The sequence below is a fragment of the Nelumbo nucifera genome, chromosome 1, assembly GCF_055504915.1.
Source record: "Nelumbo nucifera cultivar China Antique chromosome 1, China Antique-T2T, whole genome shotgun sequence".
In the NCBI taxonomy this organism is placed as follows: domain Eukaryota; kingdom Viridiplantae; phylum Streptophyta; class Magnoliopsida; order Proteales; family Nelumbonaceae; genus Nelumbo; species Nelumbo nucifera.
Window position 1 is genome coordinate 206,993,546 of NC_142649.1, and position 72,089 is coordinate 207,065,634.

At 35.7% G+C, this 72,089-nt stretch overlaps 6 protein-coding genes across 8 annotated transcripts; 2 read left to right on the forward strand and 4 right to left on the reverse strand.

Moving 5' to 3' along the window:
- Nucleotides 1–2,889: 2,889 nt before the first annotated feature.
- LOC104610389 (aluminum-activated malate transporter 12-like) lies at nt 2,890–7,588 on the reverse strand. Its single transcript, XM_010276968.3, has 6 exons — nt 5,964–7,588; nt 5,681–5,821; nt 5,229–5,501; nt 4,671–4,783; nt 4,326–4,469; nt 2,890–3,684 (listed from the first exon to the last, which is right to left on the reverse strand). The coding sequence occupies exons 1-6, from the start codon at nt 6,247–6,249 to the stop codon at nt 3,085–3,087; spliced, it is 1,557 nt and encodes a 518-aa protein (XP_010275270.1). The 5' UTR covers nt 6,250–7,588; the 3' UTR covers nt 2,890–3,084.
- A 3,470-nt stretch (nt 7,589–11,058) lies between these two features.
- LOC104610387 (aluminum-activated malate transporter 12-like) lies at nt 11,059–15,020 on the reverse strand. Its single transcript, XM_010276966.2, has 6 exons — nt 14,522–15,020; nt 14,239–14,379; nt 13,773–14,045; nt 12,841–12,953; nt 12,492–12,635; nt 11,059–11,925 (listed from the first exon to the last, which is right to left on the reverse strand). Exons 1-6 carry the CDS (start codon nt 14,805–14,807, stop codon nt 11,290–11,292), a joined length of 1,593 nt encoding a protein of 530 aa, XP_010275268.1. The 5' UTR covers nt 14,808–15,020; the 3' UTR covers nt 11,059–11,289.
- Nucleotides 15,021–25,366: 10,346 nt separating this feature from the next.
- Nucleotides 25,367–29,833, reverse strand: LOC104610386 (MND1-interacting protein 1-like). The gene is made up of 3 exons (XM_010276965.3): nt 28,561–29,833; nt 26,705–28,454; nt 25,367–26,092 (listed from the first exon to the last, which is right to left on the reverse strand). Exons 2-3 carry the CDS (start codon nt 28,388–28,390, stop codon nt 25,586–25,588), a joined length of 2,193 nt encoding a protein of 730 aa, XP_010275267.1. The 5' UTR covers nt 28,391–28,454; nt 28,561–29,833; the 3' UTR covers nt 25,367–25,585.
- A 3,066-nt stretch (nt 29,834–32,899) lies between these two features.
- LOC104610437 (RING-H2 finger protein ATL14-like) lies at nt 32,900–33,280 on the reverse strand. The gene has a single exon (XM_010277054.1). The coding sequence runs from the start codon at nt 33,278–33,280 to the stop codon at nt 32,900–32,902; it is 381 nt and encodes a 126-aa protein (XP_010275356.1).
- A 4,301-nt stretch (nt 33,281–37,581) lies between these two features.
- Nucleotides 37,582–44,076, forward strand: LOC104610385 (Tetratricopeptide repeat (TPR)-like superfamily protein). 3 transcript variants are annotated; one of them, XM_010276964.3, is made up of 5 exons: nt 37,582–39,221; nt 40,582–41,789; nt 41,918–42,083; nt 43,397–43,453; nt 43,664–44,076. In XM_010276964.3, exons 1-2 carry the CDS (start codon nt 37,710–37,712, stop codon nt 41,386–41,388), a joined length of 2,319 nt encoding a protein of 772 aa, XP_010275266.1. In that variant the 5' UTR covers nt 37,582–37,709; the 3' UTR covers nt 41,389–41,789; nt 41,918–42,083; nt 43,397–43,453; nt 43,664–44,076. The 3 variants fall into 3 exon arrangements, with proteins under 3 accessions (XP_010275266.1, XP_010275265.1, XP_088752101.1); XM_010276963.3 differs by having other exon boundaries at nt 40,582–42,083; XM_088895975.1 differs by having other exon boundaries at nt 40,582–42,083; nt 43,775–44,076.
- A 26,067-nt stretch (nt 44,077–70,143) lies between these two features.
- LOC104610384 (E3 ubiquitin-protein ligase PUB22-like) lies at nt 70,144–71,763 on the forward strand. The gene has a single exon (XM_010276962.3). It carries the CDS (start codon nt 70,328–70,330, stop codon nt 71,585–71,587), a length of 1,260 nt encoding a protein of 419 aa, XP_010275264.3. The 5' UTR covers nt 70,144–70,327; the 3' UTR covers nt 71,588–71,763.
- Nucleotides 71,764–72,089: the final 326 nt, after the last annotated feature.

Sequence of the window (72,089 nt, forward strand, 5' to 3'; positions counted from 1 at the left end):
AGAAAACTAAAATTGAAAGGTAAGAACACAGTGCATGTCAGAGTAAGGGTTTGAAGAGCCCATCAAAGCTGCTAGGCGCCAATTCAACCACATGCATGTAAGTCAGAAGTCATAAAAAATTCTGGTTGGACCGCTGAATTGATTCAAAATAATTAGAGATCTGTTAGGGACAACTCCCGACTTGAGAACATGGGTTGGGCTAGGCTCATGGGTAGGGTAGCCAAGCTTAATCGTCCATTTTATATAATTTTAATTTTAGGGTCAATTGCTGAAACCTCCCCTAAAGTTATGGATTATTGTTAAAACTTAAAGCCTCCCCTCAAGTTTGGTAATTACAATCACTTCTCCTTGCTCCAAGGTAAAGCTACAACTTTAAATTCTCTCTCTCTCTCTCTCTCTCTCTCTCTCTCTTATTATTTTCATAAAGTTTGTATTATTTTTTTTTTCTATAGAAAACAACCTCACTAGTAATTGTATGGGTATTTTGGACATTTTTGTGCCTCTTTCTATAGAATTCTAATAGAGGTGTTCTACCTACAATTGTTTCAAAAAGTTTAGGAGAGGTAATTGATATTGCCAAACTTCAGGGGAGGTTTTAACAACAGTCCAAAACCTTAAGGGAGATTTCAGAAATTTACCCTTAATTTATATTGAACCAGACCGGGCCCATTCAAATTTTAATAAAATGCCAAATCCGAACCCGCCCAACTTGAATTACACCCCTAGATGAGGTATCCTTGCCTCAAGTTTGACCTGAACCCAAGTTTCACCCCTATAATGAGTTGACTCATTTTTCACATCATTACCTTTTCATGTAACAAGTTATAGATCAATAAAAATTTTGCCACGTAGCAAAGATCATATTGTTTTTTTTAGGGCAAATTTCTTAAACTTCCCTTATGGCTTAGCTAATTGACTAAGTACTCTTACTGTTTCACTATTGACAATCGACGAAAAAGATATGGACAAAAACTAAACAAAATTAAAGGGAAAAGCAATCTTCTTTTCCCCAAAATAAGACTTATTTCACCCCCAAATGACGCAAACTCCATACTTCATTCCTAGAGTGCTAGATTTGCAAAAGTTTACAAGAAACAAATGTGAATCGTTAATATTTTTAAAGATTTTTCAAATTTTTAAAAAATATGGCAAAAATAGGTAAATTTTTTCAATTTTTTATAATATCTTCTGATTTCTTTTTTTTTCTTTAATGTTTAAATTTAAGTTGATCTACATTTCTTACATTCAAAATCACAATTTTTTTTTGTGTTATCAGTAAATTTATGGAAATTTCATGAAGATATTTAGGGAAAATATAAATTAACAAAAAATTTAAAAATGCAATTTTTTCTTTGCGTATAAAGACTAAATATGTTTTAGATCTATGGATTTATCTATCATATCCATAGAGCAATTGAAATTTCTTCTTTAATATTTTTATATTTTTCATATTTTTAGAATTAAAAATAAATAATAATTAATTATATTTTATCATTTGATCACAATAATTGAATATATTATAATTCTATGGATGATCTATCATATCCATAGACCAATTGAAATTTCTTCTTTAATAATTATTATTTTCACATAAAAGTTATGCCAATGGTTGAATAGGAGAATTGGGTTTTTCCCATCCTATAAAATATTAAAACTTAAAAGTTATAATTAAGCATAAGATTTTTAATAAAATTATAATTACTTATAAAATATTTCTTCATAAAACCATTAAAATATATTAATTTAATATATATAGACCTTATTGAGTTCTTGTATTTAGTATTGTTGATATATTTTTATAATTTATTAAAGTATTTAATAAATACTTGGAACTTTTCGATACTTTGAAACACTATATACACTTGGGGCTAGAAGGTAACCAAAGTATTGTCGAAGGTAACCAAAGTTCAAAGTATTTATTAAAGTATCTTGTCCCAGTGAGAGGCAGAAGCATCGAGACTAGAATACCTCCGGCCACCTTCGACCAATACCTAAAGAACTACGTGCCTCCACTATTTCTCTCCAGGTGCAGCGGCTGCGGTATCTCAACCAATTCGGGAAGATCGTCCACACCCAAATGTGCCCCTTCTTCGGCCATACGAATCCCCTTGCACCGTGTCCACGCCCACTCCGTCATGCTTGGGGAAGCCTCGATCCTCTAATCGGACGTCTCCGAGCTGCCTTTGAGGAGCACGGTGGAAAGCCGGAAGCCATGCCCGAGCAGTGAGGCTCTACTTATGTGTGGCTCGTGAGTTGCAAGCCAAGGGAAGGGGGATCAGCTATGAGAAGAGGAAGCGGAAGCGCTCGCAGCAGAGGAGAAAGAAAAAATCAGTTCTGTGTTGCAATGCTAATGCCCGCTTCTGAGTATCTTTCAAATCTCAAATCTGGGCTTTTTTTTTCAGATCTGAAAGATTCCAAAGTAAGTTCTGGAACTGCTCGGACTTCTCTCCGCCGATCTTGGGAAGCTTCTTCTTGGCCTTCTTCTCTTCTTCTGCTGCCTTTTTCCTCTCACCGTTACACCGCCGTCCGAAAATTACAGCGTCACAGGCGAAGGATGGTGCTCCTTGCGTGTAAATTGAATGTAAGGGTAAAACAGACATTTTAGCCCTTCCGTCAATATTTAACGACAATCGGTAATTTTTCGGAACAGTAGGGATAACGTTAGAAAATATCCAAAACAGTAGGAATATACTTGGTCAATTAACATCCACCGTGAATAATCAATAATCAGACTCAAAGTTGTGCTCCTTGCATGAGGTGGTATTAACATCCACCGTGAAAAAAGTGACTGTACATATAATTTAGAAAAATTACAGAGAGGTATCTATGCTTTGAGGGCACTCAGGGCAGTGACACTTTTCAACTTTCATTTGACACCATCTTCCCATGTCTTGCTAACAAATAAAATAAGTTTTGTTTAATTTACTGTTCACATGTTCAACTAAAAATTAAAAATTAAAAAGAATAATCTTCAAAATTAGTATTTTATAAACATATTATTTTGGCAGGGACGAGGACAAATTAATCACCTCAAATGCCAATTAAGGCTCCTCTGGAGCCTATTGTGCATTACTAAGCCCCATATCAGACTGTTCCCTCGGCACACAAATGTGTCTGCAATTCCACAGCCTTCCCTGGTTGCAGTTTCTCACGAGTTACAGTAATCTGTTCTTCACCAGGTTTTAATTCTCTGAAGCTTGCTTTCCTGCCCAGTTCTTCAACTTCTTCGATAACAAGATCAAGCCTTGCCACTATCTCTACCAGCAAAGAAGCAAAGGCAGCAAATGGAAGTGCTTCAGAGAATTCAAGACTAGTAATGTCGATCTTACTCAAAGTTCGCCCCAAAGATTTGCTCTCTGATTCCTCTGAATGATCAGTGACCTGTTTGGTTCGCCAATCTGGCAATGCTGATGAGCCAGTCTTGACAGAAGATAAGGGGATCCCATAGTCCTTGAAGGACTTCTGACTGAATCTTTTATGTTTGGATGCAATGAAGAGTCTAGGATGGGACTTGATGGCATTATTGAGGTCATGTAAAGCTTCCTGAAGTTGATCAGCCAGCACCTCTGGAGAGCAGCAATGATGGTTCCTAATGCTATCAGCTAGTTCCATTAATACCTTTGAAACTTCCGTGGCTACTCTGATGCATGGGTCCTTGAATAAAGCAAGAACAGATTGTGGGGTCTAAACAAAATCATCGAAATATATCAGTAGTGTATCAAAATTCTGTCATATCAAAACTAGGCAAAGTTTTTTCCCGAGGTGAGGTTAAGTTCATTTTTTTCTTGCAAAGGAATGCTAATTATCTATTGATTGAAATTTTTACAATAGATTGGAGAATCTCTTAGGTTAATAGATTCTTCATCTCTTTTGAGTGAATAACATCCCAGGATGACCACACTAACTTGATATCTCCATTACAGATAGAATTCCCTTATTAAATGGATTAATATCTACCCAGAGCATAGCTATAGATACTTCATTAATAAAAAATTAACAGTTTGTGATGAAATGGTGCTTATTCTTTTGGTTTGTAAGGTGAGGATGAAACAAAAACCCTTGGAAGCCACATGGCTATGTTATTAGGTTAAATGCTTAAAATACAAAAACCCTTGTGACAGAGTTCCCAACATACTTTTTCACTTGGTACAAAGATTGCAGGTTAAGAGTAATGGGTCTCACATGCCATCACTATCCCTCAGCTTGAAGAGATAAAATCACAATGTATTATTGTTATTGAACAGTTGTAAGATGATAATGATACTGATGATGATGTGTAAGCTAAAATACACAAAAATTAAAGACTCAAGTGAATGATTCTTTACCTGAATCTCAGATTGCAGACATCCATGTAAAGCTACAGCTGTGTATCCAAAATGTCTAAGAGCAGCTCCCACTTTTACATATTGTTGCCATGGGTCCCTGTAACAATGAATTGAACGCCTTGGCTCCCAACTAGCATGTTGTGCCTGATGCAGAATGTCATTCCCCCTATCAATAACTTAACTGTTCAATCATCAAAACATTCAGTCTAATATGTTTTCCTATGAAGAGAAAGGCAATAGAAAATTAATGATACAGAATTCAACAAGGTACAACAACCTTTGTATTAGGCATTATTCAATTGAAATTATAATTAAAACCAGACAATAGTGAGAAAGATTAATTACCAGGGTCTCTTCACTAGATTTGGAGTCCAAAACTGCCTTGTAGCCCTTGAAAATGTGGTTGTCTGGTGATTTAGTTTTAATTTTCTCATCTTGAAAGTATTCATTAACACAAGCTGCATCATTCACCCTCATAAGCTAACAAAGAATGGTCTATACTGATGGTAATAGAAGGATGTACAAACACACTTCAGTTGAAAGACTGTGGATGAATCCAAGCTGCCTAGCTTCAGATTCAAGCATATACATGGCCACCTGAATGTGAGATCCAGAATATTGGAATAATGATATGATATTCAATGGATGACATTTAGGTGGTAATGCAATGGTGTCAGCATCCTTCAAGAAGTAAAATATGCATAGAATGACATTCTATTTGCTCTTATAAAGAAATTCCATTAAACAGCCAAGTTCTTGTTGACTCTGTTGAGTCACCTGCTCATGAAAAAAAAACTTGTCAAACTTAACTGAGTAATGGAAAAACCAGTTAACTTGACTCTGGTGAAATATTTTCAAATTTGAGTCATTCATTTTTCTTTTGTGATTTTGTTATTCACATACCTTCTATTGATCTTGCTAGCCCTTCAAACTTGGAGACAATGGACTTGTGGAGGTCTTCTCCAGACCAATTTGGAAAAACCAGTAGACTCATGAGAAGGCAGAGACCACAACCAATCGCAATGGTATAAATGCGTTCATGTGCGATATGTATTATGTTGTGGACACGGTAACTTGAAACAGTTATCAGATTGAAGGTTAAGAGGAAAATGACAACACCGTATTCATATTTTTTCTTTATATATGGAAAGAATCTCACGTATGTAGCTGAAGCACCTGTACAAGTTCAAACTCTACACTGAGTTGAGAAAATTATGAGAGGAAGAAGAACGAAGTTCACACAGTGATGTAGCATTAAATAAAAAACGACTGTATATTTATTCTAAAGAATAAACTTTCTTTTTGTAATTAAAAGTAAAAGGAAATCAATTAAATAAATGGAGACAGAATTGTACCTATCAGAAAGACAGAAAATGAAATGAAAATAGCTCGAAATATTTGACCCGTCTCATTTGCAATATACTCAATGAAAAATGCCAGTGACCCAGCACATAGAGTCCCAAATCCTCTATTCAATCCTTTGCACAGAGTTGCCCCTGAAATACCAACAAGTATGGGTAAGTGAAAAGGAGGAAACATTAGATCACATATCTCTTCCAAGAAAAGCTTGTGCTTATGTACACCATTGTCTCTTATTCCCATTTAAGATCAGTAAAGCCATCTCATGGAGACTCTTACCTGCAGTAAACTCAAACACCACAACCACAGTTATGACAGCCCACATTGCATTTTGTCCAATTCCTTTAAAGAGTGGCTCCAACAAATACAATAGGGAGACAATTGTCAATGCAAACCCAACTTTCAAAGAGTGAATGACTCTTCGTGGATCTTCTTGACCAACCGTCCATATCTTTTTCCACACCAAACCAGGCAATCTTCTCATCTTTGCCACAACATTTCCTAAATGCATCCGTTTCTTCACTTCATTTCCGGCTTTCTCCATTCCTGTATCACTAGGGAGCATTTCCTGACAGAAAAACCAAACAATGGGCCTACGGCTTATGGCTCATAAGCTAATTTCAGTACAGAAATCAGTTTTAATGTCTCTTGAAGGTGTTTGTTACTCGGTTCTATAACTCTGTTGGTGGCCAGTAGGGGCTGTAGAGTTTGGGCTATTATGTGAATCCCCCTCTTATAACTGGGAGGCCGGTGTTCCTTCATGTATCTCACTCAGCTTCAAGTGAAGAAATACCAAAAATCTTGCATCATTCGCATGCCTTCCATTAAAGCGATGTTAGATGTTAAAGTCTGTTGCTTTCAGAAAGAGTCGTTGGAAGTCGACAGGAGAAAGAGAAACCCCCTTCACCAAGAAATAGTTAAACGTGAACTACTGAATTAGGTGAGAACAAATAGATTAAGGGTAAGAAACTTAAGGAAGCCTTCCTTACAAGTTTCTCTTAAATACTGAAACCTCCCCTCTCTTTTCACATTTCCAAATCGACGAACAGAGCTTTTTAAGACTCTGTCAAGGCTAACCCCAACACACCTTTCTAACATTTTGCCATGAGGACGCTGATGCCGTCTTCTTCGTTACCTGGGGACAAGGTCATGACCCTCCTGTGGCATGGCATGAAACAGAGAGAGAGCCCTTCAAGAGGAGATCTGACAAAGATTCCGGCAGGGACTTCAGTCTACTTCATCAAGAACGACAACCCTGAGAAGCTCTTTATCGCAAAGCTTCTTCTAACCATGCATCTCTACTCCCGAGTCCCGGCAATTTCGAGGCATTCTTCGGCCACCCAGAAGGCGAAAATATCCTGAATCGTTTTACAGGGCCTTCAGCAGCTTGAAGAGGTTGCTTGGGCGACAAAACAAAACAAGGGTGCCATCGTCAAAAGCCTCGTTTGAAGAACAACAAATCAAAGCCCTGAGCCAACAAGCTTCGTCCCCAAAAGTGGACAGTAATAGCGTTTCGACAAAAGCAACTCAAGGGTCCCTTCAAGGCTTCAACCCCTTCAACAAACGCTCTTCCCCTCGGCCTGGATTAGCTATTTTGATTTTGATGGTTCAGGGAACAGGTGATACGTGGAAAACAAAAAGAGAAGATTATGGTTCGTTTGTTAAGAGAAAAAGATCTCTTCAGTCACAATGCCATTTATAATCTCACTGGCTTCGCTTGTATTAACGTTACAACAAGGACGATCTTCTCTCCTATTTTCTAGCAACAAATAACTAATCAAATCACGCGGACAACTCTACCAAGTTAAGTCCGATCATGACTTCGATCAGCTACCAGACCTTGGCAAACACCTCTAATGGTGAACCAAGGTGGCTGTCCATCAGAGGCTCAGAGCGGATCAGGAAGTGGTAGCAGCTCAAGGTTTGCATCACCAGATCAAGGTAGCGTGTATAAGTTGGTGGATACTGTACCTGGTCCCAGTCAAGCCAAGGATCAAAGTATATGATGTGAAAAAATATAGACACATTCGGATACATTAGAAAAATTATTATAAATCCCACAAAATGTTATTAATATTAAATTTAAGTGTAAAATAATCACATAAATAAGGTATATATACATGGTAAATGTATAATTTAATTACATATATAAATATCATTCAATTTTATTTATAATGCATCAACAAATCATATACAGTTATTATATTTTAATTATTAAATCAATTATTTTATATTTTATTATTTTTACCACATTAACAAAAAAATTAACTAAATATTAAACTCTCCAATGTGTGGTAGACAGTATCTTTTAAAGATAAAAAGAGTTTATATCATCTCTACTAAAATTTCTAAGATACATACCATATGCAAACTCAAAATTTTTTATTACTAAAATAATTATTCCATTATTATTATTTTTATAAACTTTTTAAAATAAAAAAAATCATTCTTTAATATAAATGCATGTTAATGAATTTGATAGATTCAATTTAATATTAAATACTCGAATATTTATAAACAAAATCTTTATTATCGTAAATAATAAATATGTTGTTATTTAATGTAATTTAAAATAATAATAATAATTTATAAAAATATGTAAAAATTTTCTAAGACACATATCATGTGAAAATTCATAAATTTTAATTACTAAAATAATTATTTTATTATTAGTTTTTTTATAAATTTGTTGAGATTAAGGGTCATTTTTTGATATCAATGTGAATTTGATAGATATTTATTCCATTATCGTTTATAAAATATTAATTTTGAATATTATTCTTTTTTAATTTTTAATTCAACATAAATGTATATTATTGTTTATTTAATTGGATTACATGTAGATCAGATACTAAAGTAAATAAAAGTTAATTTACTTCATTTTAAGGACAAAATGGGAAGATGGCTTAGTGGTTTAAGGATGCATTTAAGGTTTGGGCAATGTGTTTCTACCCATGCTGTTTCGACTCAATACACGTATACCTAATACACTTCCATAGTTCTAAAGGCGAAGGGACCATAAATAGGCAAAACTAGGTTTTTAAAAAAGGTTAATTATTTATATATACTTTAAACTTTCAAAATCAACTTAAGCATGCCTTATTGTTATTGACCTTTCAATGGTTAAATCTAACAAATAAAATTTAAAAGACAAAAATGACCTTAACTGTTCATTAAATTTTTAAAACATACCCTACTCTTCCTGTACAAGAAAAACAGCCACGATGGTGTTGATGTTGAACACCCTCTGAAGAACTGAAACTTGCGAGTTCAAACATACCCCACTCTTTGAAGAAACTGAGACTTGCGACTTCTAACTCCAAACGAATAGAAATACAAAATAGAGGGAGGGAACTTCATGAAACCTTAACGGTTACATTTTGCAGTGAAAATGATATCCGAAGTGCTGAGAGTGAAAGGTATTAGGAGAGGGAGAAAAGGAAGAAAAATATTTAATTGGAGAATGAGAAATACTGTTTGATTGCACTGCTTGAGCTTTTCATCTTTGGACAGGTTTCTTCAGCCTTCACGCCCCAAAGTCCACTGACGGGATTCATGCCTTTTGGGTTTTCATATACCGAGTACGCAATATCCACAACTATAATTGAATTCTTGCTTATTTTTGAGCTTTTTAGGAGTTTTGCATCGGTGTTGGAAACATTGCACCTTTTTTACGAGATTGCACCTTTTCATATACCGAGACGGCGTTTTCATGCTGGCAGTAAGGTTTTCAACATTGATCTAAATTATCCAACATTCAGATATCACATTAATGTCACATCATTGTATAGTTGGTAGCAATGGACATTTTCTCATAAAACATTGAATTTGGCTTTCCTTTTTCTTTTTTGAAAAACAATACCAAACAAGAGGACAATATTTGAAGCATCACTTTCTCTAATGTAACACTTTTCTTAGAAAACAATATCGATGCCAAACACCCGCTTCATCTTTGGAGTTTAGGGGCAACATTAGTATTATGAGAGAGTTTGGGAGTTGGTGCTAATATCTATTAACGGTGTATTAATGGTGGTCCTATGTTGTGTGGGGCCAGTCAACAAGGAATGTTTAAATTATTCAGGGTATATATAAATAATTTTCCAAATATATAGGGTATAAAAGTAATTAACACCTAAAAAAATCATCCTCATATAAGGTCATATACAAATGAATCTTAACGAATTGCTAACCGCTAAGTGCTAACAAACGGGAGGGTTTTGTTCAGTGACATCATCCAATAGAGGAGGTTTTACAACATTTTGAAAAAAAGAGGGGAGGTTTCAGTATTTTTCTCAAGGGAGATTTTAGATATTTAGCCATATATTAAAGGGTTTCCATGATGGATCCCCAAATAGTGATGGTTTCTAATATAAATGACGAGATTTTTCTCAAACTCCTTCACTATTATTCACAGTACTTTGAAAGTGTATTGGATGTATTACTTTGTTTACAACATGATCTGTAAAGAGGTTGCAACATATTATGCATGTGAAAATACTTGGATTCGACCCGACCCATTTATCAACCAGGTTGAAACTGTACAATGAAGGGGAAAAGCAACCAAACCCAGAAACCATGGAGCGGGTTAGTTGGTGGGGTCAAACTTCAATTGCCCTCCCCCATATAAAAACTAAGGTCTCCAGCAATTTGAATGCTAGTACAAAGTAACCACCCGATTTAATGGGTTACCTTTCTAGGATTAATTGGAGTTACCCAAATACCAAAATCAATCCGATTGTCTGATTGTAACAACCACCCAATTTAACACTTAACAGCTTACCTTCCTAGGGTTCTTACTTCTTACCCGAATCAAAAACATCTGGAAAATCTCCATGTCAGTCATTTATACGCTTAAAAGCCCTTCTACTTAGGCTCCATTACATTTCTTTTAGCAATTCCTTCTTTTCTTGCCTTTGGAGTTTGTGAGCTGATACATGGGTCCAAACTAACAGATCATACCAACAAAAAAATCAGAATGATCCGATCATTTCAACCATCTATTCATCTCCATATAGAATGTTAAATGTGTGATGGTTGAAAATGATATTGCCTTTTCTTTTCTTAGCCCTGCTTTCTATGGAGCAGCCAGGGGGATCCTATGCTGTGTTTGGTTTGATAGAAAATAAGAGAGAAACAGAAAACTGAAGGGAAAGTTGTTGAGCAATTCTCTTATTATTATTATTATTTTTTTCTTTCAAACCAAACAAATCCTATCTAAATAGCTTTTGGTGAATTTAGATCACTGCATACTCAGGGTTATTTGGTCAATATAAAGAAAATAGTGGGGCAACTAAGATCAAAAAGTGTTTCTCATTGGCTCCAAAATAAAATAGCACAATTCAACGTACATATGATCACCTTGGTGAAACCCACATACTAAAATAACCCAAGTATTTTTTTTTTAATTTTGATCGAGAAATTAATCAATACTGAGTTGTTTCAATTCCTGTAGTTTGACTTCAATTCTCAATGACAATTATTTTCAAGAGGAATCATAGATGTCCTTCTTTACTACATATTATTTTAGCAGGGACAAGGACAAATTAGTCACCCCAAATGCTAATTAAGGTTCCAGAGCCTATGGTGCATTACTATAAGCATCTTATCAGACTGTTCCCTCAGTACCCAAATTTGTCTGCAAATCCACAGCATTCCCTCCTGCCCGCGGTTTCTCACAAGTCACAGTAATCTGTTCTTCACCAGGTTTTAATTCCCTGAAGCTTGCTTTCCTCCCCAGTTCTTCAACTTCTTCAATAACAAGGTCGAGCCTCGCCACAGTCTCTACCAGCAAAGAAGCAAAGGCAGCAAATGGAAGTGCTTCAGAGAATTCAAGGCTAGTAATGGCGATCTTACTCAAAGTTGGCCTTAAGGATTTGCTCTCTGATTCCCCTGAATGATCACTGACCCGTTTGGTTCTCCATTCTAGCAATGCTGATGTGTCAGTCTTGACAGAAGATAAGGAGACCCCAGAGTCCTTGGAAGACTTTTGATTGGCAACTGCAGCAGCTGCAGCAATCATGTTCCTGGACTTCTTATGGTTGGAGCTGAGGAAGAGTCTAGGCTGGGAGTTGATGGCATTATTGAGGTCTTGTAAAGCTTCATGAAGATGATCAGACAGCACCTCTGGAGAGCAGCGACGATGATTCCTAATGCTGTCTCCTAGTTCCATTAATACCTTTGATACTTCTTTGGCTACTCGGATGCATGGGTCCTTGAAGAAAGCAAGGACAGACTGTGGGGTCTAAACAAAATCATCCAAATATCAGTAGAGGATAAAAATTCTACCATGTCTAAAATAGGAAAAATTTGTGCAAAGGTGAGATCAAAATCTTTTTTTTTTTTTGTTTTAATTGCAAAGGAATGCTAAAAATCTTATTGATTGAAATGCTTACAATAAATTGGAGAATCTCTTTACTTCTCCATCTTTTTTGAGTGAATGGCATTCCCTTATTAAATGTATTAATATCTACCTAGAGCTTATGTATAGCTACTTTATTAATAAAATTTACTACAGCTTGTGATAATATTGGAGCTTATGCTTTTGGAGCCACATGACCATATATGTTATTAGAATAAATGTTTAGAATACAAGAACCTTGTGACAGAGTTCCCAACATGCTTTTTCACTTGGTACAGAGGTTGCAGATTAAAGACTAATGGGCCTCACCCCTCTGTTAGAACTTAGAAGAGATATAGTCACAGTGTATCCTATTTTTATTGAAAAGTGGTAGGATGATAATGATTCTGATAAATGATGTATATGCTAAAATAAACCAAAATTAAAGACTAAAATGAATGATTCTTTACCTGAATTTCAGATTGCACACAACCATGTAAAGCCACAGCTGTGTATCCAAAATGTCGAAGAGCAGCTCCCAATTTTACATACTGTTGCCATGGATACCTGTAACAGTGTCTTGAATGCCTTGGCTCCCAACTCGCATGTAGTGCCTGATCAATGCAAAATTGTCATTCCCCCTATCAATAACCCAACTCTTCAACCATCAGAGTGTTTAGTTTATTATATTTTCCTATGAAGAGTAAAGTAATAGAAAACTAATGATACAGAATTGAACAGGGTGTAGCACCTTGGTGTAAGGCATTGTTCAATTGAAATGGTAATTAATACCAGACAATAGTGAGAGAGATTAATTACCAGGGTCTCTTCAGTGGATTTGGAGTCCAAAACTGCCTTGTAGCCCTTGTAGATGTGATTGTCTGGTGAGTGAGTTTTGTTTCCCCCATCTTGAAAGTATTCATTAACACAATCTGCATCATTCACCCTCATAAGCTAACAAAGAATGGTTTATAACGATGGTAACACATGGATGCACAAATAGACACACAGAAGTTGGAAAACTGGTGGGTGAACTCAAACTGCCTAGCTTCAAATTCATGAATGAAAAAATTTGAATCAACTCAGTGACATGAATGTACAATTAACTCATTTGAAATACTAACAAAAGGATCTCTGATGCCACAGCCCCCAGAGATAAGTTAATACAAGACCACCGGAATCTCAGATCCCGTATATATAATGATGTGTTATCTCCAATTAATGATATTTAATTTGAACTAGTACTAGTGAATGTAAATGCAAATGAAAAGAATTCAATTTCTGATTTTGCTTTTGCTTTGAATTTTACCTTGTTTTTATTTCAGGTTTTATTTTACTCCATTGGCAATGTAAACGGGTAAGATGAGGCAAAATCTGAAACAGAAATAAATCATAATTTGCACTCAAATCATATGCACTCTCATATTTTTACATCAGTGCAAATAAAATTGCATTGCAAAAATAAAAAATAAAAAGAAAAAAAAACTAGGTCTTAACAAATCAAATCTGCACAGAATGACATTCTATTAGCTCTTAAGCCAACTTCTTGTTGACTCTGTTGAGTCACCTGCTCATGAAAAAATAAAAAAGAAGTTTTCAAGCTGAACTGAGTAATGAAAAATTTCAGGCCGAACATTGAAGCTGAATTTTAGCTATTATGTCCTAATTTTGAAGCATGCATGGTGACTTATTTTGCTGAAAGATTTCAAACTTGAGTCATTCAGTTATGTGTGGTTTTGTTATTCACATACCTTCTATTGATCCTGCTAGCCCTTCAAGCTTGAAGATTATGGAATTATGGAGGTCTTCCCCAGACCAATTTGGAAAAACCAGCAGACTCATGAGAAGGCAGATGCCACAACCAATCGCAATGGTATAAAAGCGTTCATGTGCAATTTTCAATACATTGTGGACGCGATAACTTGAAACAGTAATCAGATTGAAGGTTAGGAGGAAAATTACAATGCCATAGTCATAGTTCTTCTTTATATATGGAAAGAACCTCATGTATGTAGCTGAAGCACCTGTACAAGTTCAAACTCTTCTCTTAGTTTGGAAAGATTATGAGAGGGAGTAAAAGTGAGAATCTCAGACAGTGAACCAGCATTAAATAAATGAAAATCACTTTATATTTATTCTAAACAGAATTCAAGAATCAAAATTTCCTTCTGTAAAATGAAAGGAAACCAATTAAGCAGATGGAGATAAAAATTGTACCAATCAGAAAGACAGCAAATGCAATAAAAATAGCTCGAAATATGTGACCCGACTCATTTGCAATATACTCAATGAAAAATGCCAGTGACCCAGCACATAGAGTCCCAACTCCTCTATTCAATCCTTTGCACAGAGTTGCCCCTGAAATACCAGCAAATATGAGTAAGTGAAAAAGAGGAACCATCAGATCACATATTTCTTCAATGAAAAGCTTGTGGTTATGCACACCAATGTCTCCTATGCCCATTTAGGGCCAGTAAAGCTATCTGAGGGAGACTCTTACCTGCAGTAAACTCAAGCACCACAACCACAGTCATGACAGCCCAAATGGCATTTTGTCCAATTCCTTGAAAGAGTGGCTCCATCAGATACAATAGGGAGACTAGTGTTAATGCCAACCCAACTTTCAAAGAGTGAATGACTCTTCGCGGATCTTCCCGACCAACTGTCCATATCTTTTTCCACACCAAACCAGGCAATCTTCTCATCTTTGCCACAACATTTCCTAAATGCATCTGTTTCTTCACTTCATTTCTGGCTTTCTCCATTCTTGTATCACTAGGGAGCATTTCTTGACAGAAAAACAAAACTATGGGCCTATGGTTTATGGCTGAAGCTAATTTCAGTATAGAAATCAGTTTTAATGGTTCTTGAAGGTGTTTGTTATTCAGTTCAGGCAATGTACTATGAAATAGGAAGTGATAAACAAATTATGATTCTGCTGTGGCCAGTGGGGACTGGGGACTGGAGAGTTTGGGCTGTTATGTGAATCCCCCCTCTCATCACTGAGAGGCTGGTGTTGCTTCATATATCTCAGCTTCAAGTGAAAAAAGACAAAAAATCTTGCATCATTCACATGCCTTCCATTAAAGCGATGGTAGATGTTAAAGTCTGTTGCTTTCCAGAAAGTGTTGAAAGTCAACAGGAGAAACCCTACTCACCAAGAAATAGTTAAACGTAAACTACTGAATTAGATGTCAACAAATAGAACAAAGGTTTCTATACTCAACAATTAGTGATGATTTCCTGTATACTTAGTGAGATTTTCTCTAACTTTTCTCTAATTCCTTCACTATTATTAACTGAGAAAGTCTTCTGGATGTATTACTTTGTTAAGAGCATGATCTGTAAAGAGGTTGCAACATATTATGCATGTGAAAATGCTCGGATTCGACCCGATCCATTTGTCCACCAGGTAGAAACTGCTGTACTATGAAAGGGAAAGCAACCAAAGCCAGAAACTATGGAGCGGGTCAGTTGGTCGGGTCAAACTTCAGTTGTCCTTCATATAAAAAAAAAGGTCTATAGCGATTTGAGTACTAGTTACCAAGTAACCACCCGATTTAATAGCTTACCTTCCTAGGATTACTTGGAGTTGGAGATGCCCCAAGTACCAAAACCAAAATAATTTCAAAATTCAAAATGTTGTTGATATATGGGGCCGGGGGTCGAACCGTTAGACCCGGAAACCGGATTTCATTCGGGTCGATTTTTAAAAGATTGATTATAGCAAACTAGCAACCACCCAATTTAACAGCTTTCCTATTCCTGAGGTCCTTACTTATTACCCGAATCAAAAGCATCGAGAAATTGAACAATTAGCACTAGTAGTAATTAAGCCTAACCCGTTTTGGATGTTTTGACCTGAGAAGGAAAAATGGGCTTTATTGGTTAACCTAACCTCTTCACATGCATGAAAATGAGGGAGAGGGTAGTTACTGCTTTCACACAGCTCAGGGTGATTGGACGGTAAGTCTGTGTGCAGTGCTTTCTCCCGTGCACTCCAACCAACGCCTCAACGTGAGGTCCAGGGTCTCTCCATGTGGCCAACCTTTGCCCGCAACTGACATGTGGCAAGAACTTGCCACGTTGCCTTCCCGAGGAGAAATTGTGGTGCCCAACTCAGGGCTGATATTCTTGACACGTATCTCGTCTCATTAAATGGGAATATTGCGAGACCCACCAGTCAGGCAGTCATCATGCCAAATTGGCAACATTTCATGAGATGAGGCCACCTAAGCCATGTTTTAGAAATATTAGTTTGGTTAACTTTAGTTTGATGAGAAGGTAAAAAAGCTAATTAATTAAAGAAGTATAAATTCTATACACCCATACTCTCTCAAGGATTCATGTACAAGATCGGGATTCCATATAATTGCCATAAGACTTTAGGTGACAAGAATCCCGATCTCCTACCCACGCTTATCCACTGACACTATATCTGTATATTGGGAGATCCGATGGATTTGGAGGATGGGCGTCCCATCTAGCACTGATGAGTATTGATACACCCTGATACAGTGCAAGGGGTGTATCAGTACTTGGCAGTGTATCTCCACTCTATCCTTCTCAATAAAGCTAAATAAGCCATCCATTGATTTATTTACTATCAAAAGAGGCTTAAGGCAAGGGGGCCCTCTATCACCATACCTCTTCATTATCAGAATGCAGACTAAAACATGCTTCATTGAGAAGAGTGTCTATCAAAACTTCAAGGAATAAAGTTAGCTAGAATTCAGAGCCCATCACTCACTTTTTATTTGCAGATGATTGCTTCTTATTCTGTAAGGCCAACCCTGAATCCTTCCATCAGATTAAAACTACCCTCAAACTCTTTGAGCAAATTTTAGGCCAATACATAAATTTTGCAAAATCTAGTGCCATGTTCAACAAAAATATAAACAAAACCCACCAAAAGCTGTTGAGCAGAATAGTCAAAATGAAGATAATAAAATGTAGCTCCAAATATCTTGGAACCTAGCTAGTAGATGGAGAAAATGGTTTGAATCACACCAAAAAACATCTGGTAGACTACATCACTCAAAGGGTAGAACACTGACAAGCAAAATCTCTCTCCCAAGCAAGCTGTACCACCCTCATTAAAGCAGTTACCCAAAGCATCCCTATGTATGCTATGCAAACAAGTCTCCTTCCTTCAGCTCTGTGTAGAAGCCTAGATAGATTGTAGAAGAACTTTTGGTGGGCAGGGAATTCCAACACAGCAAAAAATTGTAACATGAAATGGACTACAATCTTCTCTCCAAAGTCCTTGGGGGGACTAGGGATAAGGAGGTTCTCTTTGATGAACAAAGCCCTAATGCTAAAGTCAATCTAGAGACTCCTAAACCTTAAGAGTAGCCTTTGGACTCAACAACTACAAGCAAAACACATCAAAGGGCAACGTTTCCTTGATTTGAAAGCAAAAGCCACAAACTCTACTTGGTGGAAATGCATTATTAAATTAAAAAATGAACTAAAAGCTCATTTTTTCTGGAAGCATGGAGATGGCAGATCTATCTCAACATTCATGGATCCATGGGTGCTTCAACTAGAGTGCAACATACCGGCCAAAAGAACTGAGAATCCAGAAGTTCTACACATAAAAGTGTGTGATTTAATCACAGATCATTAGACCTAGAATGTTGATCTTCTCAACAACATGTTTGAAAAAAGAAGTGTTGAAGCAATCCTAAGCATCCCCTTAAGGACTCTGCAACAGCCCAATAGGCTCCTCTGGAAGAACACAAACAATGGGGAATTCACTATGAATTCAGCTTACCACTCACTCCTAGAGATCCCACCTCAAATACAATCAAGTATAGTGAGTTGGTCCAAAATCTGGAAAAGCCCATGCTCCCACAAATGTCAAATCTTCATGTGGAAGTTCTTCCATAAGGATGTTCGAACAAAGATAGAAATATGGATCCGCAGAACAAGAGAAGACACTTGGTGCACATTCTGTAAGGAATCTCTAGAGACCCAAGAGCACATTTTCTTGGAATGTCCTCTCTCAAGAGTTGTTTGGATGCAAGCCTAGGTTGGTCTTGTTCCAGAAATTTTTTTTGAACTCTGGCCAAAAGGATCTAATCCAATGGTGGTGGCAACATAATTCTCACTTGCAGAATAAAGTTCTAAAGTATAACTACATTGCAAAGATATGTGCCACTTTTGGAAGTTTATGGGATGCAAGAAATGATCAAATTTTTAACAAAGTGAACCTAGACCCTTTCCAAATTCTGAGAAAGGCTGAAAGTTACTATAGCTATAAAGAAACCGAGCTCAGAATTTCGAATCCACCACATCTGCAATCAAATTGGAATTTACAAGCTCTCCTCACAGACCTCCTAATCATCTTAGTGGATGGTTCTTGGAGTGCCACTACACAAACTGCAACCATTGGTATATATATGTTCTCTCACAGGTCTCCTCTTATCATTGCAGAAGGACAACCATGCGTGGCAACATCACTGGTAGCAGTTGAGCTCTAGGCAATGATTAGAGGTTTACAAAAGTTTTTTTGTACGAGTATTAAAATAGGATTTTTGCTCTCGGACACCAAGGAGGTTTTAATGAAATTGAAAGGAACTGATAGGCATATTACGTGGGACCTACAGGCCTTATATGATCATATATATGAACTTTTCTCTTTTTTTGAAAATATTACAATTTTGTATGTAAACAGAAACTTAATAATGCCAACCCATGATCTGACAAAATGAGTTAGGCTAAGAAACTCTTTTGTAAATAGTAATGCCAGTTCGGTGAACTTAACTCGCCTTTTCTTAGAATCTTGTAAGAAAGGGACCCAAGTGTTCCCTTAATTTCCTTCAATGAATCTTTTACAGGTAAAAAAAAAAAAAAAAAACTCTTCTAAGCACTTGAACTTTGTAATATTTCAACCTTCTGAAATGGAAAAATGCACAAATTGCTCTTCATACTCAGTAGTATAGGGTTTGACGGGGTGACAATTCACCCCAACCCAGTTTTGTATTTCCCGTCCAGCCCCCCTCTTTACTTGCCTTCACACAAGTCTTCTACTTTGTACAGAAGAACAAGACAGAAGGCAAGGGACGACTCAAATAAAGCCAGCGATTGTACTCTTTAAAGGCCATTCATGGGAATCACGTCACCACTCACCAGTAGCCCAATAGAAATGCAAATGGGTCGGGTCAATCCGTTAACCCTTCAAATCAATACCGAAATGATTCTAGGTACATAGCGCGCCTAGACCAGTTGCCAGTTCAGAATCTCTCTTTAGGGGATGTAAACGATCGGATTGGATTTGAATTCAATCTGACACTGTTCATGTCAAATTCAATGTACTCGATCTGAATTTGAATCCTATTGGATCTTTGGATCTGATTTGATCTGATTTATTTTTTAAAAAATTAATAAATTACTAAAAGAAAAAATAAAATATATATACATGTTTTTTATAGAATAAATAAATAATATAATAAATTTATAAAAATACAATATTAGGGATGGCAATTTTCCCCATCCCCGTGGGGATCCACCCCAAATGGGGCGGGGATGGGGATGATTTCCCCCCGCAGGGATGGGGATGGGGAAATTTTCGTCCCCATTAGTGAGGACGGGGCGGGGATGGGGAGAGCACTCCCCGCCCTACGGGGACCTCGATCTTCGTTATGTGGGATCCCCACTGACAGGGGTGAGCATTATTTGGTTAAAATCGAAATACCGAACCAAAAATTTTGGTTTCCGTTTTTTTTCAGTTTTTGGCTAATTCGGTTATGTTAATTTGGTTTTTAAGAATTTCGGTTTTTGGTTTCGGTTTTCAGATTTAGAAATTTGGTTAACCGAAAAACCAAATTAATTAAAATTTATTACATAATATGTAATATATAATATACAATATACAAAATTTAATATATAATATACTATATATTTATATATTAAAATTTTATATATAATGTATTATAATGAAATTCAATTTCATAATATATTATAATATATATATATATATTATAGGTTATAATATATAATATTATATATATATATATTAATTAAATTTGGTTTTTAACCAAAAACCGAACCAAAAATTTTGGCTCGGTTATTTCAGTTTGATTGTAATTCAGTTTCGGTTTTAAAATTTTGGGTTTATTCGGTTCGATTTTTAACCGAATAAACCAAATGCTCACTCCTACCCACTAATATATATGTATATATGTACACATACATCTATATATTAATATTTTTAAAAATATGGTTGAATCTTTTATAATAGGATTGTAAATTTTAATTATTTTAATTTTATTTTTTAAAATAAAATATAAAAAAAAACAAAATTGTTAACATTATAAAAAATCACGGGAAATAGAAATCCTCATGGCGACGGGGGTGGGGATAGCCTTGTCCCCATTAGTGGGGACGGGAATAGGGACAGGGATGGGAATTTTCACGAGGACAAGAATGGAGAGAGACTCCCCGTCACCGCCCCGCCTCATTGTCATTCCTATACAATATATATATAACACGTGAAAACGGATCTTCTCGGATTGAATAGGGGCGATCCAAATCCGATCCGATCTGAAGATCCCACCAACGATTATCCGAATTCGACAAAATAGGATCGAATATCGGATCCATTTGCACCCCTATCTCTCTCATTCTCTCTCCAACTAATGTTGAGAGCTGATGAGTGATGATGATATGGCTAATCCCAACAGTGGTTAATTTGATAAAAATTGCTGCGTCCACGGCACATTCATCTAATCAACCCCACGTAAGTTTTCTCGTGCCGAAAACAGCCTGAAGGGGACACTTGGGAGGAATTAGGGGACCAAACTAAACTTCTCAACCTTTTTGTTTGCCACTTGCAAAAAAATAGTGGTTCAGACTTCAGAGGCAATTTGACATTTTAGATAGAAAGAGCAATCTGTAACCTTGTATTGACCATTAGCTTAAAACATTTTCAAAACCTTTCTCTCTAATACAAATTGTATTGATAATAACCCAAAACACAATAAAATTAACCACTGTACCAAACACCTTTTTAGGTATCTGGACTGTTTGAATTATGAACTTATTGAAATTTGAGAGGTTCGGTTGAGGTAGTCGGATTCGACTCAAGTTTCCATTACAACCAGCCATAGACCATGACCATGCCCATGCCAACTAGCCAATTGGCACTTGCAATACTACCCGGGACTTTGATTATCACGTTGGTGATCACCATTCACAATGTAGGCATAGACTTGTTACGTGGCATATTCAGAAGATCAGGACCCCACAAGATCTGTCCCTCTCAAGTGTCAACTTGAGGGTAGGGGTGTCAATATGGACCAGTTTTGGATTGAATCCATCCAAACCAAAATTAACTTGGATGGATTGGATGGAGCAACAAAAATATATTGAATTGAACCAGTCCAGACTGAATGGTTCAAAGTATTTATGAATTGGATTAGACCTGGTTCATCCATAAAGACGACCAGGTTTGAGTTAAAATTAATCTAAATTAAAACATATTTGAACAATTTAGATCTTCGAAACATTAAATTGGACTGGTTTAAAATATTCACTGAATTCGATTGAACCTGATCCAATTGTCTCAAGAATTTAATACAATGCTACTATGTGTAAATAGGAAGGTCTTTTTGTTATGTAAATATTAATATCTCAGCTCACTTAGTGGCCCAGAGAGCTAATAACTCTTCTTCGGACGTATTTTAGTTTGCAAATTATCCACCAGGGATACCGGATGTGAAGAACTTTCTTGATTATCCTGATAGCTAATATAGTTATTTTATCTATAAAAAAAAAAGAAGTGAATTTTTTACTCCTTGTAATCATGCTTCAAGTTTTTTTAATGGTATTAGTAAGTAAAATTGCTTTATGCTGAATGATCTTTCAGGCGAATTCTCCTTTCAGGCCCAAATCATATATTCTTCTTGGCACCACTCAATGGTGGATTTTGAACTAGGGGTGTTCATTATACGGAAAATCGAACTGAATCAAATCGAATTTGCAGTTTAATTCAATTTATATCCATAAACGGTTTGGTTCAATTTGACAATTTTCTAAATTGTGGTTTGCTTTTTTGGTTTGGTTTATTAAATTTTATAAACTGAACTAAATCATAAATCGTAAATCAAAATTTTATATACAAATATATATAATATGAATATATGATATATAAATATTATATTATTATGGTTTGGGGACTTTGGACCATTCAATGATTTTTTTGGGCTTAACCCAATTAGAAAGCCCAAATAACTTCCCTAAAAATTAAAACTTAAAACTTTTATTTATTATTTTATTATAAAATAAAAGTTCATTATATATTTATAATTTTATGCATTCCATTTAGATATATTAAAAATGGTTTGGTTTGGTTTGATTTTCATACAAAAACAATTTGATTCAGTTTAAAAATTTCTCAAAACGTTAATTACTGATTTGGTCTGAGATCTTCTCCAACCACATTGAACCGGACCGTAAACACCCATATTTTGAACCTCTTAAATATATGACTCATGGGCTAAAAAATGTTACAGGCCCATCAATGAAACAGGAGAAAAAATTATTAGATTTCAAAGTTCAAAGTGTTTCCCAGCCGTAGAGATATGCTATCAATAAAACGCTTCCAATACTATCCCAACATGCACTGCAGCGATACATTGGAAACATTTCCGTATAATTGATGGAGAGATGTTCTGACAACTTGGGATATTGTTGGGACCGTGTTTTGGTATCTGATACGGTCATACCCAAACTTACTGGTTCTATTCCACCCCCCCCCCCTCCTGAAAAAAATATGAAAAAATGCAAACAGGCCCAATGCAAATTTTTTATTTCCGCTGTAGAGTTATAAATATTCAAAATGTTAACAATTCATATTATATGCACCAACGCCCGTCGGTGAATTGACATCAATTTCCGAGCTGGCATCTACCCCAAAATCCCCAACAGTACTTTGGTTATATAAATTCTGACCTTAGGCTGAACTGTTATTTTCCCAACAAAATATTACAAAAAAACAAAAAAAGTTTAAGAGTTCAAAACATTAATTAAAAGAAAATTGGCAAAAGTAAAAAAAAAAAAAAAAAAAATCTTAAATGTCGAAAGAATTGTGACTTGCAAATGTATGACCTACCTACTTAACATCAAAATTTCCAGAATTCTACAGTGTGATGTGGGATATGAGCAACCTACGCTTCAGTCTCCCAACCACTTTAATTTCTTCTTAAAATGCATAGTCCTATGATGTTGGAATGCACGGATGACTTTACTAGGAAAGACCCAGAAAACAAGAAAAAAAAAAGTGTGTGAAGCCGAGGGGCGATGACTTCCTCCTATTTGTGATAAAATAAAAAATAAAAAAAGAAAATCTAAATCACGATTCCTTAATCAGCGTAGAGAGACAATTTATGGATCTTTAGGTTTAGTTTGTTTGCGGTGTGATTTTCATTTGTACTAACTTGCAAAAAAAAAAAAAATCATTTGCACTAGTGCAAATGCATGACAGTGCAAATGAATATAGCATCAAAAAGAACCAAATAAGGAAACAGGATTCATGTTGCCGTTCCCATATAGTTGAGATAAAGCTTGATGAAGATGATTACATGCATGGCAGTGTAAATAGATTTAATATAAATTATGGTTTACTTTTTGTTTTCCATTTGATTATATTGTTTCTATGCATAGTAAAATAATGTAGCAAGGTTTTAAAAATCAATCGAGAACTGGAATTGCTTTGGTCACCAATTCTTGGGTCAGCAATTCGACTATCCGGTTTGAATGAATAGTCTATTCTAACTTAAAAAATACAAAAAAGGCTAAAAATCATTATTCAAGTAAAAGGGATTGACAGTTTGACCACCTGGGCCAATTGGTCACTGACCAAATCAATGATTTTTTATCAAAGAATGAAATGGAATCAATTGTCTAGATGATTCCTGAGCTGAATGATCCAACTGTCCAAGTCAACAACAATTCGAAAACACTGTAATGTATATTCCCAATTAATACCAAAGAGAATCAAGGTAATACTAAAGAGAAAGGTGACATGAATTTTTCATCAAGTTTTTAGATTTAAAAGTTAAAAGGACTAAGACCACTACCACCCCGAGAATGATGAAGCTGAGGATCATTTTCTAAATGATTGATAACGAAAACTAAGTGGAGTAGTTGGCCTTAGTTCCAGATGTGTGGTATTCAATGCACCTGCATCCAGTACGAGACCAATAATTATTGTACCAATAGCATCCCTCTCTAAGAAAAGAATTACAAAGATTGTGCGCCCTTCTCTCCAATATTTTATGTTCATGAGACTACACAGGGATAGCCCATCCCCCAACCCTGGTGACAGCGAGATTTGATCCCAAGTCCCACCATCAGTTGCTCCTCCCAAGTTCCAATCTTTTGAAAAAAAAACCTATTTTACAACTGTGGAAAACTAAAATCAAGATAACTAAAATCAAGAACTCAGAAGTATGTCTTGTAGCATGTCTTATCAGGGATTCAGGGGTACCCAACTTATTTGAAACACATATTCCTGGAGAGATTGTCCTTCTACTAAACCTAGTATGATATTTCTTTCCTCAAGTTCATGCCCAGACCTACAACTTTAATGAACAAGGGGAAAATACCATTATTCAGTCTGAACTCTGATTTTCCTAGGATCCAAGCATGCAGTTTTTCAGATTCAATAAAACCTGATGGTCTCTCAGCCAACTCAACCGCCGTTAGAAGACTCATCCCATCAAAATCCTGAAGTTTTACTTTGATCTACGGACTAAAGCAAGGAAAACATATAGCTTTCCAAGAACAGGGCAAAGTGATTTTCTTTCATTAAAGTCATGATCATGGCCTTCAATATAAACCTGAAGACCATATCTACTGCTGATTATCAAACACCAAAAACTTTGCCTCTCCATAGGAAACTTCCAAAAACCAGTCGCAAAGAAAGGGCCAAATTTCTTTTGCCCAATGTTCCATTTTATGAAACATGTTAACCAATGATAGTTAAAGTGTAATCAATTATAGTTTGTTCTCTCCATACTGCAGGATATGGAACTGCACACAACAACCAAAATACTTATGGATTCCAGTTCTATAGCTAAAAACAAATGTAAACATGCACAGAATTCAGTAGTTCTTGCATCAAAAGTGAAAAAGTATAAAATGATTTAAGCTTACAAAAATGAAAATCGCATGTATATCTCAACAACATTTACAGAAGGTGGCACATTAGACTCTATACAACATAATATTTGTGTTTTATTATCAGCATAGTTTTTCCCCAAAATGCATACTTTATTTTCCCCAAAATCTGATGTTACGGAAGCATTTGCTAAAATATAAAGATAATGGCAACCAACAATTTGTTCACCAAGTAATGAGCATTCCTTTTACTCGTATCAAAGTACAACCTGAGACAAGGCATACTTTATTTGCAGATAATGATGTTGATACACCCGGATATGTCCTTAAAGTGCAAGATAGCAACAAAACCATCAATGACAATGATGGTGAGGGATTATAATGTATAGTTTTTAACCCACCAAGTTTATTACTCATCCACAGAACTTATTTAACCAAACTAGGAGCTTGCACCGAAGACACGGATTCTGTGTTCGATCTTGACCCGGCAACATGGACAAGTAGCTTTTACCTTCTTGTTGTAATCCTCATTGCAATTAGCACACAGAACTTGATGGGCGCATGGAAGGAAAACAACTGAGACTTCATCCTTCATACAGATCAAGCATTCCCTCTCAATGTTTGTTTCTGTATCAGAAGAATCTTCCAATTTATATAGTTCTTCAATCAACTTCAAATTTGTTTCTTTCTGGATCTTTGCTTCTGCAGACATGGTATTAGATGGGTTACTTAGTTGAGTAGATTCTGCGGTTGCTTTGAGACGAGACAGTTCCTGTTCCAGCCTTTGGATATCATCCTTGTGCCTCTGGAAGTCTATCTCTATCTTCCGACGTAAGGCCTCCTGCTTTCTTTTAGCAGTTGCCTCAGCTGCTTCCTTTGATCTTCTATCCTCCTCTACCTGTGCAATGGCTAGATCTTTAGCTTTCAGTTCCTGCCTCCACTTTACCTGTGATCAGAAGATCCCCCAAAGATGACAATTTTATAATTTTTACGAGTCAAATAAAGAGAAAATAAAGAAAGTGGGGAAAGGAAGTTTAGCCCATTGTCCAAGATAAAGAACAAGGAAATGGGATATGCAGTCATAGACCAGATTAAGGCAAGTACTTACAATAGAAGGACAATGAACCTAAGATCACCATCCTCCATTGAAAACTATACGGAGGGACACCGCATAAAATTTTGTCCAATCTGAGCATCTAAGCATTTAATAAAGAAATAATTTGTGGAGCTAATCAAAACAAATGAAGTTAAACAGCTAGGAAGAGTATCTATATACCATGCAAGTGCAATAAACAACATTTAGAATTAAATCTAGGACTATATCCAATCCCAAAGGTGGCCCACCAATCAATTTGGATTAAATAAATTCAGGGTTTGGAGGCCATAATTCATTAAGGACAATAGACCTAAAGTACATAATATATTTTCTCAGGGATGATGATCATTTAGAATGCAATATAACCACTAGATTTCCTTTGCTTCATGGTAAATTGCAGCAGTAGAGATGAGAAATGAGAAAAATATGTTAGAACCCATTATGAAGTTTTGCTTAGCACACCTCAGTTTCCCTTTGAGATTCCTTGACCAAGGTTAACTGTTGTTGCAGCTGAGCAATCTTCTGCTTCTCCTCGGCTACCTCCTCCTGCAACTTAGCTTTCTGTTTCTCCCAAGCCAGAAGCCTCTTAAGGCACTTCTTCTCTCTCTTTGCAACTTCCAAACAGGTTGTAACTGATTCTGATGCACTTAACTTGGAAGCTTCCATCTCTGCCCGTATCTCTGCATTCTCAGTTTCAAGCCTTCTCACAGCTGCATTTGCACGGTCAACTTGGCCACTTGCCTTTCTTAGGGCATTCTCCATCTCTGAGAGCCTCTTCATGGTTGTGTCCTCAAGAGCCTGCTTACCCTTCTTAAGCCGTTGAGTCTCCTCCCTCTCCATTCTTAGCATCTTAAGTTCTGTTAGATCACTGCTCAGTTTTCTAGCAGCTTGCATTGCTTTCTGGTGGGCCCACTCCTTGCGATCCTTAACTTGTCCTTCAAGCTCCCTAATCTGATGGATCAGATTCAAGATTATCTCATTCTTCATGTCAGCTGTGCCACCATCTTGCTTCTCTTCAAGACTCAAACTACCCAAGCTACTCAAAACAGAGGTCACAACATCAGAAGGCTGTGAATCTCGAGGCTCCTCATGCTGAACAGCTTGAACTTCTGACCCAGATGCTACCCCCGAGGGTGGTTCATCACCAGATAAAGAGCTTGGACAAACCTGTGGTTGTGCCTGAGATTGTACTACAACTGCTTTTGCATTTGCCCGGAATCCCGCAGCAAACATTGCAACATTTCTTTTCAACAGAGACTTCATTGACGGTGTGAGGTTGAACCTCTTTGGACACTCAATGTCTTTGTTCAATGTAGTTTCAAGACATGATGAGAACCCGCCATAAATAGGGACATCTGATGGAATTCCATTTCCAAATCCCCAACCACCATGAAATTTGCATAGTCCGGGAGCAAGACCAACTGGGTTGTTGCTTGTAGGTTCACCATTGCCAGCAGTAGGACCAGGACCAGGAACAGGACCGGTACCACCAGCACTACCAGCACCACCATTGGTGGGGGGAAGGACTGGGATCTCCATTGTGCTGGCTCGGCCCACATGCAGATCACTCATGAGAAGACACCACATAGCATCTCCTTTACTCAAATGGGGCCGAACCTGCTGGAGTAAGCAGACCATGCCTGCCAGTGAGTACTCCTCCAGTTGCCTCAGATCCCCAAAAACTGGTTCAGGTTCCTCAGAATTCCCATTGTGCAGATTATTTACAAACGTACTATTAAGGTAAGCGAGTGAATTCTGCAGGATATTCGTGAGAACATCCATGCTACCGTAGCAATGCCCATTTCTTAAGATCGCTTTTAAGGCAACGTCTTCGTCATATCCAAGCGCTACGAGTTTAGAGATTGCTTCATTATACAAATACTCGAGGTTCTTTAGCAATAACTCTTCTAATTGATCTTCAGTACAGTACCCCCAACCACTCTCATCATAATTAGGGTTAATGTTAGGATTCCCGGAACCATTCTGATCGTCGTCATCGGAACTCCGATGATCGGATGGCTTCAAGCAGAATTCATGAAATGAGGAGGGGATTCCGGTTCTATCCGAGAGGTTGCAATCTATATCAAGTTTTATTGATCGAGTTTTCCGACTGCTTCGGATATGCTTTTCTCTTACGGTCCAACCCATAGTTCGGAAGAATCAAGATCGAGAGAAAGAAATAGAAATGGTGATTGGATTGAAATCAAGAACCCTAAAAGAACCAGCAATCGAGATAATCAATTGAATGAGTTCAATCAATCATGCGAAAGCGTATATGATATCGAAAGAAACTAAAATGAGATTGAGAGAAAACTTACCAAAACGATGCAGAACCCGTTTGGTTTTCGTCTTGAGTTGCAGGAAAAAGATCGAGTGGGTCGAACAGAGGGAAAATTGAGAGAGAGAGAGAGAGCTTGGAACGAGAAAATTATATAGGAAATGGCTCTTACTGCAACGTGCCAATATCTCGTTAAGTTAGGCTGAGTGGTATGGGCGTTCGCATCCGCCCCCCACAGAGTTGCCCCCCAAATACATCTCACGCGTTGTGGGCGCGCCACGTGTCCGATCACACGCGAAATAAAGAGACTCGTGCGAAGCTCATAAGACGGCCGTTAATTCCGCCCCGTTAGCTCCCTCTCGCCCAAAAGGGCATCATCCCCTTCTCTTTCTCCAATTTCAGACCTGAAACTCTCTATCTTCCGTAATCCGCCGGAGATTGCTCTCTTCGAGTTCCACCGATCAACGCCGATGACCGTTCCGGCTGGAGGTAAGTATCCCTCGACCTTCCGTAATCCCTTCTCTTTCTCCAATTTCAGACCTGAAACCCTCCACATCGATGTTTGATGTTTATGAGACGACTGAAACTGCATGTACACACTAGTGTGATTTCATGCTTTTATATATTTCAGTCAATCCACTTGGGATGCTGCTGCTAATTATTTATTGGGATACACAAACGTTGGATTAGTCGTCTTCGAGCAAGTAAGGACAGTTACAGCCAGCACCCGCACCTTCAGTCTCCTCACTCTCTCGGTTTTCGTAGTGAAGGGCGGCCTTGATCTTCTGCACCGTGCAAGATATGAGGTTGTTGACGGTCTCAACCGACTCCACGGTGAGCTTAGCCGTCGGCAGATTATTGACTAGTATCTAAAACGTCACCGTCGTAGTCCGATTTTCCAACATTTGGCATGCATGTGGAGTAGTCCGGCAGAGAAGCGCCATTAACTCAGAGATGTCTTTGCTAAACAGGTGCGGGTCTGCTGCAACTGAATCTTGATCTTCTCTATAGAAGCAGAGAGGATCAAGATCTTACAGTTTGACGGATCCCATTAGGGAAATACCAATTCCAAAATTACTTTTAAAGGAAATGCCAGTTGAACCTTTATTCAGACTTCAAGAGTGTTCAGACATCAGACTACTCCACACGCATGCCAAATTTTTGAAGCAGGTGCAGAGAGAGAGTTCACAATCCACATGGTGCTTCTCGGCCGGCGGAACTCGACCGGGTTAATTTCCGGTGGGTGGGTTAAGAAAGGGCAATGGTTTCAGGGTTTCAGTTCGAAGTGAATGGAGAAGATTGGGAGCAGAAACCCCTTGGGCAAGAGAGGTATTAACGGGGGAGCCTGAAACGGCGTCAAATTGATTTCGCACGCGTCTCGCCTAGGGTGCGTGTTTCATGACACGCGTCGCGTTCTGGTTTTGTGGGACGTTTTTGGGGGGCAAATCCGTGGGGGGCAGATGCGAACTCGTGGTATGAGTCCCAAAATGCCCATGTACTAGGGATGACAACGTTGAGGCAATTCGTTGAATGTTACGTGCTAAAAAGAGAGAGAGAGGTAGGACTGTTAACGGACCGGGTATGGCTCAGGTCCAGGAAGAACCGCAACCGACCCGACAACAAATTTTAAGGATTCAAAATCGAACCAGATTCAATAGAGTTTATAATTTTAGACCCAGTTTGGTCGGTTTTCAGGACAATCGGATCTAATTCGATGGATCTGATTATAATAAACCTATTAAAAATATTATATATATTATTAATTTATTTAATATTATATATATAGTCTAAATCAGTTTGGGACTGACTAGAACTGGTAATCAAGATAATATATCAGAAATTGGAATTGAGTTATTGGTTCCAGTCCTTAGAACTAGAACAGACCCAATCGGTTCGAGCCATCGGGTCAGACCCAATCCATTAACAATCCTAAGAGAGAGAATAATGGAGAGGGGAGGAGAAAAGACCCAACCCATTAACAATCCTAAGAGAGAGAGAATAATGGAGAGGGGAGGAGAAAGAAAAATAAGTGGTAACGATGTTGTGAAGCCAAAGACAAATATCAACTACCACATTATATTATAATCAATGATCAGTGATATTTTATTATTTTATTATTTTTAATGAAAAATACCTCACTTCATAGAAATGAAACGGAATATCCTACAAGAAAACTCTGCAAGCATGGTTGTATATGGGCATCCCTAGTTACACATTAGGCTAAGTTTGGAAAGAGTATAAATACAATTTATGTACAATGCAAATATATACAAAATAATACAAATTACATGGTTTTACATTCTATATATTTGTATTTGTATTCCTTCTAAATAGGTTTTTTGGAACTTTTTCCCTATAAATTTAACATACATGTACCCAAGATATTTCTAATTATATGTAGTTGGATTTTGCATGCATAGAATCTTATTTTTGTTTGTAGGAGATTTGGGTTCATAGAAATAGCCTCTTTTCTTTGAGTTCGGATTTATTGACCACAAAAACATTGGCCACATATTGTGCATAAGATATTACAGTCATACATTGGGAACATCTCCCATGAATAACAACAAGAGATGTTCATGATGCCTGGCTATGGGGTCTTTGTGGCAATGTTTTGTAATTGGCACATGAAAGAAAGAAAATAAAGAAAGTAGGCAAATGGTAGGGGCATCCATGAAAAACCAAAAAACCGAATCGAACAAAAAAAATTGAATCGCAAAATGCGGTTAATCGAACCGATCAGTTCGGTTTTGGTTAACCTACAAAGGTTCCACAATTTTTGAAAAGCCGAAGGTCTGGTTTGGCTTTCGGTTAATCTACAAAAAATCGGTGGTTAACTAAACCGACCGATATATATTCATATGTATATTTTATATATCTTTTTATTATATGTCACATATTTTCTATATATTATATATAATATATATTCATTATATATATATATAAATATATACTTATATTATATTTATAATGATTTATTTATAAATATATTATATATTTTTAAAATATTTATAATATATTATATATTTTTATTATTTATAATATAATATTATGTTTATATAATATATACTATAAATATAAAAAGTTGAAGAACCGAACCGGTCAAAAACCAAAACCGGCGACCGGTTAACTGGTGGTACTGATTCAATTTCGGTTTGGAGAAATAGAAAAACCGGTACTACCGGTTCGGTTTACAAAATAAGGCCATGGTTCGATTAACCAAACCGTAGACACCTGTAAGCAATGGTAATGGTGACTAGCAACCACAAATGAAATGGTAGTAAGGCAGTTGTTGTCACTAGTCATCCCCCCATGCCCACTTAGATCTCACTAAGGGTGTCAATGTTATTCTAAAATCTGATTTCAAATTTGAGATTCGACATAATCAAATTGAATCTGAATATGACTTGTTTCGATTTGATTGATTATTTAATTCTTACATATAATATATAAAATATATAAATGTGTTATATAAGTTATATAATAATTAAATCATATAAATAATTTATATATTTTATATAAATAAAATATTTACATTATATATTTATTAATTACCTAAAATAATTAATCGTTCGAATTTGAATTAAATTGAATATTCGAGTATTTAATCAAATTCCAATTCGAATATTAATTTTCTAATCAGATTCAAATTCAAATATTACTTGCTTAAATTCGTTTACACCCATAGATCTCACTATATTATGTTAAATCTGAATGATCACCAATATAATTCTTGGGTCAAATGGTTTGGCCACCCCAATCAACAATGGTTTTAAAACCATGGTTTAACCTACAAACAAGGTAGCTGGAGGACCACCCTTAGGCTGTGGATTGGGCACTATTATCTTATCATCCGATCCAAATCAGCCATGTACTCCACCTTTTACTAGCTACTCTTTCCACAATATTTTAATATTAAATTTGCCTAAAACAAGCGGTGATTATCATTGCTACTGCTAGGGTTTTGAGCAACCATCTACCTAGTATTGAGAAACTAGGCTCCATTAATTTGTTTGCATTCTATTTGTACGGGAACAAATACATGAGAGTGAAATTATGTACATTATGCATGAGAAAAAGTGCGAAATCTGCAGGTTCAATTTTACATCATCTGTACTACAAACAAACAAATAAATGAATAATTGAAATCAGCTGAATTAATGAATATAGGAATCTCATACTCAACCATATGGATAACCGTACCAGAAAAAACACTAACCAGAGATTTCTACCCAGCAAAAGCAAAATCTAAGAAGAAGACCCAATGTTATTCCGGCAATCGTGTAAACAGATATATATATATATATATATATATATATATATATATATATATATATATATATATATATGAAGGATGAAGAATTCCGGCCGGCAATCATCTAATTAGCAGAAGACCCATTATTGGAAACCTTGAGGGCAACTTCAGTACGACAAATGGGGGAGGTCGACGCCTTCAAAAACCAGACGTCGATGCATTTGGCATGGAATAGATGTTGACAGTTAGGCAGAAGGCGGCAGCATTGGCCTTGCAGAAATCCTTCCAAGCAAACAGTACATTCATCACCCTCCCACTCCCTGCAGGAGCCATAGATGATGGACGATAATGGCGTTTCGCTTACTTCGCTTATTGGAGATGGAGATAACTCATCATCCTCTTCATCCTGGCCATATATATCAATACAGCAGAAAGAAGCAATCGCCAAGAGACCACACACATAGTTTATCGCGGTAACGATGGGCACCACCGTCAACCAACTCATTTGCTTTACTTCCACAGTTGAAAGTTGAAACGCGAGACGAGATCGAGATCGAGAACAAACAACGTAAAGGGATGCATGTCCAATTATATATATATATATAAGCTGTGGTTGGAGACGGAGTGCAAGACGATTTTCCTTCTCTGTGTGAGAGTCCTAGTACTAGTTTCAAACTTACTAACAATAGGATTATAGGAATGCATCGATCAAGTTCGAGTGTGTATGTAACTACCATCTACTGAGGTGCTTTCCTATTGGGCCCACGTGTAACCAGCAGATTCAGATAGAATCAATTAAGACCATTGGACTTGTTGACTTCTTGACCTAAGATATTACTATTGTAATTGGTCTCATGAATATGTTAATTATATGATGAGCCGTAGAGGCTACGGGGTCACTGAGCCCAAACCTTGGGGTTAGGATAGATTGGGCTATGCTGTTCAATTTGGGCCCTAACTAAAAATCCCAACTTGAGCTTAAACTCTGGATGGATTGGGCTATGCTGTAGCCTGTAGCCCCTTTCACCATTCACCAAGGATGAAGCCCTGGCTTATGGGTACGGGCTACCCCTGTTGTATTGTGAAGCTGTAACCCATAAAGCCAACGTACAACGCAAGGTTTTTAAAAACGACCTGGAAATAGAACCGGTCAAGGGACCGGTTTCCGGTTAAGCGGTTCAACCGTTCGGGTCAAACGGTTTGACTCGTGATATTATAAATAAATTAAAAATAAAAAATATATTTATAAATAATAAAAATAAATAAAATACAGAAAATAAAACTACTCAAATACAAAAATAATACAGTACAAAACACAGAAAATATAAAAATAAAATACAGAAAAATTCTAAAATATGCAGAAAAAACACAAAAAATTCAAAAAATACAGGAAAAAAACAGAAAAATTCTACAGCTATGGTGCATGTTGAGGATGCTAGGTAGATGGTGTTGGTTTATGGGTGCAATTCAGCCAGCAGAAGAAGTTAATATGGAAACACGTTGCCCTGCTCAAGCCAATATTCCTTAAACAATATAACAGTATAATAAGTTCTTCGGTTCACAACACAAACGGATGAAAACAAAAAAAAGAGGCACAAAAAACTAATGAACTAAAAACAGGAAGTTCTTTAGTAGAAATAGAGCAGAGCAGAAACTTCTACCCCCAAAAAAGCAGAGGAGAAATGAATGATTACTTTATAAAGACAAAAAAAACACTTCACCAGCCAAATAAAATTGAACTAATCAACCTTAGACAACAATGGTTGAGAGAAAGATAAGAGAAGATAGAGTTTCATGGACCTTGACGAAACTAGGAGGCAACAAAGAAACGGCCACGCAAAACAAAAATGAAGGAAGAATAGAAAACAAAAGTGAATAGGAAAAGCTGGTATGCGACCAAACTCACCGCCGGCCGCCGCTGCAAAATCGCCTATCGCCACTGCTACTTGTTGCTCCTGCTAATTACAAAAAGAAATCCGCCGTAGATGAAATTCATCGCTGTCGCCCAGTCGTCGTGATTCACCGTTGATTGCCATCGGTCATGACTATCGCAGGTCGTCGGTCGTGGCTGTTGCAGATCACTGAGAGGAAGGAACTCAAGGAAGGTTTAGAAGTAAGAACGAAAATGAACTTTCATTTTGAACTTCCAACCTTAACTCGTAAGATTTGGGAATCGGGGACATGAGTGTCCTTTTTTTGTTTTTTATTTTTTTTAATCTAACAAAAATTAATTTCGTAACCCGCGAACCACTGCCCGGGTCGAACAGTTTAGCGGTTCGATCACCCGGGTCAGCGGTTTTTTGACCTTTTCAACGGTTATTAGGCATTAACGGTTTATGGTATAACCGGACCCGGGGGCTGAATGCTTATCGGTTTTTCCGGTCTGACCATCCGGCCCGGTTTAGTTTTGAAAACCATGGTACAATGTACAATTTCCTAACCCAACCCGACCCAAGTTACACTACTACCCGATTGTGTTTGGGCTCGGATCTGTTACCCACGAGTTGTTGCCACATTTATACCCACAAGACATTAGTGCGCTACGAATAAGGTAAAATACAAAAAATCTTTGCTGAAGTTTCTGACAATACAAAAAATCTTATTTTCGAAGAAATCGATAAATACCTCCCTAAGACAAAAAATATTAAACTAATAATCTTTTTTTGTCAAAATACCTATTTTACCTTTTTATGAATTAAACTATTTTTACTAGAATACCCCCCTTGTGCCCTCTCCTATCAATTTTAATTTTTTTTTATCTGAAGAGGAACAACCCAAGAGAACGAACCCAAAAAGAACGAATGGGTAAGGATTCATTTTCATTTTAACTCACAAGGATTTCGGTCATGTGGGCTCTGATTTCATTTTAACGAACAAAGGTTTTGCCCTGTATCCCTCAGTATAAATTACTTATTCGACTGTCCTCGTTATCTTTGTTCTTTTGTAGATTTTTAACAGTATGTAGAGGGTTTTGAGTCAGGTGGGGTGAATATCACCAATCCATCATTTCCGATTCTTGTAGTTACAGGTCATCAAGACAATGGGCGCTTATGGAACGGATAACAACAGTTTAATCCTCACCAAGTTCCTACTCCACTACCTCAATACTGCTGTCCCAAGGAAAGGTGGAATTGGGTCCAAGTTTGAATATGGTGCACTTGTAGACACGACTGTTTATGGGGTGATTTTGATGGGCAAAACCGCTTTCTCTTGCAGAGGGCTGTTTTGGGTATTGAGAGTGGTTTGTGGTTTGGATTTGAGCAGAGAATACAGAGTTCGGTTGGAGAGATTGATTGGTGGAATGCTTGACCAGGCAACGTCGGATGATTTTGGTCATGAAAGTGGTAGGGGTGATCATGGGCCGAGCCGGGCTGGCCCGCACTGGGCTTTGCCTTCACAACAATGGGCTTAGGCTAGGCTCGGGCCCAGCCTAGCCCGCATTATTGGCCTAAAAATAAAAGTCCTGGCTCGAGATTCTATATGGGCTTGGGTTGGGCTGATCTAAGATTCTAAACTTAATTATTGTATTTCAGTTCCAAAATTTAATAATTATACTTTTTTTTCACTTATTGTGGTGGAGATTATAATAACCTGTAAGAAACTTTAAATTAAATATCAAAATAAAAGCTTCTAATATAAAAAAATTAAATAATTATACCTTATAATTTATAAGTTTCAATTGGTGGTTTTGTGAAATTGGGTAGTGGTTTTGTGAAATTAGTGAGAAAGATATGGACAATGGGAAGATTAGGATTTAATAATTTCTATATTTTATTAAATACTAAATTAGAATTTGGTAAGATCTAGAACCCTAGGATTAAAATCTTTAAATTTCTACAAATCTCTATTAATATCTATTTAATATATAAAACATTAATTATCAAATATTTTTAAATAATATATATACATAGAGATATATATTATTTATAAATATCTGGGCCAGGTCCGACCTAAAAAATTAGGCCCAAACCCGATCCTAAATTTTATAGGCTTGATGCAGGCCCAAGCCTGGGTCGGGCCTTAACAAAAAACCTAAGCCTAAGCCCGGATTTTCTGGGCCGGATTGAAATGATCACCCCTAGTGGTGGTGCTTATGATGTGAATCTGGTCTTGAGATTGGTTAAGGTGTTTGTTAATGATGATGGGCTGATAGTGCAGAAGATGAAAAAAGTTGACTGAGATTGGAGTACGAATACTATTGCCGCTGCAAAATAAATGCCCGGTGAAAAATCGAACTCTAGGGTGAAGACCGGTCATCGTCTGATGAAAAATCGTTGACGAGAAACGGATGGAATATTTCGGGAAATGGAACATTCCGAATACCATCGCCGCTGCAACTGTTAAGGTTAGGAGTCGAGTGTTCTGTCAAAAGTAGGGAAAAGTGGTATTTTGCAAATAACTCATATAACGTTTAAGGGTAATAAGGTAATTTACACGTTATTCATCTTGATCATTGATGACAGGGAGGTATTTATCGATTTTTTAAAAAAATAAAAGGAAGGCTTTTTGCAAAATAAAATTATAAGAGAGATTTTTATAATTATCAAAAACTTTTGGGAAGGTTTTTGTATTTTACCTTAGGAATATCTCCCCTGTCATTCAATCAAAGGCGAGATATTCCCAATATATGGTCTGTGGGTAAGGATGTAGTAGATCTGAGTGGGTTGTGTTGCTCATTTTCCCATCAAATACCAAACTACTCCCTGCCTGCATTTTGTATGTTTTTTTTTTTTTCAACTTGCACAAAGGGGGAGGGGGCGGGGGGTGTTTGGTAATTACATCTCTCTTAAAGACCTACTCAACAGTCCAAAAATACCCAACGTCTAACTTTTCTCTTTGAAAATTTCAGGACCGTGATTCGTGGGAGAGGTAACTAGTAGAGAAGAGAAGCCTTTTTCTGTATCCAAAACCCAACAGCGATTGTGAAACAGGCGATGTGCGCACGGTGCTTCAACACTATCCGCTTTAGAAACATATGCAGCACCAGCTCATTATTCCGCGACTCGAAATCAAATCTACGTCTCACAAAAAATGTTTCTTTACGGAGCTCGAATAAAGGCAGCTCCAAGAACCCATCTTCCATTTCAGACGCAGAGGTTGTAAAATGGAACATGACCATCAGTGAACACATGCGGAATGGACAATGCGATTCGGCCCTCCATTTGTTCCAAACCATGCCCCGCCGAACTTCGGTTTCCTGGAACGCCATGATCTCTGGTTACCTGATGAATGATAGATTTGACCTTGCTCGTCATTTTTTTGATAAAATGCCTAGTAGAGATCTTGTTTCTTGGAACGTTATGCTAAGTGGGTTTGTAAAGAATCGCAACCTTAGTGGGGCTAGATTTCTGTTCGACAAAATGCCTAAACGAGACGTTGTTTCATGGAATACCATGTTGTCGGGTTATGCCCAGAATGGATATGTCGATGAAGCAAGGGAGATTTTTGACCGGATGCCGAATAAGAATTCCATCTCATGGAACGGGATTCTTGCTGCGTATATACAGAATGGGGGAATTGATTCTGCTTGTCAACTTTTTGCATCGAAATCAGATTGGGAGATTGTTTCCTGGAATTCAATGATGGCAGGTTATGTGCGCAAGAAGAGACTGGTTGATGCACGGAACCTTTTTGATAGAATGCCTGAGCGAGATGAAGTTTCTTGGAATACCATGATCACAGGTTATGCGCAGAATGGAGAATTATCAGAAGCACAGAAATTGTTCGAACAGTCTCCAATTAGGGATGTCTTCACGTGGACAGCAATGGTGTCTGGGTATGTACAGAATGGGATGTTGGAGGAAGCCAGGAAAATTTTTGATGAAATGCCTGAGAAAAACGCTGTTTCATGGAATGCAATGATTGCAGGGTACGCACAGTGCAAGAGGATGGACTTAGCTAGGGAATTGTTTGAGGCAATGCCATGTCAGAATATTAGTTCTTGGAATACTATGATTACTGGATATGCCCAGAGTGGAGAGATTGATCATGCTCAGAGTTTGTTCGATGAGATGCCTCGGCATGATTCCATTTCTTGGGCAGCTATTATTTCTGGTTATTCTCAGAATGGTCTTAGTGAAGAGGCTTTACGCCTTTTCATAGAGATGAAGAGAGATGGAGAGAGGATGAATAGGTCTACATTCACCTGTGCCCTAAGCACATGTGCGGATATTGCAGCTTTGGAATTTGGGAAGCAAGTTCATGGGCGGCTTGTTAAGGCTGGATACGAGACGGGTTGCTATGTTGGGAATGCACTTCTTGCAATGTATTGCAAGTGTGGTAGCATAGATGAAGCATACGATGTCTTTCATGGAATGCCAGAGAAAGATTTAGTTACATGGAACACAATCATAATGGGTTATGCCAGGCATGGATTTGGCAAGGAGGCTTTGAAAGTTTTTGACTCAATGAGAGAGATGGGTATCAAACCAGATGACGTCACCATGGTAATGTATATGATATTTTTTCTAATTCGTTATTTTTTCTTTTTTAGTCTTTGTATTTGTGAATTCTAGTATGGAAGTAATACAATGAACCATTCTCAATTAAACCAATAAACTAGACTGGATATGGCTAATTAACTGATTGATTTGGATCTTTCTATTGCTAATCCACTAATGGATTGACAATGATTCACAAGAAACTTTAAATGACCAAAAGATATCAATTATTTGATCTAAAGGTAAACCTTGACCAACGACACTTAGGTATGGATATTGGAAATGGGAATATGACTCTCTGTTTCCTATAATCGTGGAGACACAATATGTACCCATTTGATGTGCTTATGCTTTTATATCTAGTTTTTGAATCTAAGTTTGATATCTCAATATTTATGTCTTGTCAAATTCAGTTAAGTTTCTAATATGATTTGTTAAAATATACCATTTTGCACATTTAGAAGTTTTAACACTATGTGTATCTTGCGAAGATTCTTACCATAGACCACCTGATACTTAGGGGCAGCAACTAGTAAAATGTCTGTTCATTTTGTGATATGCATGAGTCTGTAGAGCACCTTATCATATAGTGGCATTTTGTAAATCTATTTGAGCAATAAGGGCCATTCTGGAACTTAACACTATTTGCAATATATTTGTATGTATCGAAGGAAATGAACAAAGCAAATTAGCCAATGCGGTTTTAACCATGTCTTACATTTATTCTGCTGTTTCCATTTTAGTCCTCTACCCTGCTTCCACTTTTAAGTTGCAATCATCCATGATCAGGGAAGGGGCTTTAAGGAGGAGCATGGACATCCCAAAGTTTTGAAAACACCCCTATATACATTGGGGGTGATGCAGTGTTGTCAAACATGTGTTGGGTTCTTAGATTCCATGGATTCTTTTGTTGTTTGCTTATTTGATATAAATGAACAGATAATGTACATTATGAATGCCAATCTTCCTACAGAATGTTACTTAGTAACAAAAATAAAACAGATTTTAGATATGTATATGATGTTAGAACAATATTATATAAACTCTACTTTAGGCACGTCCCTCAATCCATGTTTTTTTCACCTTGTCAAGCCACTCCTAGACATGTGTCAGGTTATGATTCTCTTGTCTGGTGTCCATGTAACAACTCTCGGGGCAATGGAGGTGGCTCCATCTTAATTAAGTACTTTGTTATTATGTTGATTTTTTTATCGGTTTTTCCCCACTATACAGGTAATATGGGTGGAGTCTGATGAAGCCAACTTATAGTCTGAATTCATTGATTTTTATTTGTTGAGAAATACAGATACTGTGTCCCATCCATCTAATGTTCTTTTCTTCTCAACTCTGTTTTACATTTGCTCAGGTTGGTGTTCTGTCAGCGTGTAGTCATACTGGTCTACTAGATAAAGGTACAGAGTACTTTTACTCAATGGAAACAACCTATGGTATAACACCAAAGGCACAACATTATACCTGCATGATTGACCTTCTCGGCAGAGCAGGACAACTGGAAGATGCTCAAGCTCTTATGAGAAACATGCCTTTTGAACCTGATGCTGCAACATGGGGTGCTCTACTTGGTGCAAGCAGGATTCATGGAAATACCAAATTAGGTGAAGAGGCTGCTGAAAAAATTTTTCAGATGGAGCCTGAAAATTCTGGGATGTATGTTCTCCTCTCAAATTTATATGCAGCTACAGGTAGATGGGGTGACGTAGGTAAGATGAGATTGATTATGAGGGACAAAGGAGTGAAGAAGGTTCCAGGATACAGTTGGATAGAGGTTCAGAACAAGGTTCACACATTCTCAGTTGGGGATTCAGTGCACCCTGAGAAAGCCAGAATTTATGCTTTTCTGGAAGAATTAGATCTGAGGATGAAGAGAGAAGGATATGTTTCCAGAACTAAGCTGGTTTTACATGATGTGGAAGAAGAGGAGAAGGAGCATATGCTTAGGTATCACAGTGAAAAACTAGCTGTTGCATTTGGGATTTTGACTGTACCACCAGGACGACCAATTCGTGTGATCAAGAACTTACGGGTGTGCGAAGATTGCCACATTTTTGTCAAGTACATATCAAAGCTTATGGGGAGGTTGATAATCTTGAGGGATTCTAACCGCTTTCATCATTTTGATGGAGGTTTGTGTTCTTGTGGGGATTACTGGTGAAGTTGAAGTGAATGGCTGATATAATGTTGAAGATTGTTGCAAAAGATCTTAATTGCTGATCCATTCGTGAAAGCCACAGGGATTGCATTCATGCACCTTGGAATGGTAAAAAATTCCTTTTACAGAGAGTTGACGACTCCTGGAAGTACAAAATCAAGGTGGACAATGTTTTTCCTGTAAGTTGGAGCTATGAAGGACTCCTTTTTGTTTGGGACATTGTTAAATTGTTAACAAGCATGGGTCAGTATGTTGTAACCCTCTTTGAGAGGGAAAAAAGGATCATTAATGTTGGATGGCTGTTCTTCAAGGCAATTAGGAAAAGCAGAATGGATCAGGTCCAAGGTTACTTTAATTATTTGCCATAGGAACTAACAATCTGGAGAGACAATTGGCATAGAAAGGTGTTCTTTTCTTTTGGTTAGAACAAAAAGTTCTGCATTTTAGCTGACAGTTTGGGGTATTTTTGCACTTTGCAACAACTCAGGAGAAAATTTAATGACTGTGATTTGTGAAACATTGTCTGATGTAGGACGGGAAGGAGAAAGTCCTACTAGGATGAAGATGGTAGTAAAAGAAGCTAAGAGGAAGAGATTCAAATCTGAAAAGAGAAGAAAAGGTAAAGAAAGTGAAGGAACATTGTGCCTTTGGAAGAAAAAGATGGACAAAGAGAGAAAGTATCATACAATTATCTACAGGTAACTTCAGAACAAACTCTTTATTCCATTAATCCAACTCTGAAATTTTAATCATAATGACTATCTATAGATAAAACATTAAAGCTCGGTTCTCCCTCTACATTTTTTTATTGGAAACAGTAACTTTCATTAGACTTTATAGTTAATAATGTACACTGTTAACCATTCAGAATATGAGTGTTGATCCCAAACAACTTTAATTCTTACAGCACAGCCCAAAAAAGGTTTTCCCTGAAGGTCCCCTGCTTTGCTAGCATATCAGCCACAGAATTGGCTGACCTTCTTACCCACAGAATTGTCTAATAGTCCATACACCCAAGCTTTTTGTCTGCAGCCATTCCATTAGTAGTTTAGAGTCTCCTTCCACCTCAAAATTTTGAAAGCCCCATTGCTTCGCCAGCCTTAGTCCTTGTAGTAGGGCCAACATTTCAGCCCTCAAAGAATCTCCTTCACCAATGGGGCCAGAGTACAATGGGTTCTCCCTCTACATTCTCCAATTTAGACTAAAAAAATGATCCAAAATAGCTTCTAACTATTTCAAAATAAGATGACTCCACAAGTAAACCTATAGGGGCACTCTAAAATTGAACCAAAGAAATAGAAAGGTTCAAACCCTGTTATAGACATCCTGTCACTAAAATGACCACAATTCTCTCGAAACATGTCATTTACAAGTTCTTGGTCTTGTTAGATAGACAACTCAATTACTTATCTAATTACACTACATCATGCAAAATGGATAAGTTTTGACCCCTGAAAAATAATCTGAAAGAAAATAACATGATTCCAGCTTTGACTTTTCAAAATTCTAGAAGCTCCTTAGTAGGAATCTATAAACCATTTTGATCATTTAAAATGTCTAATCCTGTTCTTAAGACACTTACAAACTAGGAAATAAATTTGAAAAAAATACTCAGAGAATACTAAAATCTTTTTATAATGCTAATAAGAGTCAACCATTCAATTAAATTAAGGGGGAAAATGAGTTATGGTCAATATGAATACTTAGCCACCAATAAGGCAAAGGCTTGTTTAGCCAGCTCATGTGTTGCACTATTAGCCTCCCTCTGAGCATGGATGAAACTGAAGTCGGTCCAACTTCTGCTAAGAAGATGGGTATCAGCGATGATGTTCCTTCTTGGGGAGTTGGGCAGTGAATCCAGCATCCTGATTTCAGTGATGATAAAGAATACTTAAAATCCAAATAACCAAAAAGTTACAACATTGCTACTCAACAAGAAACTAGGAGAAGGCATCATAGTAGCTTACATTCTTGTGTTATGACTTGTGTACCTTCCTTTCCATGATTACAGAGTTCCATTATTCTCTATATGAAGCGCCTGCAGCCATTTGTATTTTGTAAATTTTGGGTATGTCCTTTTCCTCGAGCATACTTTAATTGTTAGTTTTATTATTTTCTTTTAGATTATTCTTTGCTATCATTCTAATTGAAACTCAAATTTCTCTCCCTCTCTTTTTAATATCTCTCACAGAAAAGATCTAATTCATACAATTATTCTCTTTTTGGGTAAATATGAGCTCTCTTTTTCAATTATTTATTTCTTATTTCTTGTTTTTAGGCCATTTCTCAATTATGGTACTGGCTATCAAGGGTCTTGGCAGGATAGATTGGATAGGGATCTGCCGATCTAATCTTTGGTATTCTTCTCTTTTGCATGGAATGCTGTCAGGCGTGATGGATGTTCTCATGCTTGTCAGCCAAAGATTTAATAGACATTGCCCCAAGAAATGGCTACTTATTTCTTCTTATTGATGCACAAGAAATAAATTATACAAGAGTGGAATTGAACACAAAGAGGATCACCTTGTTATGGAGAAAGTGAAGGCAACAAAAATACAATGAAAAAAATATGTTTTCTCCAATACATTTTCATCTATACATGTATTCATTGGCAAGAACCTGCCAATTTAGCGCTAACTAAATTAAACTCATCATAATCTGTCAATGTATTGTTTACTTTTGTTTTTTTCTTGACTCTTTTTTCATACATCTGAACCAAGGTTCAAAATATCGTCATGTATCGGCCCGTATCGGTCAATATGTATCGTATCGGAGCCTTCCCGATACACCCCTACAGGGGGTGTTTTGGATCGGCGAGTGTTTCATGGGGTAGACTGGCCTTAGACTGGCCCCTCTGAACCAGATTCAAAAAACAAAAAAAAAAACAGTACCGATACAGGCTGATACACCCTACCGGCGTATCACCCTGTATCGATATTTTGAACCTCGATCTGAACCAAAATTGGTTTAAACTTGATTGTTCCGAAAATGTCTTTGTTTGCAATACTATGTTTTGATAAATTACAAAAATAAAATAGAGTTTTTCTCAATATTGGACCAGCAGACTGCTATCTGTAGTTTTTTTTGTAGGGGCGAAACCATTTTCCTCCTCCCAGTGTCACTGATGATTTATTGGTTAGTGTGAAGAACTAGACTTGGCAACTTCAGAAGAAACTAAAATTTTTCAAGAGTTTACCTTTGTTTCAATTAGTATCAGCAAAGTAAAAGGCAGTGTTTTGAAGGAATCTAGTGAGTACAAAATGAAGTAAGCTAAGGTGCTGGTTGGTAAGTCTTTTCAGGAAGTTTTTTTTTTTTTTTTTTTTTTTTTTTTCTTTTGAAGGGCTACAGAAGATGGGGTAGCCCATCCCTAACCCAAGTGCAAGCGGGATTTGATCCCAAGTCTCCACTATAACCAGCAGGAGGCCTTACCAACCAGTGGGTTGGCACCTTGCGTCTTTTCAAGAAGATTTTCTAACAGCCTAAATGGCCAAAAGGTGTAATGAGCTTTTGGGGTTTTCTCTTTAAAGATAAAAGATCTAGACTGTTTGGTATGCATCCTAGCCTATCATGATCTACAGAGCTGTTAAATGGAAGATTTTAGGTGCAAAAAGACAGGGAGTTTCATTTGAACTTTCCTGATTTTTGACCATTTGGGCTTCCATGAGCTTTTTAGGGCATAGGTCTTCATGACTTCCTGTCTTTCATTATTAAACAAAGAAAGACCAAATTTTAGTCTTCCAATCTTTGAAAAGCCCAAAAGACTATATTAAAAGGTTTGTCAAACGCCTCCTAAAATGATTTGGTTATATGCAGAGAAAACCATCTATAGCACTAGTGAGAAGCAGTGTTACCAAGGCAGTGAGGCTATGGCAAGTTAGTTTAGCCTCTCTAGTTGATGTGATGACTAACCGGTTGCCTACGCACTCAATTTACTGGTCATTACCTAATGTTGGTCCCAATGGCTTGGGAAGGGTAGATTGGATACAAACCTAACCTTGGTATTTTTTTGCACAAAGTCACTATACCAAACAATGACCCCTAATATAACATAATACAAACATACTCTATATTATTTCAAATAAAACTTTTAAAATGAATATGTTGTTAACTAGAATGATAGTCATTAATTGACTTGCGACCAACTTATTATTGATGCAGTTAGTTTGTACTCATTTAGGGGGGCAGACATGGAAAAGGGTGGGTTGAAGTAATGAAACATTATTTAAGTTAGGGCTGCAAGTCAGGTTGCATGATTTGAAAATTTTCAACTACATAGGCTTAGATTAGGATTTGGGATTTTGGCCCATTGAAATTTTAACGAATTTCCAACCCAACCCAACCCAACGCAAGTTGCACCCTTAATTTAAAGGCCCATAATTTGACAATGGATGTGGAATTGATTTTTTTTTTTTTTTTGATATTTGATATGGAATTGAAATTGAGGTTGCATAGAAATAATTTAATTTATTTCGTATTGTCATTTTCATTGGGGGCAAAAGAATGAAATAAGTTTGGAATTAATTTTTCTACGAAAGATTTTAATTCAGTTTATTGGGTACATAAATGAACAACTAATTTAGTTTATTGGGTACATAAATGAACAACTAATTTAGTTTATTGGGTACATAATTGGTTAAGCTATTTACTTGCTTTACTGGTTGCATTTAGGGCCAAAAATGTCATTTAAACGTGTTTCTATATATATCCACAGTTCCATTAAACTAATAAAGCTAAAAGACTATAATGCCTCTCAGGTATTTGAAACTAGAAAAATTCTTTTTCTGGTAAACCAGATGGGAATTCTTCGTTTGAAATAATTACTTCTCTATTCTACTTTAGCGAAAAGTTCTAGTTTCCACGGCTAGCGTAAGTTAGAAAAAGGTTCAACTAAATTGTTGGATGGCGTGAATAAGCGCCAATGTAAAGGTTCTCTAATCTGATGGATGGCTTGGAGTTTTCAATTTTTTTTTTTTTTTTTTCTACTAAGGTCCTGTTTGTTTTTTCATAATTTTTTTTTATCCGGGTAAATACAATTATCTAGGTAAGTTTTTCCTGAAAAACACTTACCCGAGTAATTGTATATATATTCAAGGTTCAAAATATCGATATGCTTGATACGCCAGTAGAGGCATATCGGTTGTTTTTTTAGTTTTTTTTCCAAATCCAGTTCAGAGGGGCTGGTTTAAGGTTGTCCACCCCCTGAACCGGTCAAAACCCCGTATTTCCCAGGTAAATAAGGTAATGACCATTTTAACCATAAAACTCCATTATTAAAAGGGGTATTTTTGTCCCATTCAAGTGTTGGCAACTTTCTCCAAGGTGGGAAAGTTATTGGGGTAATAGCATATAAGGGCAACTTTTGGGGTTTAATATCAATAAAAATTTTCAAAAATAGGTTAATTTTTTAAAAATAATATCAATAAAGGGCGAAAACATTGTTCATCATCTTCCTCTAGTCATTTGTTCACCAGCGCCGCCGTCCGCCACCCGCCGCCGCCTCCGGCAACATTGCCGGAGGTGGCCGGAGGCGGCGGTGGCAACGGTGGCGCTGGTGGTCATTTCTTTGCCCAACGCCACTACCTCCACCTCCGCCTCCACCTCCAATAGCGTTGCCGGAGGTGGGTGGAGACAGAGGTGGCGGCAGTGGCGAACGGCGGTGCTGGTGAACAAAGGGCAAGAAGAAGATGATGAACAATGTTTTTACCCTTTATTGATATTATTTTTAAAAAATTAACCTATTTTTGAAATTTTTTTAAAAATATTACTTTTATTGATATTAAACCCCAAAAGTTGCCCTTATATGTTATTACCCCAAAGTTATTTACCCACCTAGGAGATAGCTATCGCAGGAAATAAACTTTCTTTGGTCCACATAAATATGAAAAAAGAACATGAGATTCTTGGTCAATGAGAACCAAAATCTCATTGACCAACTTCCCCCCTCTCAAAACCAAAAAAAAGAACACCCCCTAATAGTCCATTGATATCAGTAGAAAAGTTATGGGTCATTTATGGTGAATCAAACGCCCCCTCCCGGATTTGCAAGACCCAACTGAAGATGATTATAGGGAATTCAAATCCTCAATGGTGAGAACTGAGGACATCTTCACTAGGGCCCAACAGTTATTGGCTCACCAAAAATTGAAGATCTTAATTAAGTCAAGTTTGGAGGGCCTGTCTGGAACAAGTGAACAACATTTATTTTATCCACATCACCCTCTGGTTTTGGTCAAATCTTAACCAAATAGACCACCGCCACCCGGTAAAATAATCTATCTGCTTTTTTAAATCTTAGGGATAATTTCTGCCTGTACTTTGGGTCTAGTGCCACTTTGGTCCCTAAACTTTAAAATGCAATAATTCAGTATCCAAACTTTTAAATTATGATAATTCAGTACCTGACATTAATTAGCTGATGACCAGTCATTAAGTTGCATTTGAAAAAGACACAAATGCCTTTCGAGTGTCATCTAATTTTTTTTATCAACCATCCAAACATTGACAAAAATTAACAGTACCAAATCTTTGCCTTTTCCATTCAAGAAAGTTAGGGTCATGTTTGAATGGGCATTCTGGTGACCCCAACTTTTTTGAACAGAAGAGGCAAGGATTTGAGACTGTTAATTTTTGTCAATGTTTGGATGGTTGATAAAGAAAATTAGATGACACTCGAAGGGCATTTGTGTCATTTTCAAATGCCACTTAATGGCTGGTAAACAGCTAGTTAACGACAAGTACTGAATTATCACGTTTTAAAAATTTGTGTACTGAATTGTCGCATTTTAAAGTTTGGGGACCAAAGTAGCACTAGGCCAAAATACAGGATACTAATCGGGAATTTTCCCTAAATCTTATATTAAACAAAGAATCATTATTGTGAATTATTTTTCTTGTACCAACTGATGGTCGTTCAATTGATAAATTCTCTAGTTGTAACGAAGACTTAGGATCAAATCTTGTTGCCACCAAAGTTGAGGGTATGGACTACCCCGTTGTGTTGCATACAATAAGGGAGTCTGTAATATTTTTATAATATTTTCCAGCATTTAAATAACAGCATATTCACTAGTTTAATTAAATGTTAAGAAACACAACTTACCACATTTCAAAGTGAACAAATCTATACGTAACTATTTCTCGCAAAACTTAGTAATTGTGCAATGGTTTGTATGAAGAGCTTTAAATTGAACTCCACTGCAAATCTGCAATTAGCCCAGCATGCAAGTCTGACAAATGCTAGTCTCTTCAGCTCTAATCTTTTTGACATTAATGACATCTCAACATATGTTTAGCAAGTAATTCCTTGCAAGCTGCGATAGAAACCGCAATAATAAAGCATTTGTCAAAAAGCTGATCAGCCACATCGTGAAAATGTCAGTAGTCAATTTGATTGATAAATAGGAGAAAACAAATTGGGGAACTCTTCCCTCTTCTTCCTTTCGAAAGCTCTTCAATGAAAAGCTGCTCCCTCTCAAGTCATGGAATTACAGGATGTGAAAAAACTTGTTAATACCCACCATTGTTTGAAGAAAGTTCATTAAATGGAATGATTTTTTTTTTTTTATTTGATGTCGCAAGTTAATGTAAGTATGATCTTATTTCCTTATATCTTTTATATCTATTATATTATTTCAAATCTCTTCTTCCAACCATTTAAAGATTATAGGACATTTTTCTTTCTCTTGCTAAATACATCACATAGCAACCATCGTGGTCCACAACTTCACCAATATATGTTTTATAAGTGGGGAAAATTTCAGGGGTATTTAACTAATTTTGCTAAGATATTTGGAAATTTTAAAGATGGTCTATCCAATCTATTCAAATTGATTTTGATTTAGATGGGGTTCAACCCAAACCTGGTCCATTGACACCCATATGATCATTCACTTGTTATTTTTGTTTGTTAGACCCAAGAATGGGGGTAAATTGGGTATAGCTTAAGATTTTACACAATTCTTGAAAACCTCTAAGCCTTCTTGAGTGGTTAGAACTAAATTCAATGGATTTAAAGCTCGATGTGTGCATCTAAGAGCCTTAGTTGCATAGGAAGTCGATCATACATTTGGAAATAGTCAACTACATCTCTCAAATTGGCAATCCGTGCCTCTACTATCACAAGTAGTCGACTATACATTTTGAATGGTCAACCACAACTCATAGATTGACTAGCACTTCATGCCTCAACTGTCACAAGTAGTCGACTATGCATTTTAAGAAAGGTTGACTATATCTATTAGTCTGGCATTTTCATGCATTGACTATAAGCATGTGTAGTAAATGAGCACAAAACTCAAATAACTGTAATAGATGAGTGCAAAATGAAATAAGTCATATATATATATATATATATAGATAGATAGATAGATAGATAGATAGATAGATAGATAGATAGATAGAGAGAGAGAGAGAGAGAGAGAGAGAGGTTCAAATGCAACTAAACATTTCCACTCTGTATGTTGCCTTCTATTAATGTCTCGATGCTGAAATGACAGGTTCAAATGATTGTTTTGTGATTTGGAGGATTTTTGTGATGGCCCGAATGCCTCAAAGGGGGTGTGAAGTGTGAACAGTTCTCTGGAGCTGCAATGATGGGTTGGAAATGGCCAGTATCGGACTTGGATAACCTTTTTTTATTACCTTAATGCTCGGTCCATCCACCACGACATTTGCATTGAAGTAGAGGGGGGACTTCAACGGCCGAAGATGCTCTGTTTCACATCTGTTATAGTTTTCAAACATACGAGAGGCAACTTGTTTGACATTAATTGTTCTACTCGAGCCTGGAAAGATAACAAAGCACCCCAAATTAATGTCACCTTGTATTCTAATCAAATGCAACTAAACATGTATTCTTATTAATATAAATTAAGAACAGAGAATTAACAACTAAAATGACATTTTCAACTGAATGTACCAAATTTTAGCTACATACTTCATATTTCAAAATCTTTTTTCAACTAAAGGTGCCAAATTTTAGCCAAATCTTCAACATTCTACATTAATGTGTTTTAAAAATTTATTCATAAAAAAAAGTATATGTAAAAACTAAGATAAGGTTCTTGGTTCATATTGTCATACACACAAAAAAAAAAATCATGTCATGATTATTTCAAAATCTATTTTTGCCTTGATTAAGATGTGAGCAAATACTTGAAATTGAAAAGGAATGGCTTAATTAATATAAATTCAACTAAAACAAAAATAAAAAAAAATACTAAAACAAAGGACTATAACATAACATATGATAAAAAATCACAATTACACATTAGTGACAAGAATGAAAACTTAAGAAAGCTTAATTTTCTAACAAATTTCTGCTTATATGTACTCGTTAATATGAGCAACTCCTATATTTTCTCTTCTCATCTTCTCTAGATTTGTCATGTATATGCAATGTAAGATAAATCAAATATATACAACACACTGTTGCATTGAAATGAGAACTACCTTATAGATCAAAATCTTGGCTTTTTTAATGAGAATAAACATGTAAATATCAATATAATAAATACAATTATGTCTTCACCTTTTTATAGTCCACTCTACTTCAAAATTTATAAAGTAATTCCCCAAGTGTATTTATCTCTACCCCCTATAAACAATATCCCCACAATGAATTAAGAATCTTTAACTCCCTTGACACCAATCCGAACTACATGATTGCAATATGAATTCTGAGGTGTACTGAACTCAAATAACCCCATTGGTTTTTGAAAGACACGCCAAAAGGTGATCATTTGTTGCTTCCATCAATAAAGTTAACAATATTTTGATTGGTCTATTCAATTTTTGATGGAGGATGTCGAAAAATTTAGTTTTCTAACAAATTTTAACTTATAAGAACTCATTAATAGATTTAAGATGAAGAACTATCTTTTTTTTTTTTTTACACTAACCTCTTATGTGTAATATATAAATCATGTATATATGAAACACATTAAGGCATTCATTTCTCTACCCACACCCTTTAGCCTTTATTTTTTTCCAAAAGCCAATGCCATATATATATATAATAGAAATAAAAGTTAGGTTGCGAATGCATTGAATTAGAATAGATATGAGTTGGAACCAAAATTCATTTGTTTATATTGAACTTAAATTGAATCTTATCCATTGGGTTGTATCAAATTTTCACATTTCAATTGTATATTGAATAGTATTAACAAATTATCAAAATATAATATATTATTAATAAAATGAAATAAAAATGACTTTTATATTGTATATCATGAATGAAATATATTGAAAATAAAATATTTTATAAAAGTTTTACTAATAACTCTTTACTAAATTTGAACCAATAATTCTTTAGTAAAAATGCAAACACCCAAAACAATTGTATTAGTAGATAGAATATAAATTTTAGGGTAAAATACTTCACACATACCCTGACTTTTTAGAAATTGATTTAAATATACCTTGAGTTTTTCTGTTCAGCACACAGATGACAACACTAAGTCAGATGAGCATTTCATTCAAGAATCTACTTAATGAGTTGCACTTGAAATTGTGCATGTTAAGTCTTCTATTCTCGATTAAAGATGTGGGGAATGATTTTAGGGCTTTAATTCTTATAACAATTAGTGACAACAATTGGAGATTTTATGGAATAATAGTTATTTGTAGAAAGGAAACTGAACAATATGTAGCTAGGAAGACAATGAAAAAAAAAAGTAATAAAATGCTTTAATATGAAAATAGATAATGTCAATTATGAAGAGTTACAAAACTATATGTGGAGTACTCAAAACTATAACTATACATTGAATATTTGAAATTGAATATTCTCAACCTAAAAGGGTAACTTACTAAAACTGTAGTTGAGAGAAATGAATCCATTGATGATGAAGACCCTGAAGAAGAGAAAGAATATGTTGTTGGAGGAAATTAGTGTTTCATCTCACTTGACATTAATGTGAAGACTTCTGTTTACTTTTTTTTTTTTTTTGTTTATGGTTGTTATCAATATCAATGGCAATATTAGTGGTTCTTCTAAGTGTGATGTTTTATATCTCTTTAACAAAGTTGTTGATGTTTTACGACATGTCATTTTAAAATCCCATGTAGAAAGGCTCTTCAAGTTCCCTTTATATTTCTCTCATGATGAGTGAAGTTGGGGATAAAGATCAACAAAACGATGATCACATAAGGAGGTTTTGCTATTTTCTTTATTCTCTAAGCAAATTTCCAAATCCGATCTTAAGTTCTTCAACTAAAATGATTCAATACGTAAAGTACTAAATCCAAACTATATTTAGCAGTAATATATAGTTATTTTCACCCTTAAAATCCATATTTCTCATTCAACAATGATTTATTGAATCTGAATTTGTTTAATTAATGTAGTGCTTACTGATAGGATATAGTATTGGGTTCCATACTAATATGTAGTTATTTATTGTATGAGGAACTTTCTCCCTTTTAGAGAGAAAATTCACTTTAGCTCCCAAAATGGATTATCCATGTAAAAGTAAAACAAATTTGAAAGTAAGTTTCAGCCACAAAATTTTAGGCAATTTATGCGTCTCTATGTTAGGTGAAAGAATCTATTTTAGTCCCTACAATATAGAAAATCAGAGAAAAGAATCTATTTAGCTCATAAAATAGAGGATCTCTAAAAATGGAAGATGGTGGTAAATAATTTGTATGAACTGCTCTTTTGGCATCAACAATCAAAATCGGAGCTGGTCACTTACTTCACAACAGTCATCAACAACCACATTCTAAAAACACAAAGTGAACATAATCGATTCTAGATATTTTCATTTAGTCAACCACACCCTACCGTTGTTGATAGTAGGGCTTGCATATACTAACAATATACGTGTTTGTAGGTATCATACGAAGAAAGAAATGTAGACTCTTTGAAGGGATGAGAGATTCATCATATGGATGACCGAACCCTGCAAGCAGGTTGGGCGAAATTTCAAAAATTTCTCTCTTTCCCATGTGGGAATCACATTCCCTATTTTAGAAAACTGTATTTTCAAGGATCAATTTTGAACCTAAACCAGGCCAGATCTGAAACCAAAAGGGTGTGGAGGGTTATACCTGATACGAAGTAACAATAACCTCCAATGAAAGTATTCACGCCCAAGGAAAGATTCAAAAACTACTTCCACCGAAGATGATACGGTGCAGGATGAAGTAGAATCAGTAGGATGGTTCTTCAACAAGAACCTGATTCTTTAGTAAGAATCTAATGGAGGGCTAGTGAGCACGACTTCTGATTACCTTTTTTGCCAAAAGGTAATATCAAGAACACTTCTTGATCGCTCCCACAGGTGGAGATCAAACTGGTATGGTGGCAAGAGCAGGGGAGAAGGAGACATTGTAGTCTAACTGTGTTGTCTCTCTCTAAATTCAGCAGTCAGATTGGTTTCTGTTGTGTATTGAGGGTTCGCCCTACTCTTCTATTTATAGCCTTAAAGAGAGGTTCTCCTAATCCCATTAGGAGTTTCCTAATCCAAATCTTGCATTTGGATCTGGACTCTCTTTAAGAGATAAGGATAATCCATTATCTTATCTGCAGATAAAGATCAGCCCTCCTAATTTAATTAGGAGTTTCCTGATCCAAATAAAGATTTGGATCTGGACTCTCTGAGTGGATAGGGACAATCTCTTATCTTATCTGCTGATCTAAATCCTAGAACCGCCCTCCTTTAATTAATCTCATTAAGCCAATTCGAATTGGGCTTTAGGCCCATTAAGTCTATCTGCTCACTTATCCTCCAAACTGCTGCTCAGTTGGATATCCTTGTATGGTGTGAGACCTAAACATTGATCTACGCATTAGCCACATAGGTTCAACCCAGCCTCTATTACAAGGCCTGGCCAAATTCACTGTAGGAGACAATGAATCCTTGAGTCCATCACCATGGGCTCTTAATGGGCCCAACATTTACACTAAATGGTCCCTAGGTCAAGCCACCTTATAAAAACCCAATGACTGTGGGCAGATGCAAGATTAGCCCATCAGAAATTATCCTCAATGGTCTTACACTTAACCTCTCAGCCCTTAATGATCAAATACTACCCGACAAGAGAGGACCTCTCTCTCGGCTGCAAGGTACAGTGCTGCACTCTTGTGCTGCACTTTATATATATTATATATATATATATATATATATATATATGTGTGTGTGTGTGTGTGTGTGTGTGTGTGTGTGTGTGTGTATATATATATATATATATATATGTGTGTGTGTGTGTGTGTGTGTGTGTGTGTGTGTGTATCTCTATATAAATATATTTTGCAAAACAAATTTCAACGGTTGAAATCAACTGCCGACAATTTTGCTTTCCATCAGAGAGAGTGCATCCCCGATCATTCACTTTGTCTAACAAAGGAGCTGATCCTGTCACTATGATCACCCACTTAGATGAATTCTTGGACTGTCCCAACATACCTAGGTTTTGACCCCCTTTAAGGATCTCACTGATTAGCATATCAAAGACAGCCCAATCCGACACCTAGTGTAATATCATAATCGAGTCTAGGGGTCAGGTGTAACATTCCAGTTTTGCTTATCTATCTCCAAGGTCTAGGGCAATACTGGAATTCTGGTCCAGTTCAGGGTTTCAAGAAAACCCACACTGCATGTACCTCAGGTCTCACCCTGGCAGCCGACACAAGTCACCCCAACCAACTTGATGGTACATCAATGTCAGCCTTGGCAGGATAAATCTCCCTAGATCTATCCAACGGTTGTGAAAACTCTAAATTAACACGAATCTCATATGTATCCAGTTTAAAGATATTACACAGAAACACACCATAATAACATGAATCAAATATGTACTTTATTTATTTACATTAAATGTCATAATATACATCATTCTGATTGGAGCTAAGGGCATACACTATCTAACACTCTTTTAATATAATAGATAAATTTCACTTATCTAATGAAGGATATATTATGGAGAAGATAAACATTTAGTACCATCAACATAATAGGTACTATTCATCACTATCAACATGGAGAGGTAGAGTACTATTTATTACTGTCAACATAATATGTATATTTTATTTTTTTGAAATATGTGCACATATTTCAAATATGCAACCAATCTATGCATATTCCCTTTTAGATGATTTTTGTATTCTCATATATGTCAATTGCATATTAACCTCAAATTCTCTTTGTATTGTTACAAAGCAAATTATGAAGAAAACAATAATTTTCCTCATGTTAAATTAACCAATCCGACTACTAATTTCCAATTTTGCAACAATATGGATGACCACTCATTGCATTACCCCTTATAAATCAGGTCAACTCTCTTCTGCAAACCCTCATACCTAGAATTTTTTTTTTTCCAAAAGAAAATCTTGGACTCAATCCTCTTAAATTTTCACGCCCCAACATCTTTTGAAACTCTAGATTTTGGTAGAATTGTTCAGCATTCACCTTCATCAGTTCTCAAGCCCAACCACCCTGAAGACATTTCTGTTTTGCTAAAATCCATATCTTCATCCTCATGCCACAACAGTCTTACAGTTGTTGCAAGAGGTGTAGGCCATGATTTTCTTTCAAGGGTATGCTCTTGCATAACAGTTTAAATGTTCATTTCTGTTGAAATTATTGCAATATAATAAATACTAAGCATTTTCCTTGAAAATTTATGCAAAGCTGCCAAGGGTACGGTGGGTTCTTCCTGATTCTTATTTGGATGTTAAAAACAAAGACTATGGAGGTACGATACTGTTTTATCTTTCATGTTTAATTTTCTCCTGTTTTGAGTTTAGAAATATGTCAATCAGGCTGAGTTTGGAAGGAGTGCAAATGCAAAACCTTATATTTTGTATGCAATTAGGCTGTGCATATTTGCATTTGTATGTATTTAGGCTGTGCATACCTAGTTTTGGAAAACTGAAACAAAGTACTTTATGCATGCATTTGTGAAGTATTGCATATTCTCACCCATATTAGTAAATGCTTCTACTTTTTAATCCTTGCATATTTATCTTTGGGATGCTCCTTCAACATTTGAACCAAAAATCCAAACAGTAGAGACATTACCATTATGTTTGAATTTTCTAGAAATAGACAAATTTGATAAACCCATAGCTTTTGGTATTGCCTTTTCTGTCCTTCTTGATAATTGGATTCTACCAATAATAAGTCAATTGTAAAATTAAAAGTGTATCACTCTGGTTCCTTAGTAGATGTATTAGGGCATTATAGTTCGATTTCCGATTTTTTATTATATTGGCGGTGCTTGCCAATGTGCTTAATTTTATTTTTGAAATCAAAACCTACTCTCACATGGTGAACACTACCTCCTTAATAGATGTATTAGGGGAAATTGCACTTAACAGATGTTATTAAAATGATTTTTCAGTCAAAAGCATCAGCAATATTCCCAGGCATAAATTGATTTCAAGAGGCCAGAGGATGTTATTCAGTTGATGGGCATATTTTTGTTAATGTGAAGGGTAATTCAAAGAAATATATTCTGCACATATCATTTTTTGAATAATTAATTTTTTTTACATTTCTGCACATATCATTTCTTTTACCAAATGTTGGTCCTATTAGGTTGTGCTTGGACCATTGCTCTTTCTTGTCTGAAATGTTTTCGCTTAATCAAAACAACTGCCTTGCAAACTGTTTTATTTAGACTAAATTGCTTCTTTGTAATTGATTAAGTAGGGGTGTAAATGGATCAAATTCGAATCGGATCAACTGCAATATCCAAATTCGATTTCAATTAGAAAATCCGATATCCGAATTTAATTCGATATCTGACGGATGTTGAAAATTAATAACCGAACTTAAATTCGATTAAATATTCGAATATTCGATTCGACTCAAATTCGATTAATTACTTATTTTAGATAATTAATAAATATTTTATTGATATAAAGTATATAAATATATAAATTATTTATATAACTTAATTATTATATATAAATTATATAAAGTATTTTATATATTATATATAAGAATTAAATAATCAGTCGAATTTGAATATTTATCGAATCGAATCAAGTCATATCCAAATTCGACCGACTAGACATTTGAATTATCCGAGTTCGATTTGATTATGCCGAATATCGAATTCGAAATCGAATTTTTGAATACAAAGCTAAACTTCAAGCCAAAATCTCTCTTTTTTTATAGTAAAATTACATTGCAAAATGATTTAATTGCACTTATTTTAATTTACAATAAAATTTATGAGCAACCTTTAGTTCTTGTTTTTCTTCTTCCCAAGCAAATTGTAGTGTACCTCCAATTTTGGAATTGGAATCTGTATACAGAGGTTCCATATTGCCATGTACATTCTTGGCAACAAAAACCATACCTAAGTTGGAATCTGCATTTTTCATCTAGATATCTGAGGGCCAAATAATGAATCTTCAGATAATGCTGGAATCTCCTCCTCACTTGTCCAATTCTTACTTTAATTAAGCAAGGAGTGTCGCTGCCTTTTTTGTTTTAGATGACTTAGAGTGATATGATGCTCACATTTTTCTTATTTGATCTAAAAAATTTTCCAATATTGATTTCTATCTTTCAATCCTTATCAGGAAGGGGAAACCGGGAAAATGATTTATTATTTCGTTGAGTAACAGAGAAAATGACTACACTTAACTAGTTATTGTTAATATATGATATTACAGACATCTTGAAATCTTTTTTTTTACAATTTTTTTTTTTAATTTTTAATACTTTAATCATCAATTATCATGACAATCTCCCACGTGCAATGCATGTACACATTTACTATTATATATAAAGAGACTCAATCCACCTGAATTTCTTTCTCTTCTTCAAAACACACCCAAAAGACCCTATAGAATTTTCTAATTTTTTTGAATTTTTGGATTTTTATTTCCATGTAATACCCACGTTCAACCACTCACGTTTTAGACTTTCTCACCCCAACTAAAAGTTTTCCTAAAATCTCTCTCTCTCTCTCTCTCTCTCTCTCCCAATCCACACACATCGTGTTATGGAAGGGAAACTTAATCTCCTATAATCTCTCTACTTTCTCCCTTACTCAGCCCTTCCATGTAGCCATGTGGCAGCCTTCTATTCTTCACTCCAACTCTCTCTCTCTCTCTCTCTCTCAAACATAGCCCAACCCCCTCCTAAAATTTCTCCTAAACTATGTCTCCCACCTAAAATTTCCCCTAAAACACCTCTTTATCCATATTACATGCCCAACAAACGGCTTTTGGCTTCAATCAAGACAAAGCCCGTCCCAGCAGCCTTTACTGCCTTGCATTGAGAATATCCCTTATATGCTTTATTTCATGGAGAGAGATATTCTCAATGCAAGGTTCGGAAAGGCTGTTAGAATGGTGTGGGCACAGGTTTGCCCTGATGGAAGACGATCTCCAATAAACCATCTAACAACCAAAATGTGGTTAAATTAATTAGTTAAAATTAATTTGGGTATTTGAATTTATTTGTGAAATATCTTTGATATTCTCAATAATTACTGATATTATTGAATATTATTCAGTAAATAAAAAAACCTAAAATATAATTTTTCATAATTTTGGTAAATTGGAAAATTTAATTACTAAAAATTGCTTACTCAAAATTACTGATTTTGTAATTTAATTTTAGGAATTTTTTAAAATTAATTATTGAAATCAATAATTACTGAAAAAGTAATAATTAATTAAAATATTACTAAATACAAATTTAATAATTAAATTTATTGGTCATTTTTCATTGGAAAATTTCTTTGGTAATTTAATTACTTAAAATTACTAACTTTGGTAATTTAATTTAGTGAAAGTTAAATTATAAAACTTCCAATTATTCAAGTAAATAATTGAAAATTTTTAATAATTTCCATAAGTATTGGATTCTATATTTATAATTACCATAATTACAAGAACTATATTTATGGGTTTGGGGGATGACCCCTCAAGTAGGAATGGTAATGGATGGGTTCGGGGTGGGACCATACTCCCCATTACTAAAAATTGCCTGCATTAGTCCCCATGAAGACGAGTTCCCCATCGAGGACTTGAATCCCCGAATTTTTATAATTAAAAGTTTGTTTTTAAATAGGTATTTACTTAAAGTAAAGGAAAACTTAAAATGCAAATAATATTTTAAACATATTTTGATAGATATTTTATAAATGATATAATAAATAACATAAATAATATTAAATATTTCATATATATATATATATATATATAAAATTGGGGTTGGGGTGAGGTGTGGACTTTACTCCTTGTCCCCAATCGGGTATTCCTATTAATCTCATCCCCTCCCTGTTCCCACTAAGTCAGTCTCCATCCCCATCCTCGCCTAGTCAGGGAGGCCAGATACTCGGTGATTGATGGGGAAAATTGCCATCCCTACCCCCAGTTTGTGTAGTCCCATAGAACAATAGAAGAATAAGTTTTAAGCCCAATATGTTTAATTTATATTTCTAATTTTTATTAGTAAAAAATGCTAAAAACTTCCATTTGAAGCCAAAAAGGGTTTTTGGTGAAAATAGTGGGAAAAGACACATTAGAACATATAGATCTCGAAAAGTTACCCAAATAAAAAAAAAAAAAATCATCTTAATCAAACATCCAAACACAAAGTTATGGTCTCTAAAAATTTACATTTAGTATGCAGTCTAACTTATAACTCATTCGACAATTTTTTACTAAAGTCCAAATTTTAGAAGAACAAAACCCAAAATCATGGTCAGGTGATTATCAAACCAGACCCTGTTAAGCAATCCATTGAATCAACAAATCTATTGAAAAGGTAAGCCGTGTGATAATCTAGACTTTGGTGTCATTAGACCATCACATGAAAATCTAATGTATTTAATGATACCTCCTTGATTACTAAAACAAGTAAAGTAATAAGTCATGATTTTCATGAATGGCGTATAAAGTATAACACTAGTTTTTGACAACTTATAAGCTTTGGAATAATCTAGTTTTTGACAACTTATAAGCTTTGGAATAATCAAACTAACCTTAATTAATCACAATATCGCCATCATTTTATTTTTTGATGTTTTGTGGACAATGTCAAATTAGGGATGGATGTGATAACAGAGTAAGAAACCATTCATCATCAAATCTATTTGATTTTATTAAAATTAAAGTTTTGATGGATAATTAAGTAGATGTTTTCAGTTATCACCCTAGCTTGTTCCCACATATATAGTGCCCGGCCGTGTGGGAGGACTTTTCAACGGATTGCAGCTTATGGTGTTACATGAGGTATGATAAATCTGAAATGCCTCGAAGCCATGTTTGGTAAATTTGGAAAGTTGAAAATAGACTTACAAAAGCCATAAAATAGGCTTTTCGGTGAAGATATTTCAGATAACTTCTTCAATGTGGCTCAGTCAATGCAGCAAAATCAACGTAAGAGTCCTCTTAAATGGAGACCACATTCTGTGCACCTATCGTCGGTGATTCGAAGAGGCCGAAGGTATATCAATCAGAGAAGCGGGACTAATCGAAGGGAGGCTTTGAGTTTGTGTTTTATTATTACATGGCCTATCTATCTGATCAGTGATCACCACAGAGGTATAGGTTACTTGAGAACGATGAAAAGTTGAACCGAATGAGAGAAGGGGCTATCAGAATCTCGTCAGAGAGTTTATTGTTTGATACATTGAAGAATCTGAGACTGGTTTGATTCAAAGGTGGGAGTTCTCCGGTTAATCGATTGTCTTGCAAGTAAAGAATGTACAATCACTAGAGCTTGAGAAGGGATGATGGAACATATTATCGTTCAGGAAGACTGACTTGAGATTGGTGAGGCCGGAGAGGTCGGGGATTTTGCCAGAAATCGAGTTCCCTTTGAAGCTTAGTACTCGGAGCTGATTGAGCCGGTTTAAGTTGGTCCCATCCAGGGTTCCTGTCAAGTTTAAGTACTCCACAACCATCTTTGTCGAGTACTTAAACCAAAAAATGAAAGGAGAAAACCAAAAGGCACTGGTGAGCTTCGTCGTTCATGGGAGCACTGCCTAGTGCCGCTAGGGTAAGATCAGAAACCAACAAATGAAAGGAGAAAACCAAAAGGCGCCATCGTTCACGGGGGAACTTCCCGGTATCGACAATGGCTTCATCGTTCATGGGGGCGCCGATGTGGAGTGAAGCCTGTGCTAGAGTTCGAAATGAAGAGCAGACAACAAATTAAAGGAGAAAACCAAAAGCACCGGTGAGCTTCGTTGTTCACGGGGGCACTTCCTAGTGCCACCGGTGGCTTCATCGTTCACGGGGGCGCCGGTGTGGAGTGAAGCCTATGCTAGAGTTCGAAATGAAGAGCGGATAAGGAGGGGGAGTTTGAAATTTTTTTGTTTCCAGGGGCGTATCACATCGGCTCGTAATATATTGGAACGATACGCACCGATACGGCCGATACGGATTGGCATTTTCTGAGCGCATGTGTTTATTTTCAAAAAGATGTACCTAGCGTCCACCCAACACTAAACCTTAAACGCGGGCATAAACTATTAAGCCACCTTTAATCTTTTGTAATCCAATAAAATAAAATAATTTCTTTATATTCTAGTGTCCAAATGTAATACAAAAAAATTGCATTTATCTTTAACAATTCCAAAAAAATAAAAAATAATATTCAAAACTAATATTTTATAAACTAATAGAATAAATAATTTCTTAAATCCACATTTATATAAAAAAATGTTTAATCTCAAGAAATTTATACAAAAAAATATATTAATAATAGAATAATTATTTTGGTACTTAATATTTATAAATTTTAACGTGACATGTATCTTAAAATTTGTTAAATTATTAATTAATATTTTAATGTGAACTAAATAAAAGTATATATATTATTTATAAAAATAAAAATATTATTTACAAAAACCTCGAGAATATAATATAAATTGAATTTATGGAAACAAAAATACTAATAATGGAAAAATTATTTTAAAAGTTAAAAAATATGAATTTGCATATGATGTGTATATTAGAAAATTTAATATATTTGATATATTTTAAGTTAATATTATATATTATTATAAATTTTTAATTTATATTTTAATTACATTTTATAATAATATTTTTATTGTTTACAAAGATAAAAATATTGTTAACTAAACATTTGAGAATTAATTTTTAGTTAATATTAAAAATTAAAAATAGTAAAATAGAAAATAATCGACATAATAATTCACATATAATAGTTGCATATGTTTTGTGCCTTGAAATTCAATAGAAAATAACATAATAATAGTTTTGTGCATGCATTAATTTTTAATATATATATGTTCTAGGATTCTTGATTGATACAATATCAATAAAATTTTATGATTTCTATGCATCATTTCTTCACATATAACTTTAGAATATACATTTTCTATGTATCTATACATTAATTTTGGTTATTTTGATCTTAAAAATAATGTTAACAATATGTTTATGGAATTTATATACAATTTTTTGCGTATTCATATTTTTTCGTCCATATCTATGCGTTTTCAAAGCGTATCCGTATTTGAGTTGTCTGATACGATGCCCGATACCTATACTTTAATCCTTGGTCCAGGCATAATTGATATGCACACGGTTCGTGCAGCATGAATACATGCTACGCATCCTTAAAACGTGTGCATCATAAAAACGTGCAAGGTGCTTCCCTCTCACCACTCTTCTCTCGCCCATACCGAATCGAACTCACACTGCATGCTGATTCTCGAATTTGCATACATGGACCGGTCTGCCACGTCTCTCTCTCCTCCGCAGTCCTCCCTCTCCCTCTCACTCCCGTTCAGCGTCAGGTTCCTCCCTAATCTAGATAGACCATTTTTAGCATTAAGGTTAACTTTTTTTTTTGGTAATTTGGAATTTCATGGTTTGGCAACTTGTACAATTCTTTATTACACCACATAGGATAAAACTTTTTGAGCAAATACGATTCACATTGGAGAAGACCCGACCCCTTAGGTTCAATTTGGAAATAGTACAAATACAAATATATATAGTACAAATCCATAAAAAATAATATAAAATACAATGTTTTGCACCAAGGTTTTAAATATTGACACGGGCTGATACATCGGTATCGGTAGGGCGTATCAGCCTATATCGGTATTTTTTTAAGTTTTATTTATTGTTTTGAAACCAGTTCGGATCAATTTAAAGCCCAGCCACCCTCTGAACCAATTTTTGCACTCTACAAATTTGTAAATACATGTTTAAATAATTATATCAATCTTTTCTTTTTAATTTTTATACCAAAATACCCATGCCAAATTTTTTTCCAATTGTCTCAGGTCTAACTTCGATTTCCTACGTAGACAAATTTTTTATTCCTCCACACTTTTCAATACACAGTACCATCGGCATTTATATTCTATTAAATATTGTACAGTACTAACTATGGGCGCTGACATTTTACATGCCCGCCATTTTCTACTTGATTGATGATGCCCATTTTTCGTTTCACTATTTACATTCAATGAATCGAACTCAGCAATGACGAAAAGTAGCAAAGAGAGATTAGTCTCTTAATATTAATATTAGTAATACTCTCTCAGTTACTCTAACGATATCATCTAATTAGTTCTAACAATATATCCATTGATTTTTTATCAATAAAATCCGTTTGTCTTTACAAAATAAATTCCTTGATCTTGTGGTTGTGGTAGTTAAAACTTAAAACTGAATGGGAAATTTTCATTTTAGTACCCTGAACTTTGGGGTAGTGTCAAATTAGTATTTAAAAAACTTTTAAATGTGTTACGGCAGTATCTAAATTTTCGAAAAGTGTTAAGTTAGTCCTTGCTGTTAATTGATCGTTATTTATCTGTTGAAAATATCTAAACTACCCTTCAAAAGAAGACACTGTTCATTGTCTTTTACTTTGAAACTGAATCGGTTATCTTTAAAGAAAAAGAGAGAGAAAAAATATGAAACATGATAGAGGGAAACAATAGCTGGAAGCAAAGAAATAACTAGACAAGAATGTGTTTCAAATCTAAATGTAGAAGACAATGACTTTATTAGTCTAGAATCTCAAACACCTCAACCGGTTCAATTTCAAGGTAGAAGACGATGAACAGTGTCTTATTTTGAAGGGTAATTTTGATATTTTCAACAAATAACTAATGGTCGGTTAACGACAAGAATCAACTTGACACTTTTTGAAAGTTTAGGTACTCTAGTGACACATTTGAAAGTTAGGGTTGACACTACCCCCAAAGTTCAAAGTACTAAAGCAGAATTTTCCCAAAATGAAAAGAGAAAGAAATAACTGGTTTTATTTTTGTAATTAATTTAAGGAAAATTTTCACTTTAATATCTTGAGCATTGGGGGTAGTATCAAGTTAGCACCCAAACTTTCAAACGTGTCACTACAATACTTAAACTTTCAAAAAGTGTCAAGTTGGTTCCTGCCATTAACCGACTGTCAGTTATCTATTGAAAATGTCAAAATTACCCTTCAAAAGGTTCATTGTCTTCTACCTTTGAGACTGAACTGGTTGAGGTGTTTGAGATTGTAGAATACATTGTCTTCTACCTTTAGGTCTAAAACACATTTTTGTCTAATTATTTCTTTGCTTTCAGTTATTGTTTCCCTATATCATATTTTATGTTTTTTCTCTCTCTCTCTCTTTTTTTTTAAGGTAAACGGTTCAGTCTCAAGGCAAAAGACAATGAAAAATATCTTATTTTGAAGGATAGTTTTGACATTTCCAACAAATAAATAACGATCAATTAACAACAGGGACCAACTTAATACTTTTTGAAAGTTTAGATATTACAATAACACGTTTAAAAGTGGGATACTAACTTAACACAACCCAAAATTGAGGGTCCTAAACTACTAAAGTGAATTAAGTTTTCCTTTAATTTAAAACAAATTTAATATATCAAAATATGTTGTCACGCTAACATCACCATTCACGTATAGAGAGATCCCTTCAACCTGGCTAGGAGTTAAATATGTTGGACTGGACTAGGATATATGGTGGCAAAAAACAGAAACGGTAGAGCTTTAAGTCTGCCATTTTTAACTTGTCTCAGCTTTCACGCTTTCTGGCTTCTGCACCCAATGAACTCCGCTGGCGCCAGATGGGAACTAGAAAAGGCATCTGTTTTCGGGCCTTAGAAGCTTTGATTATCGAAACTTGAACACGTTATGTTGCTTGGTTTTGCAGTAGTACACCATCTGCCTTTCTGGGTTTCCTTAATTAATTCCTCTATAGTATAAGATCACCATTTTATTTACAAAAGAAAGAAAAATAATATTCCAACAATTAATGATCAAGTAGTCCACGCTTCTTGTTACTGCATTACCCCTGTATGGACGTTGAACTTGGACCTCCAGAAAACGTATGGATAGAGCAATCTCGCTCATATCATCTGATCATATCCCAACTGATGAGCTTAATTAATCTTCAGAAAAAATATAAGCTTCATTAAACCACGACTGTGGAAGATTGACTTTCTCCTTTCAAAATAAAAAGAAATATATAAAACTTGAGGTCGGCTCCTTATTAACCCAGAAGATGGCTGACAAATCTATACGCGCTTATCCATACTATTTTACGTGCCAATGTTCAACCAAATATCCCTTTGCCAGGTGGCAAACCTTAATATAGTTTACTGTCTACCTGCCATTGATTGGAAATTTTCAAAATAAAGACAAACCATGAATTTTCATGATTCAGAAAACTAGCAGTATTTTAAGTGGTCCCTCATGAATTAATTGCAACTCATTTCCTTCTTCGAAGCCTCAGCCGATCGATAAAAATAGAAGATGGTCTTCTACTCTTCTTGTTCATCTGTCATATAGCAAGGCCACGAAAGGTATCATTCTAATTACTTCAATGATTCGATATATATTATAACAAAGCTAGCTTGGGAAGATGAAATTAAGTAGTTCTCAAGATAAGAAAGAAACCCAGCAACAATTAATTAAGAAAATTTCAATGTAATTCAATTAAGTCCATTGGATTTAAACCTTTTTTTTTTCCTTTTTATTTTCTCTGATCTCTTTTAGTCATGATGGTGGTGTTGTACTCCTATGGGATGTTATTAGTTATTACTATATATTTCCTAATTTATCATATCATACATAACATAGCTCATCATCATCCCAATGCCAGACTTACGTACTGAATTTTGCTATACTGCTGGCTCCAATGGATTTCATAGACAAGTTGAACAAGTTACAGGAAACCCTTCTTAAGTTTTATCAATCAACATATCCTAATCAATCACTTAGGCTGTGTTTGGATTGACAGAAAATAAAAGAATCAGAAAGTTGAGAAAAGGATCCGGCCGTTTCACATTTATTGTCAAACCAAAAACATAGATTTGGAGTAATCCTCTATTAATTAAGACTAAAATCATATAAAATAATACATTTGTATCCAATAACAGCCATGCATTTAGTCCTTGATGATCATGACCTTGTCTGTTGACCTATCTTAAATAAAAGATCCCCTACTATTAACAATTGCCATCACCTTCTTTGTACTATATATGTCCAAATCTCAGTCTTAATTTAGAACTGGGGTAGCCATTAGACCAATGGAACTAATCCAGACACTAGTACAGTTATATAGAATATTTTAATCATTTAAACCATTAAAAATATGGCATTATTATTTAGAACTGGAAGTGGTCCACAGATTTTGATGCTCTAGAGTTATTTAATTGATTATGTTTTTTTTTTTTTATTTGTTTTTCAATATTAGAGTAGCTCTACAGGCTAAGCTTTGGTCCCTGCTGCTCAGGCTTTTCAACAAAATGTGGTCCAAATTTCATTACTCAGACATGTTGTCAGGGTACAGCTAGGTATTACCCTGGATATATACTATGGGTCTTAGCTTGAAGCTTCTTTCAAACCATGGACAAACAAACCTTGGTTTGATGCTACCTCACATCCCCCTTAGCTTTCTGTAGCTTCAACAGCAAAAGGCAGCCTTAATTGTTGGTGCATGTATCATTTCTAAAGTATCTTTTGTCAATTACCTTTACTTACTACATGTATGGGAGGGATTTCATGCAGTGGCTCCTCAGGTTAGATGAGTTGAAAAACCCAAAACACCTGTTTCAAGCAACGCATCTCAATCAATGCAGAAGCCCTCCCAAAATAGTAATGTAATTTAACAACATCTTTGGCTACCAAAAGCCTCACTAGCAAAAGACATGAATTAAAAATAGGAATGGTTTAAATTGTTTAATTATATATTAAAGGGATATTATCTAAAACTTGTCATGATTTACATTTAGATCTTTGTTAGATCATCAATTGTGATGATCATAAATAAAAGTTGTCCATATAAGCATTTAAGTATTTTACATGACCAAACTATACCTGAATGATCAGTCAACCATATTAAATATTTTTATAACAAAATTACCCCCAACTGCTGCTGGCCAAGTCTGGATTTGGGCTCAGGTCAAGGATAATTTTGTCATGAAAAATATTTAATAAGCTTAACCAGCCATTTACGGGTAATTTGGTTATATAAATACTTAAGTGCTTACATGGACAACTTCTATTAATAATCACTAATGGTGATCTAAGGGAAATCTTAACCTAATGTGAGTTTTGTACAATAAAACTTTCTACTAAATTCTCTCTCCCACCTAAAATTTAATGGCTTACATGGACTCTCATGTTCCCAATCACTTAGCTAATCCCTCTCTTAAAATTTCTACTAAATTCTCTCTCCCAACTAAAGTTTTTCCTAAAACACCTCTTAATCTATATTACATGCCCAATAAATCATCTTAAAAACAAAAATGTAGCTAAATTTATTTTGGAAAATATTTTTGATATTTTCAATAATTACTGATATATTGAATATTATTCAGTAACTATCAACACCTAAACTATAATTTTTTGTAATTTTGGTAAATTGAAAACTTTAATTACTAATAACTACTTGCTGGAAATTATTGATTTTAATAACTAATTTCAAAAATTTTGAAAATCAATAATTACTGAAAATTAATAAATAATTAAAATATTAATAATTAAAAATTATTGGTAATTTTTTATTGGAAAATTTATTTCAATTTTTGTACATTTTCAATAATTTTGATATTTTAGTAATTGTTTAGAAATGAGTAGTTATTGATATTTTCAGTAATTTTGGTCAATATATTAATATTTAATGATATTATCAATTAATAATTGAAAATTTTCAGTAATTTTTTCAATGAAAAATTAATTTCAATAAATATATATTTTTCAGTAATTTTGATAGTTACTATAATTTTTGAGCAATAATTAGTGATTTTGGTAATTTAATTTAGTAAAAGTTAAATTATAAAACTTCCGATTATTCAAATAAATAAATAATTGGAAAATTTTAATAATTTCCACAAGTATTGAATACTACATTTATAATTACCATAATTATTGGAACTATATTTATGGGTTTAGGGGGTGATCCCCTAGATAGGAATGGTAGTGGACGGGTTCGGGGCAGGGATCATATTCCATCCCGACCTCAAGTTTTAAATTAATCCCCGTCTCTAGCCTTGATCCTCAATGGAGATGGGTTCTCCATCGGGAACCTAAATCCCTGAATTTTTTAATTAAAAGTTTGTTTTCAGAAAGGTATTTATTTAAAATAAATGAAAAATTAAATTTGAAAATTTCAAATGTATTTTGATATATATATATATATAATATAAATAATATTATATATATATATATTTAATATATATAATTAGGGCAGGTTGTGGATTTCACTCCCCATCCCCATCTGCGTCCCCAATCAGGTATTCCTATTAATCTCATTCCCACCCTGTCCCCGCTAAGGCAATCTCCATCCCCATTCCCGCTTGGTTGGGGAAGCTAAGTACTCAACGGAAAAGAGGAATATTGCCATCCCTACCCCCGGATTGTGTAGTACCATAAAGCAATTAGTTTTTAGCTCAATAAGCCCTAACATCTTTTTTCCATACATCACATTGGGACCGGCTACTAACGAGTATAACATTAAATAGAACACAATGGCCAAACATGATTCATATAGCCAACCCCAGATGGTTAAGAATTGGAATAAGGTTAAGATAACGATGATGATGCTGATGCAATGGTTTGCGGGCTCCTTCAAAATTCAAATGTGAGAAACCAAACTAACCAAAGTTGCACCCTTAGAGTGAACCCCACGACTATTCTAAACTTAAAGATTGCCCTCTCCAAACATCTCTATTTTTTGGCTTCACCACTGAACTTTATCATTTGATGATGGGATAGTAATCAACCACACGACTATTAAGAACTGTTATTTATTATCCAATGACTACATTAATCTAAATGATTTAAGGAAACCCTTAAATTGATCCATATTAACAATTTAATTCTCTATCAATTAAGGAAAAAAATAACAAAAAAAAAAGTATGAAAGCTTCGGCAGATAGGACCGTCGTCTACATAGCTGGCCCCCAACTAAGGCCAAATAATACCCACTTCGCCTCGTGATAAAGCTGGCTAATTTTAAGTTTGTAACACAGTGAGAGAGAGAGAGAGAGAGAGAGTCAGCGAGGCCGCTCAAGTAGACCGGTTGTTTAATTTTATAAATAATATTTAATGTTGGGTAAGCGCTCAACAAAGCCGTTCAACCGCCCACAAAAGCAGAGAAAAGGAAGCCTTCCAAAGACTGTTGAATTAATATACTTAGTTTAGATTTTGAGTTCCCTAAATTTGACAATTTCCATGCAGGCGTTGCGTTTGCTTTAATCTTTTAAAAGTCAAACACCAAAAGGTCAGTTCTGTTACATTTGCACAAAATTAAAAAAACCCCTCCGATCCCCCCCATAAAATTAAAAAAAAAAAATCAACTCTTTGATCGCTTTGGTTGTGAGCTGCCATGTTCCACAGCTTGCAAGAGCATCTTCTGTGTTTTGACTTTGATCTCTCTCCCTCTCCCCCAGATATAATAAGTTGGGGTGATCTGATCTCCCCATCTCGATCGCTGCTGATCAGTGCGATCTCTTCTTCAAATGAATGCCATGGCGAAAGAAAAGCAACATGATCAATCCATGGAAATTCCTCTGTATTTCAGGTGCCCCATTTCAATGGAAATCATGAAAGACCCAGTTACCATCTCCACCGGCGTCACCTATGAAAGGAAGAACATCGAGACATGGTTCTTCAAGTACAACAAGAAGACCTGCCCGGCTACGATGCAATGCATTCAGAGCTTCGACCTCACCCCAAACCTCACGTTAAAGAGCCTCATCCTCGCATGGCAGGATCGTGAGTCTCAGTTTCGTCTGTCGTCGTCTCCCATCTCGACCAAGCACACCGAGTTGGTATCTCTACTCACCACAATGGAGTCCACGCCATTCAAGGTGAGTTCACTAAAGAAACTCAGAGCAATTATCGAATTCAACGACGACGCCGTGATGGGTGATTTTGTTCAATCAGGAGGGGTCGATGTGCTTAGTCGCATTATTGTCCAGATTCTAGTCGACAGCTCCGATTTCATGGCATTCCGAGCTTGCGAGGAAGCTCTGGGTGTTCTGCACCAACTCCCATTATCCGATGAATCATCGATTCAATTGTTATCGAAGCCGGAATGCATGAAATCCATGGCAATTATGCTTCAACGTGGAAGTGCCGAGGCCAGATTGCACACAGTCTCCATGTTCAGAAAGATGGCCAAAGTCGAGTACAATTGGAGTTGGGTTGTGGAAGATCAGGGTATGGATCTGTTTAAGTCTCTGTTAGAGCTCTTATCGGATGAGCTCAGCACCAAGGCGAGCTCATCCGCATTGGATATTCTGATCGAGATATTGAATGCATCAAAAAAGAATAGATTGAAGGCCATTGAAGCAGGCGCTGTCTGCGTCCTGATCGAGCTTCTCCCTGATGCAAACCGATCCAAATGCGAAAAGATGTTGGTGATCATCAAATTGCTATGTGAATGTGCTGAGGGGAGACTGGCCTTGGTCGAGCATAGCTTGGGGATCGCTGCAATCACTAAGAAGATATTGCGGGTCTCCGATCTTGTAACCAAATATGGAGTGAAGATTTTCTGGTTGATTTGCAATTTCCATCCCACAGAAAAGGTAGTAGAGGAGATGTTGGTTTATGGGTCGGTGAAGAAACTTGTGGCGCTGCTGCACATGGACGGCCGCTCCTCGACCAAGGATAAGGCATTGAAGATCATCAAGCTGCATGAGAATTCATGGAGGCAATACCCCTGTTTCCCTTCTGAGTTGAAGGAATATTTGAAATTGTTGAATGATTCAAAGTAACAGCTAGCGCTTGTTTAATTAGAACTAATATACATATACACGCGATTTGTACAAGAAGTTTTGTATTATTTAATGACTGGTTGGTTCTATGCTGTTCTTGGTCTCATTTCTTTTTTTTTTTCTCTCTTTTTTAATTTTCCGTCACAGAAAATTAATCATATCTCGATTTTTTATTTCTTTCTGTGTAGTGGGAAATCCTTTATAGTTTAATCGTAATAAAGTTAATTTGGGTTGTAAGAATAGAGATGATAGACACATTTAATATTCTTCTAATTAACCTGCTGTTACTTCGTTTTTTGGAAATCACATTTGAAGATAAAAGACTATTAGCTTAAGAAGTAGTTTCAACTTTCAAGAGTAGATATTTATAGGGAACTAGACCCCCAACCCAATATATATGTAAACCCAGAAATTAATCAAATCTAGATGATCAAAGAAAACAAAAATAATGGGAAGCTTTCATTTTCTACCGCTGCAAAAAGCATCTGATTTTTCAAACTGC

Bases quoted from the DNA above. Each gene is read 5' to 3' on its own strand.
- LOC104610389 (XM_010276968.3), bottom strand. From the start codon at position 6,249: ATGCTCCCTAGTGATACAGGAATGGAGAAAGCCGGAAATGAAGTGAAG. The intron at 5,822-5,963 runs GTAAGAGTCTCC...TTGGTATTTCAG, and splicing joins GGTGTTTGAGTTTACTGCAG to GGGCAACTCTGTGCAAAGGA. The intron at 5,502-5,680 runs GTACAATTCTGT...GAACTTGTACAG, and splicing joins ATTTTCTGTCTTTCTGATAG to GTGCTTCAGCTACATACGTG.
- LOC104610387 (XM_010276966.2), bottom strand. From the start codon at position 14,807: ATGCTCCCTAGTGATACAAGAATGGAGAAAGCCAGAAATGAAGTGAAG. The intron at 14,046-14,238 runs GTACAATTTTTA...GAACTTGTACAG, and splicing joins ATTTGCTGTCTTTCTGATTG to GTGCTTCAGCTACATACATG. The intron at 12,636-12,840 runs GTAATTAATCTC...TGCATTGATCAG, and splicing joins AATCCACTGAAGAGACCCTG to GCACTACATGCGAGTTGGGA.
- LOC104610386 (XM_010276965.3), bottom strand. From the start codon at position 28,390: ATGGGTTGGACCGTAAGAGAAAAGCATATCCGAAGCAGTCGGAAAACT. The intron at 26,093-26,704 runs GTGTGCTAAGCA...TTCTGATCACAG, and splicing joins AATCTCAAAGGGAAACTGAG to GTAAAGTGGAGGCAGGAACT.
- LOC104610437 (XM_010277054.1), bottom strand. From the start codon at position 33,280: ATGAGTTGGTTGACGGTGGTGCCCATCGTTACCGCGATAAACTATGTG.
- LOC104610385 (XM_010276963.3), top strand. From the start codon at position 37,710: ATGTGCGCACGGTGCTTCAACACTATCCGCTTTAGAAACATATGCAGC. The intron at 39,222-40,581 runs GTAATGTATATG...ACATTTGCTCAG, and splicing joins AACCAGATGACGTCACCATG to GTTGGTGTTCTGTCAGCGTG.
- LOC104610384 (XM_010276962.3), top strand. From the start codon at position 70,328: ATGAATGCCATGGCGAAAGAAAAGCAACATGATCAATCCATGGAAATT.